The sequence below is a fragment of the Lycium ferocissimum genome, chromosome 12 (genome assembly GCF_029784015.1).
Source record: "Lycium ferocissimum isolate CSIRO_LF1 chromosome 12, AGI_CSIRO_Lferr_CH_V1, whole genome shotgun sequence".
NCBI lineage: Eukaryota > Viridiplantae > Streptophyta > Magnoliopsida > Solanales > Solanaceae > Lycium > Lycium ferocissimum.
In genome coordinates this window covers 19,262,110-19,334,198 of record NC_081353.1, presented here as the reverse complement: position 1 = coordinate 19,334,198, position 72,089 = coordinate 19,262,110, and the positions used below count along the sequence as shown (strand labels likewise).

At 35.5% G+C, this 72,089-nt stretch overlaps 2 protein-coding genes and 2 long non-coding RNA genes across 6 annotated transcripts; 1 reads left to right on the top strand and 3 right to left on the bottom strand.

The window, feature by feature from the left end:
• The first annotated feature begins 16,228 nt into the window (after window positions 1-16,228).
• LOC132040348 (phospholipase A2-alpha) lies at window positions 16,229-20,759 on the top strand. Its single transcript, XM_059430981.1, has 4 exons — window positions 16,229-16,581; window positions 17,249-17,291; window positions 17,410-17,535; window positions 20,432-20,759. The coding sequence occupies exons 1-4, from the start codon at window positions 16,444-16,446 to the stop codon at window positions 20,605-20,607; spliced, it is 483 nt and encodes a 160-aa protein (XP_059286964.1). The 5' UTR covers window positions 16,229-16,443; the 3' UTR covers window positions 20,608-20,759.
• A 57-nt stretch (window positions 20,760-20,816) lies between these two features.
• On the bottom strand, window positions 20,817-22,437 carry LOC132040349 (uncharacterized). The gene is made up of 2 exons (XR_009410677.1): window positions 22,056-22,437; window positions 20,817-21,218 (listed from the first exon to the last, which is right to left on the bottom strand). It is a non-coding gene; the product is annotated as an uncharacterized LOC132040349 (long non-coding RNA).
• A 4,426-nt stretch (window positions 22,438-26,863) lies between these two features.
• LOC132038960 (probable sodium/metabolite cotransporter BASS4, chloroplastic) lies at window positions 26,864-40,244 on the bottom strand. 3 transcript variants are annotated; one of them, XR_009410326.1, is made up of 14 exons: window positions 39,922-40,244; window positions 37,843-37,942; window positions 35,089-35,196; window positions 34,954-35,021; window positions 33,892-33,970; window positions 33,331-33,389; window positions 33,160-33,228; window positions 31,982-32,095; window positions 30,623-30,644; window positions 29,423-29,490; window positions 28,105-28,190; window positions 27,472-27,601; window positions 27,220-27,350; window positions 26,864-27,147 (listed from the first exon to the last, which is right to left on the bottom strand). XR_009410326.1 is itself a non-coding variant. In XM_059429467.1 (14 exons), the coding sequence occupies exons 1-14, from the start codon at window positions 40,102-40,104 to the stop codon at window positions 27,082-27,084; spliced, it is 1,254 nt and encodes a 417-aa protein (XP_059285450.1). In that variant the 5' UTR covers window positions 40,105-40,240; the 3' UTR covers window positions 26,864-27,081. The 3 variants fall into 3 exon arrangements, 2 of the variants coding, with proteins under 2 accessions (XP_059285450.1, XP_059285451.1); XM_059429467.1 differs by having other exon boundaries at window positions 27,220-27,321; window positions 39,922-40,240; XM_059429468.1 differs by lacking the exons at window positions 29,423-29,490; window positions 30,623-30,644 and having other exon boundaries at window positions 27,220-27,321; window positions 39,922-40,242.
• Window positions 35,510-37,833, bottom strand: LOC132038961 (uncharacterized). Its single transcript, XR_009410327.1, has 2 exons — window positions 36,973-37,833; window positions 35,510-36,820 (listed from the first exon to the last, which is right to left on the bottom strand). It is a non-coding gene; the product is annotated as an uncharacterized LOC132038961 (long non-coding RNA).
• Window positions 40,245-72,089: the final 31,845 nt, after the last annotated feature.

The following is a 72,089-nucleotide window of genomic DNA, read 5'->3' as shown; positions in this document are numbered from 1 at the left end:
TATTTTCAGTTGAGTTAATTTGGGAGCTTCAGATATTCCATGATCCAAGTGACCTGGACTCACTATCTGTTAGTAGCTTCATCGACTTCGTATTTACGCTCGCAAATTTAATACTAACTTTTATTACTTATAGAATCTACATCATAAATGTTGTTGTTGTTGTTGTTTTTTTTTTTTTTTTTTTTTTTGGTGGCAAGTCGAAGTCAATATCTCTTATTCTAGAACGATTTTAAATTTTCATAAACTCCCAACCAAGCTTCATAATGTTCATGCAGGCAGCCTGTTGAAACTATGAAAAGCAAAAAAGTAGCAAAAAAAATAAATATACAAAAGACTTACTTAACTTGAAGAGAGTCTAACAAGAACCCTACCAACTAAAAATCCAGTGAAAAAGGTAAAAGAGTTACTGTACAGGATTAATAAAAAAAAAAGAGTTACTGTACAGGATATTTTCAATTTTACCTTACTCTACTTATATTATTACCAAACAATCATCCCTAATCAACATTTAGCTACCTTAACTTTACTGGACAATGACTCACCCTAGTCATGCACATGATATAATTAATATGTTCGCGAGGTATAAGAACCTACACGATCTTTATAAAGTGTTTAAGGATATGTCAATATGTTTATGCTATGAATTAGAAGAGGTTTGAATTGATGAAATGACCAAAAATTGCAACAAAATAAAAAGATAAATAATGTGGGCAAAGGACGAAAATAGACAAATGTGGGCCAATTTTAAATAGAATACTTTGGAATGTGTAATAGTTTTATATTAGGCTTAATACATGTCCAGCCCCTTAGACAATATTTTTCATTTAGACACTTAAACTTAATATTATTCTTATTAAACACTTGAACTCGAATTAATCTGTTTCTATAGACATGATATGCTGATGTGGTGGAGTGTGTACTTCCCACCCTTTCTACACGCGTGAAAACCTTGAAAAAAGCATTTGCATTCTTTATTCCTTTCCAATTTCTCCTTCTTCCCCACTCTCTCCTGCCACCACCTCCGCTACTTTCCGCCACCATCTGCCACCGTCCACTTCCTCCTCTCGCCAAAACCCTTTTTTCTTTGACAAACCAATCCTTCACCTTCAATTTCAAACACCATTGTTGCTGGTATAATAGTGTTGATAGAAAAAAACAGAAAAAAAAAAAACCAAATTTTGATTTCTGAATAATCCAACTCGAATCTGATTCCCGTTTTAAATCTATAAAACATTTTCTGTTTTAAAAGATAAAAAGCTTGGTTTAGGTCCAAGTTCGATTCTTGTCCAGAGAAGGTAAATGTTATGAAATTTAATGAATTTTGAGCCTTTTTCCTGGAATGTTGATTGCAGTTTATATGGCGGATTTGAGGAGCTGTGTCTAGTTCATGTCTAGAACACTTGCATTAGAGAGATAGCCACTTCTAAACATTCAGTGACAATATTAGTGTCAGAGACAAAAACTGAAGAAGAAGACTCCTTCAAAATCAGATTTGATTTGCCAGAAAAACTTATGATATCTCAACCAAATCCAACAGTGTTGATTCTTTCTTTTAACGTTTGTCAAGAAGGAGAAAGAAATTGTGAGAAGAGAAATAATCAGTGTCAAAGAAGAACAAAAAAGGTGGAAGAAGAAGAACGGAAAAACGTGTATTTGTGTTTTTTGGTCCGTCTTTTCCTATATTTTTATTGACACGTGTGTTTGCTGAACTCGTTTATTGCCACCTAGCTTGCGCGTATACTACGCGAATTTGAACTTTACTGAAGATTGAGTGATATGTGTCTAATTGACACAATTTATGCATAGATCAAGTGTTCAATAGGTCATAGCCTCAGTTGAGGGGTTTAAAAGAAAATTTTTGATAAGTTTGAGGGGCTGTACATGTATTAAGCCTTTATATTATAACCATATTAGAAGCATGAGTTTGAAGGTGGTATCGTGGTCCATCTAATGTTTACATAAAAACTTAAAATATATATATATATATATTAATTAATTTTTCATTTTTATTAAAAAATCAAAAGAGATTAACGTCGCAAATATTTAAATGGAGATCAAATAATAAATAATTAGTCAAATATTTAATTAAAAAAGTACAATAATGGTGGATTAATTCTTGTATGAGTATCAATGCATTAAAACATGTGGGAGCAAATGAAATCATTGTCCAAATCAAAATTTGATAAAAAAATAATAAGTATAACAACATATATTAGTTTTCTTACATTAAAATTCACGAGATCTAATCTCTCGAAAATATTTAAAAAAGCAAGCTTCTCTTTAAAAAAGTATTAATAAATTTTGTATTTGTTATTTCGCCATGTCATTTATTTTTTATGTTTACTAAAATAAATATACTTAAAATATTTATATCTTAAAATAAGATAGAATTTAATTAATTTTTCATTTTTATTCTTACTTTAATAAATGTGAAAAGAGATTAACGTCGCAAAAGAAAAAATAGTATTAAATGGAGATCAAATAATAAATAAGGTAAATTAGTCAAATTATAATTCTAATTGATATAGATTTAATTTAAAAAAAAGTACAAAAGACAACACGACAAGGAAAATGAGCTAAATCAAGAATATTCACCAAAAATAAAATAAAAAATAGTAGTTCTTCGTTTAAATAGAAAATCTAATTTCTACTTTGTTTCGTTTTAAACATGTAAAATTAATTTAATAATTTGAACTAATGTAAATTTGATTTAATTTTAGAATTATCCAAATCAAAATTTGATAAAAAAATAATAAGTATTGTTTAGGTCCAATCTACATATATTAACAATAGAATATTTTACACCTTTAAATAATCGAATTAAAATTCAACTTATCAACTGATGCTTAAATATTGTTATTGATTTGTCTCAAAGAGGGGAAAATAGTTTCATTTTAAACAAGTCTTCTCTTTAAAAAAGTATTAATAAATTTTTGCAAACTTTATATTCATAGCAAACATTAATATAATAAAATTTTGGATACGGAGCTTAAACTATAGTATTATATTAATCGTGTTTTGAACATACAACTTATTAGTAATATAAGTAAAATATTCAAGCAAAAAAAATATTCAAGCAAATTTTTATTTAAAAACCTGACAAAATAATTAATAAAATAATTTCAATTTGAGAAATTATATAACCAGTTAACATTAATAAGAACAAATTTTGAAATAAAAGAAAAATATATGGGTCAAAAAATTAATTTGATGTGTAACTATATAACATAAACTTTAGTAGAATTTAAATTAAATTTTAAAGAAAATACATTTATGATGTGAGACTATACGATAATATTTTCACTAAATTGATATAAATGATAAAAGTACTTATTAACAATATATCATTATAATTATGAAAGAAGAACAGAAGCAAATATTGTATCATGCTAACAACTTTTCTGCTATCTGTCGAGATAAATTACGCATTTGAATTATGCGCTGAACTTTCTAATTTTATTTGTGAATGGTAAATAAGAAATGATTGATCTTCAGGAGAATAATGTATAATGACTTACGGTTGTTTTATAAAATACAATTCAATCTAAGAAGCAAATATATATCTTTGCAAACCTAATAAATTTATAGCATTAAGTGATAGTAAAAAGCGGATAGAATGTTAGATTTTTAGTGCTTTACAACTTAAGAAATGAATGTTCTCATAATTAAAAAATAATAAGCTATGTTACTTTATTAAATTATACTACTAAAGTTTTGGTTAGGACCAGTAGAATGTAAAGATTTCAATGGAACAAAAACTTTGAGATGAAATGAAATCAAATAATTTTCTGTACGTACTTTTTCGAATGAAAATATTGTCATACTAATATTATATTTGTCGTTAGCTCATATTAGGCCTATTGGGTCCGTGCGAAGCACAGGTATCAACATCTAGTAAATATAGAAAAAACGGATTTAGTAATCATTCCACCTTGATAAATGTTCAAGCATAGTACAATAATTTGGAGAGTTTGCTTAATATGATTGTGTTACTTGATTTATAGATACTGATAAACGACAATCACAACTTCATCACTTATACGCAATTTATAAGTGACTAATCTTGCTATTTACACGTTATTTTTTCTCAATCAGCATTATCACAAGTTTATCACTTCTAACTATTATTACAGTAAAGAAAGGTATCATGTATATATCATGACTACAACCCTCCATCTTATAAAGTTGAATTATTATTTCAGTCCTTAATGAAGTTGAATATTGTTTATTAGTACAGTTTTTAAACCTCCACCCCCCCCCCCACCCCACCCCGCCAAACAATCGCTGTTCTAGCCCCTCTACGTAATCTCTAGAAGTTGCAATAATTTGAAAAAGAATTTCACCCTATCAAATCCCTTATTGATTTAATAAATTCGACTTGAAAAATGTACAATGTTATAATTTGTCTCTTTCTTCAATCGATGTTATCTTCAGAATCAGCGTAATAAATACTATTCGTAGCAGAAGAACATACATGTGCATATTTGAATGAGTCAATCCCACTTTACCCTCCTAACATTTAAGGGTTAGAAAACGATATTTCCTTCACATATTAAATGGGAACGATAACCTCCTTATGCAATATTTTCAGCTGAGATTTTTTTTTTTTTGAATAAAAATCTTTTTCTTTTACTTTTTAGAATTAAAATACAAAAATATATAACTCTTATCATTATTTAATTCACCTATTCCATTGAAAATAATGTACTTCTTTTTGGATATAATTTTATAACACAAAGAACAAACATAAATTAATTAATACTTTACATAACAACATTTCCTTCATCTTACTACCACTAAAAAAAAAAATTCCTTCATCTAAATATATTTCATAAGAGTTTTTTTTTTTAAATCACATAGAATGACTAATTTTGCATAGTTTCTTGAATTTTGTATATAATATTTTTTTCTCTTAATGATCTCAAAATAATTTTTAAAAAACTCTTAGATTTTTGCAGAAAGTAAGAAAGACAAAAGCAAAGTATTCTTTTGGATGAAATATTATACTTCCCCTTTTAATAAAATGCCTTATAAGTTCTAGAATTCTAAATTAAGGGGTTTCATATTTTTAAAGGAGTGAGCAGTAATTTTTTTTTTTTTTTGATAAATGGTTCATACAGGTAAATTAAACTATTGTTAATAATTAAAATATTAATATGTTTGATCAAAATTAATACAATGGTTGGTGGGATTATAAAATATTTTAATCATACATAGCACTGGCCACTGTGTTAATTTCGGTTTAACATAATTATTTTAATTTTTAACAATATTTTAATTTATCTTTATGAACCATTTGTCGCAAAAGTTTTATTGCTCACTCCTTTAAATATATCGAACCCCCTTATTTAAAATTCTAGATCCGTGACTATCTCTTATGTTCCTTGGACTTAACATAACATTTTATTAAAAGGAGAAGTATAATATTTTCATCCAAAAGAATACTTTGATTTCGTCTTTCTTACTTTCTACGAAAGTTTAAGAGTTTTTATTTTTATTTTGAGATCATTGCGAGAAAAAAAATATTATCTACAAAATTCAAGAAACTATGCAAATTTAGTCATTGTTATGTGAAATTTTTAAAAATTCTTACGAAATATATTTAGATGAAAGAATTTTTGTTTTTGGTAGTGAGATGAAGGAAATGTTGTTATGTATAATATTAATTTACTTATGTTTGTTCTTTGTGTTTTATAAAATTATATCCTAAATGAAGTACATTATTTTCAATGGAATAGGTGAATTGAATAATAATAAGAGTTATATATTTTTGTATTTTAATTCTAAAAAGTAAAGAAAAAAGATTTTTATTCAAAAAAAAAATCTCATCGGAAAATATTGTATAAGGGGATTGTTGTTCCCATTTAATATGTGGAAAGAGTATTATTTCCTAACCCTTAAATGTTAAGGGGTAAAGTAGGATTAGCTCTATTTGAATATTTGAATATTTGAACATTTGATTTCTGCCATAGTGGCACATGAATTCGTAGCAAAAACATTTAATTAGCGGCCATTTGGCATACGAATATCCGTCAAATTAGGGATAATGTCTCTGTCAATTTCTGTAAATAGCTGATTGTGTGGACTGTGGAGCATGAAGATCACTTCGAAGTTCTAGAAAAAGGACGGACTATTTAGCAGTTAAAAGTTCCTATATTTTAAAACGACTGTCTGTCCCAAGCATCAGTTGTTTTATCCAACTAAGTTAATTTGTTTCGAAATATTTGACACTTAAAACTAAAAAAACATTTATTACTCTTCCTTCTAAACTCACCCTTAAATCTTGAGTTAATGGTTAAAAAGCACACCTAAACTATCACTTTTTCGGGAGTTTTGTATTTTAACTATCCAATTATTAAACTTTACCTTTCTGTATTATTAAAAACTTTATATTAAAATACACCTCGATGCAAAGTTGGCCAACTATCCATTGTTTCTTTTACCTATCCAAACTAGCATCGAGGGTGTGTTTTAATACGAAAGGAGTGATAGCATAGATAGGTAAATAAAACAATGGATAATTAAGATATGGAACTCTCGAAAAAGTGATAATTTAGGTGTATTTTTAACCATTAACTCTTAAATCTTTGGTTAGTGCCAATTAAATGAAATCTTTACTCGCATGTTTAAGATTATTTAACCAAATGATAAGTCGAAGGCAATAAGCCGGTATGGTTGTCCAAATTATAACAGGATTAATAACTAACCCCCACCCCAAAGAAAATCCACTTATTTGGGAGCTTATTACAAGCAATATCATAATTGAATAGAAAAATCAAAGAATCTGAAATTTCTCGATTTCGGGATATATTTGTACTTCCCAAGTCACAGAATTAATGTGGTAATTTTTAAGCACATTGTTGAACATGATTTTGTAACCTTTTTGTAACATGATTTTGTAACCTTTTTGTAGGAAGGAAGGTTACGTTGTACTTAAAATGGGCCAACTTAATTTTAATAGCTTCAAAATTGAACATGAGCTAGATCAAAGGAGAAAGGGGACTCCACATATATGCTTCACAATGAAGAATGATCGATGTCGATGATCATATACTACCCCAACGGGCTGAAATTTATTTAGGACTCTCATATTCTTTAGAAAAAGAAGACACAATGTTTATAAAAGTAATAATTATGCATCCAAGCGTGGAATTTAGGTCAATGAAAAGAGTAAATATTAATATGAGAAATCAATATTAAATTCCAACAAATATAAAAAAAAATACGTAATTTCTAGTTATCTAAATAAACTATGGTGGAAACAGTACCTTATATATATGTGGGCTGTCATGCCCCCTAACTGGGGTGCGGCGTGATTCGCACTCAACATGTTCTACCCGTCGAGTGAACCCTTATTTAACTATGATGACCATTATATTCAACAATATATGCTATTCAAGTCTGCAATTAATATAGTTCGAGAAATTAAATTACGGACATAACGTAAAAATATCTGAAAGCTAACCCACTGACAATCACGAGCCTTCAATTGACGTCTGAGTACACAAATTTACGGGGTATTTCTCATAAACAAAAATACTATTTGAAGTTACAAAAAAAAAGTCTCCAAAAACTGCTACCATTAGGATGAAACTAACGGAACCTGCCACTGAATCCTAGAAATATCGGCCCCTAACCACGTGCTTCTTCACATGTAGACTCAATACTTTTCACCCAACGTGGCAGAGCCAGATGTGCTACGTATATATAAAGGATACCCAATAAGTCTCGTTGACACTCTAAGCGGAGAATAAGGCTAGTCTGGACTATATATAAATATAATGAATTGTGAGAAGTAAAGCAAACAATTCATACAAAAATTGAGTCTGAAACTAATAATTGAAGTTAAAAGTGGAAATTGAGATAAATAAAACTAAAATTGAGTTATTTTCTACAACTGATTTTATCTGATATTATCTGTTCTGTAAAGTTCAATAATAATGGACTTGAATACGAACAATTGGGGTCACATATACTGGGTGTCAACCCTTGTAAATGTAATCACATTATCTTAGTCTGAACTGAATTTGAACAATAAACACAATTGTACTCATAACAAGTTAAATCCCATCATAGAAGTTAGCCATTTTCTGTCTTTCTGAGTGATAAGCAAACATATGCACATAACTGAATCTTCTTATGTTATGCATTTTGACCTATAAGGCTAATGATGCAGGCTGTGCGTTCACCAAACACAGTATGGAGGGATCTGGTTGTGTACCAATTCCCTTATGCAGTGCAGTACGAGAATCAACACAAGATTTTTACGTGAAAAACTCCTTGCTCAAGGGATTAAAAATCACGACCTACCCCAGTAGGATTTCAACTCCACTAACCGAGCAAACTCAAGTTACAACTCTATTGCAAGCTAGAAGCTAACTCCCCCTCACACTTTCAATAATGCTTATGCAACCCTCACACTTGACTACCCCTAGCCAAGCACACAAATACGCCTGGACTAAATCTAGCCTAGTGTACCACTCAAAGGCACCCTTTGAGAATTCACCCTAGTGACTAACACTAGCCACCCATACACTAATACAACTAAGGTAACTCTAGCCTAGAGTACCACTCAAAGGCTTGAGGAAATACACTTCCGAAGAGCAACCTTTGAGACTTCAAAACATCTACAATCAACTTCCTTTTTATGGAAGGGTAGGTTTACAGTTTAAGCACAAAAGAACAAAGACTCAACAACCTAAAGACCTAAGGCATCTTCAGTTCTGGATCTGGTCCTTTGGGTTGCTGAGGCTCTGTTCTTGAGGAACACCTTGAAAGGTAGAGACTTGCACTTAGGATAGAGCAATTTTTGGATTGTGCAAGAATAAGTCTTCTCTTGGAAGATGATGTCTTTATATGTAGAGGGAGAGTGAAGATGACAGCCTATAAAGCAACTCGCGTCGTATTACTTCCGCTCTCTATACAATGTCGCCGAGCCCTTACAAGCAGCCGATTGACGTTCAATGCTCAGGGGACACGGTCCCTCATCCGTTCTTCGACGGCCGCAACAACTCGATGTTGTCTTCTTCTGTACACCTTGAATATCGTAGCTTTACTGCATTTATAGTTGACCAAGCAATAGCTGGGGACATGATCTCATCTGGTCCCTCTGAAGACGTATCTGATCCTTCATATATGAACATATCCTGTTGGGAACCTGATCTCATCTGGTCCCTTTGAAACATATCTGGTCCTTCATATATGAACATATCCTGCTAGGAACCTAATCTCGTCTGGTCCCTCTAAAAACATATCTGGTCCTTTATTTATGAACATATCCTGCAGCTTGTGTAGTGTGACTGATTGCATCTGATTCTTCCAAGAGCATTTTAACATAGCAGTATATGAGGTGTCAAGAGGTTAACCAAATTTAAAAAGTGAGCATGATCATATCTGGTTCCTTAAAGTTTGTCAAATCATCAAAACATAAAGTATCATAACTCATCAACCAACAATTTAAGCACAAAATCATATGTTGTCTAGAATGTTCCAACATATAGGCTTGGATTATACACTAATTAGGCATTATATCAAACACTTAATATGTGCATTCCGATCTAGCCCTTGCCTTAGGGAAGAAAGAAACCTCAATTTACCTCAATCCACTATATATGAAGAACTTCTATCAACCAACTCGTGCATTCAATCTCTTTGAAAATCTGTAATAAATAATTTAAAATGTTAACCCGAATACAATCTCAATCTATTTACCCAAATTTAAGTTTTACTTGGCCATAAATGATTTCACAACGTTTCTACTCATGAACTCCATAAATTAATGATCCAAATATCGTTATACACTTACAAAGATTATAAAAATACTAGAGAGCAAAAAAATTACCGTGAATGTTGTTCTGAAAAATCGTAGGTTTTGGGTCTCGAAGAACTCTGTTACGAGTAAAAATTAAGTAGCATGTGACTTGCACATGAGTAAGAGGCTACTTTGTAACTAGCTATATTCTTTGTATAAATAGGCGGAACTAGGGCTTTTAATTGACGAATTGTGAGTTGATATTGAAATTGATTCTTTCTCTCTCTCTGTTACGTTCTTGTTATTGACTCCGCTGACAACACCACCGACCAGTCCATCGGAGAATCTGTTGAGGGGCCAATCTTGCTCTTGGTTTCTTAGGATTTTTCTTTTCTTTTTTTTTTCGTTTGAGATGTAACAAACCCTTTCAATCCTTGATGAAAACCTAAGACTTTGGATTAGATAGGCCTTAAGTGATGTTACTTTAGCATTTTTAACTTGAATTCATGGTAGAAATCTTACCTTGGGTGGATTGGTGAAGCATTATATCACCCTTTTCTCTCAAACACTCTCTAAAATACTACAGAAACAAATGATTTTTCTCTCCCTGAATTGCCCTTTTATTTTAAGCGTTTCAGGGTCACACAAGACAAAACTTAGTCTACTACGTGCGTCACACAACGTCCTGTGACAAGAGGAATTATCCAAGACTTGAATTTTACGCATTTGTCCCAAGTTTAGCCTGTTGCAACGCGCCACAACGGGTACTTTTTTTTTAATCGGCGCCAGATTGGTGCTCTTCTACCATTCAGTGAAAAAATCATAATTTTTTTTGTAGGAATATCAGAATAACGAACAATTTGAAAAGAAAAAAAACGAACAATTTGAAGTGCTGGATCTTAAGCTCAATAAACTTTTATTTGACTTTTAGCTCCTAGCTCAATTTATTATAAGTTGGGAAATATGATCGTTTGAAGTTAGGATATGTGCGACTAAGGTCTTTTTCATCCCTTAAATAAATTTGAACTTTATTCCAAACTACTTCTCCCTTGTTGAAGAGTCTCACATCTAATGAAAAAGGGATGAGTGGTCTCTTTATATGGACTTCGGCAGTCCTCACCTCATGAGCTAGCTTTTGAGGTTGAATTAGGCCTAATATCCATTCTTTACGCCCCTCTACTAAATAGAGTCTGCAACTTAAATGATCCCAAAAGTGGGATCTAAGTCCAAAATAACCCACAAAAAAAAATTACAAAAGTGCCTTTTGCGCACAAGTTTTTTGTGCAATAGCAATTAGCGCTAACAGTCAACATTAAGTGCTATTGCGCACAAAATTTATGCGCAATAGGGGTTTAATAAAAAGGCTCACCGTCTTCCCCACCCGATCGGTCCCCTCCATTTTCGCTATTAACAATCATTTTTCGAGGTGCCACGTTCTAAAAGTGTCATTTTCGTGTTATTTTTTAACCCGAAAGTCAATATTCTCAGTATATTCAAGTCAAGGATCAAGTTTCGAAGTTTGAATTTCGGAATAGAACTCGATTTCAAAAACTCAAAAACAACCATTAATCTAGGTATTTTACTATGAATTTTGCAATTACATTGCTAAATATATTATTATCCTAAGCATGATTAATGTTTAATAGTCGCGGGTTTCGAAAAAAAAATTACGCACTATTTATGTGCGCGCAATAGGGCTGTCCAGCCCCTTTTTTGATTTTTTTTATTTGTTAATTATTTGATTATAGGACAATATACTAATCTCCTAATAATATCTTTATTTGTTAATTTATTTATTTGTAAAATTGTTTAATCCATGTTAATTATTATTGTGCTAATTAGTTATCTAATTATATGTGTTAATCTAATTTTATTTGCTAATTAGTTATCTAATTTTATTTGTTAATGTGCTTATTAATTAGAAATAGCTAATCCTTAGTTTAGGATGGAACATCCGTAGTTTAGGATTAAACATCATCAGTTTAGGATTAAAATATCATTAATATAATATTAGTTAGTTAATTGTAGTTAATATAATAATTAATTAATAATTATTAATTAGAAATAGTTAATCCTTAGTTTAGGATTGAAACTCCTTAGTTTAGGATTAAAAATATCATTAATATAATATTAATTAGTTAATTATAGTTAGTATAATAATTAATTAACAATTATTAATTAGAAATAGTTAATCCTTAGCTTAGGATTGAACATCCTTGGTTTAGGATTAAAAATATCATTAATATAATATTAGTTAGTTAATTGTAGTTAGTATAATAATTAATTAACAATTATTAATTCGCAAATTTAGATAGTTAATATAATTTCCCGTTAAAGGATTAGTTAGTTAGTATATTTTTTTAATAAAGGATTACATAATTAATGTTACATGTTAATGATTAATTAAAAATTATTAATACAGATACAACATCTCCATGGATCCCAACCTTGATCTGGGGCCCTTCGACCCATCAGTACTTTATCTGCAAGCTACTCATAGGTCCCAGCTATTATGAGATGAGTTGATAGATTCTAGTACGTTGTTCCGTCCCCGTAGGGTGGAACATGCGTGGGATCTTTTAGGGGGCTCGGCCCCACATCCTCGTGTCTTAGATATACTTTATCGGGGCGGTATCTACCATTGGGTCGCCGTTGGTCGGGTACAGAATGATAGGGCTCTTGTGACGGCCATGGTTGAGCGATGGCGACCGAAGACCCACACATTTCATCTCCGCACTGGTGAGGCCACTATCACTCTTCAGGATGTGGAGGTCATTTATGGACTATAAGTAGATGGATGCCCATTATACATTGAGGAGCCTCAGTCGCTGCTGTCGTATCGGTAGGAGCTGGCTTGGCTCACTGATTAAGTGCCTGGGGAGGGTGAGATGTGGGGACAGACTCAGATGTCGATGGTTGCCCTTTGTACTCACTTGCACCTCTTAGACATCGAGCATCCTATTATAGATGGCACACCTCAGGTGGATGTCGATTGTCGTGCCCGTCTGTACTTACTCATCATATTCGGGGCCATCCTATTCCCGAACATATCATGTTCTCATGTGAGTTTAAGGTATTTGCTATTTCTGGATGATCTGGGTCAGTTGCGATGTTATAGCTGGGGCGCTGCTGTTCTAACTTACCTGTATCGAGCATTATGTCGAGCGTCTATAGGCGACCATAGGGATGTCTCTAGATTTCACGCACTCCTCCAGATAATATATTTAAGTGTGTGTAATTTTATTCTAAATATAGTTTTTTTTTTTTTAAAAACGACTAATAAAATATTTTTTTAATGACCCTTTCAGATATGGGTGTGGTCTAGGATGAGCCCGTAGCTGCGCAGCCTCAACCTAACTTCATTACTGAGGGCATGCCCTACGCGCTGAGATGGACAGAAGGCATAATCCGAGATGTGGATACGCACCACCGACTTCTTCCGTTCAGAGATCAACTAGATCGTATGACGACGGACATGGTATTTTTATTTTTATTTTACATTGTTATCTTATTTTTTTTTTTTTTACTATTAATTGTATTCTATTGTTTACTAATTCATTTTTTTTTATTTTAAAGTTTTTAATATGGAGCTCCATCGACTTCAGAGCTCCCGTAGACTTCAGAGCGCCCGTCGACTTCTTGCCGACCATCGTCACCTCTATATACGCTGGCTGAGCTATATTCATATCACATAGACTGGAGATCAGTAGAGGCATCAATATCTGCCCAGCCGCCAGTTCGTTATCCACAGGGTGAGCGGCCGCCCGTGATCTGCTGTGGTGGCAAGGAGTCATAGTACACATCACATCCACGGACTTCGACATGTTTGAAAGCCAAGATGTAAGTGTTTAAAATAATTATTTTAACAAATTAAATAACGGGAAAAGGGTCAAAAATACCCCTCTACTTTGGAAAAAGGGCTAAAAATATCCTCCGAACTTATTTTGGGTCAAAAATACCCCTCCCATCCTTAAAGTTTTCAAATATACCCCTGTCTTGATGGAAATTATCCCCCCAAAATAACTTGAAATCATTTTCTAAATCCGCTCCATCATTTAAACCAGACCTAAACTAAATAATAACCTATAAGATCCCCTTATTCCCCCATATGTAGGTGTGAAGTTTGAGGGAATTGGGGGAATAAGGGATCTTATGGGTTATTATTTAGTTAGGTCGGGTTTAAAATGATGGAGCGGGTTTAAAAAATGATTTCGGTTATTTTTGGGGATAATTTCCGTCAAGATGTGGGTATATTTGAAAACTTTAAGGATGGGAGGGGTATTTTTGACCCAAAATGAGTTCGGAGGATATTTTTAGCCTTTTTTCCAAAGTAGAGGGGTATTTTTGACCCTTTTCCCTTAAATAACTTATACTAAATATTATATAATTTTCCATTTTTTAGGATCCAGCTCCAGCTCCAGCTTCGGCACCATCTACAACTCCGGCTCCGAGGCCGGCTCAAGAGCCGCTTGGGAGACCGCTGAGGAGCCAGCTCAGGAGCTCGCTTGGGAGACCGCTAAGGAGCCAGCTCAGGAGCCCACTCAGGAGCCCGTCGACACACATGTTTGATTTTTTACCAAAAGATAATGTATTAATTAAATCTAAATTAAAATTAATACTAATTGTTTTTATGTTATTTCAGGTTCATCCTTCTGTGCTTGTGGACCCGTCTCCTGATGCTGATGAGATTCTGACCGTACATAGTGCACGTAGACCCCAGAAGAAGCATATTATGGTCAAGGGCGCAAGGAAGGGAAGGAAGGATGATCATGACATAGAGCATTTTATTATTAAAGGAAGAAGGGGGATGGAGATGATGGTGAGGGTGGTGGGGATCGCCTTAGACCTAGGGTTAGTCTAAAGGCTCCCATATGTGGAATCTAAGGTTACTCTAAAGACTTCCACATGTGCGACCCATTAGATATTGTGTATATGTAAATAAATTGTACATTTTATCTTAATATTTGTTTGGTATTATTTTCTTAATGATAATTAGTTATCTTAGTCTTTATTATCGTTTATTAATAACTCGTGCGACGTCCTAAATTAATTATGAAAAAAATCTCGACATATTCGAAATAAAGTAATGCCTTGACTAAATAATAAAACGCTTAAATCAAAACCTTATAAAATAAAACACTTAAACCTAACGATAACAAGTTTCCAAACAAAACTTACTTCAAGGCACTTTACAACCCCTAAAACGACGATCCAAACGTTTAGGTATACCTGATGTATTGAGCCTACATTTTTGTTCGCAGAAAAAGATATCAGGTTCTATTAAAATATTGATATTCCGTAGTTTTGAGACATGACTAGTCTTTGGTCAAAGTATGGAAAAAACATGAATTTCAAAACGTTGAAATTATACAACATGTGGGGAAAATAAAACTAAACACTATTGCGCACAAAATTAATGCGCAATAGGACCTAGCTATAGCTGTCACAGTTAACTGCTATTGCGCACTAATTTTGTGCGCAAAAGACACTTTTATAACTTTTTTTTTGGTGGGTTATTTTGAACTCAAATCCCACTTTTTGGGTCATTTAAGTTGCGGACTCCTACTAAACATCCCTACGACCTAGTTAGGTACCGCACACCTTAACTACTTTTCGAATTAGCTATAAACACTACGGGCCTTATTCCAGCGGACTAATACATATTCCATCAAATAATTGAGATCCACAGTCTAGGGGTGGGCATGGTATGGTATATACCGATTACCATACCGAAATCGAAATTTTTGATACTGCGGTTTCGGTATTATGGTATTTGGTACGGTATTTGGTAGGCATTTTTGAAAAGTTTGGTATTTGGTACGGTATTCGGTATTGATAAAGAAAATACCGAAATACCGAATACCATACCAAAGTATTCCATATAGTTACATATACAATTCATATATATATAATACTAACAAATATATAATTAGTATTAGTACAAACTAATTGTTTAGACGTTGGAATTGCTTGTAGTTTCTTTTAAATATTTTCACATGTGTAAGATGTTAGTATGATATAATTGGTTGAAATGCCCTTTTTGTGTAATTGATTAATGAAGGGCATTGCTTGTACTTTCTTTTGAATATTTTTACACGTGTAAGGTGTTAGTATAATACAATTGAAACGTTTCTTGAATAGCCGAAGTCTTAATTCTTTATTATATGTATATATGTAAGTCGTAGTTGAACAAACTATGGTTACCGAATTATCATACCGCAAAATATCGAAACCGAACTTAAAAATACCGAACCATACCGAATTAATTTGGTATGGTAATGGTATAGTATTTTTAAATACCGAAAATTGAAATTACCGAACTGAAATTTCAAATACCGTAGCATGCTCATCCTTACCAGAGTCTGCTTATTGTTAAAAAAAAGTTCATGTATAGTATTTAAAGCATGTCCAAATAGAGATAAAGACTTGTTGGTGACAGAGTGAGAACACCACCAAAAACATATCACGAGATGTTACACGACAAATTCCACCCCCTACCCCCTTTCGTCCATTTGATCTATGAACACCACCTCATCTCTTCTTACCCCAGAAAGGCTTCAGTTTCGATACACATAGTATATATTTTAGTTTATCACCAACCATTTCTCTCTATAAATCAGAGCCTTTTAAGTAAAAACAATAGCTTTTCTCATAATTCAGTGCTTTCTTTCGTTCTCTTTCTTCTTAATTCAATGGCTTCTTCTCTGCAGTCATTGAAGTTCTCTCTAAAGTTTCTTGCATTTTGCATCATAGCCTTCAGCAGTGTTATTTCTCCAATTTCAATTCACGCCCTTAACATTGGCATTCAAACTAATGCTGGCATCTCCTTGGTAAATCCTTCTTAATTTCTATCTCCCTCATCAATATTTTTTGTAATCATGTGGTAATTGGTATATTCAGAATTTAGCGACTCAACTAATTCAGATTCGCAACACATAAATTCAGTACCCGTAGAGCCAGAGATTCATTAAGGGGATTCAATTTTTATAAAAATAGACTATATCAACCTTATGTCTCATGTCAAGGAGATTCAACCCTTGTTTTTATCATGCATTTTATTATTTTTGGCTTGTAATATTACATATATAATAAGTAAATTTTTTGCGCAAGGGGTATTATATGATTGAACCTTCTTGTTTCAATGTGGCTTTGTCTTGGGTGGAGCTAGAGCTTCATCTATTTGGCTCAAACCATGTATATTTGTGTTTAAAAAGTTACTTAATATATATGTATAAATAATTTATGAAAAAAGAAATAAGTTGTATTTTCTAGAATTCAGAACTCATAACTTCAAAATTTTAGCTTCGCATCTGCATACAGTTCATTAGAGTGGCGTGCTTTATATATATTTTTCCAGTTTGAACTCAAGAATTCTAATTGATGGCTGGGAAGGAATGTCATCGATTATCCCACTACCCATTTCATGTTAATTATTCACAAACCTTTACCTAACTTTCTTTATTTTTTTTTCTTTTTCTTTTTAACTCAATTTTTTAGGAAAAAGAATGCAGTAGAACATGTGAATCAAAGTTCTGTGCAGGTACATTCATTTCCATATTTAAAACTTCTACTTTTGGCCATAAATTAATTGTATAAATTCTATATTTTTAAGACCAAAAAAAAAATTGAATTTCTTGAGATTCTTTGAATAATGGCAGTTCCTCCATTCTTAAGATATGGGAAATACTGTGGAATTCTGTACAGTGGATGCCCAGGGGAACAACCATGTGATGGACTTGATGCTTGCTGTATGAAGCATGATCATTGTATACAACGTAAAAACAGTAAGTTTACTTTAAATTGTCCACATTCACAAGAGTGTAAATCCTTTTTACCCTATTAGTTTAGTTTAATTATGAGATAGTAAGCTCTTACACCATTTTTAGGTTACTAATTAATTAATGCTATCATAAAACTAAAACTTATAATTACCTTGATACTCTCTATGTCCCAATTTAGGAGTCACGTTTTTTGCTTTTCGAGAGTCAAACAAGAAAATATTTGTCAACAATTTATTTGTATGCTCTTTAAATCTTTTAAATCTGTTAATTATTGCGACTTATAGTATTTTTCTATTTAGTTTCTAAATATGTAAACTTTTCAAAAAAAAAAAAAAAAAACTTAAAGAATGTATGTTCGAATTCACGGTGGGCCTAACTCACACACCAAAAGCTAGCTCAAAGGGAGGAAGATTGCCCAAGCTTTATAAGGACCAATGTAGTACATTTCTCTTCACCCCCTCTCACGCCCAGATCCGAACATTCTTTTTATCCGGAGTCTTCTGTCCGCTGTGGAGCATGCACATTTATGGACAGGAGCCATTTTCAGCTCCCCATCAGTCCGGGATCGGTCAATTGATCCGGGGGCATTTTGACCCCCTTTTTTTCGGGGGCCCACATTGGATCGGGCCTGGACCTGGCTCTGATCCCATGTCAAATTGGGCATTGGGCCTAACTCACACTCCAAAAGCTAGCTCAAAGGGAGGAAGATTGCCCAAGCCTTATAAAGAGGCCAGAAATCTCATCCCTCACCAATGTGGTACATTTCTCTTCGCAAAGGAATCTGCACAAGCATGTTCACGTTTTCCTTAACATGGAGTTCGATTTTAAATCCAGGAGGATGTAGGTCCCATATGGATAAGACAATATGGGATTAAAGGTTAATATAGTCTCTAATTCACGCCGTTTCAAGTGTAACCCTCTAATAATTTTAAGTTGGATATAATGATTATAAAGATTTTTATATATTATTAATTCGTTTCGACTTGTTATAGCAGGTTATTTATCTTTTCAGGTTACTAATTAATAAGATACTTTATTAGATAAAGTTACATGCAATTGTTTTTGAAGTGACTTGGGGATATAAATAAATATTTTCTTGCATCCGTCAATATATAGAAGTTAAATTCTACTCTATTTTTTAGGTCCAGATGTATTCCACTTCACTAATTGTCCAATTCGTAAAAAGGAACAAACTAAATGAGTCACGAGTTCACAAGTCAGAATTAGTAACAAGGAAGTTTTAATGAGGAAATTGCTTGCAAAGACACCTAGCTAGAGAAAATAAGATATAATTGAATTATGGGAGGTGGTTGCAGTCTATAATGTGTGACACATCAAAGTAGGTGAGCTTGAATTATCAGACAGAAATTATAGAGAAGCTCTGATTGGTCAAAATGCACTGAAATTATTTCGATGCTACATTACTTCAATTATTAAAACTTGTTTGATTTCCACAAAAAGTGTTTAAAAATAATTTTCAGTGATGGTTGGTTGGCAGAAGCTATTCTACTTGAATTACTCTTGGGTCAAATTATTTCTATTTTCCTACCTAAAACTATCACTATTTATGTATTAAAGCACACCTAGTTGATCGTTCAGGTAGAAAAATGGAACAACTGATAGTTGGTCTAATCAGCTTAGAGGTGTGTTTTTAATACATAGATAGTGATATAGGTAGAAAAAAAGAATAACTGATAGTTGAGGTGTGAAACTCTCAAAAACATTATAGTTCAGGTGCTTTTTTGGCCAGTAACTCTATACCAAAAAGGGCTTTTTCACTTTGGCCCGTTGGCCGAAATTAATACACAAAATATATACAGTTGCAGTTATTATTTTTTAGAACGGCACGAAAAGGTAATTATCGCAAAAATACTATACATACATAAAATAAGATAAGGGAAAACTACGTATATATACATGTTAAAGAGAAATATTTACGAAACGTAACGATAGTTTTCCTTATTTACAAAACATAACGATATATTACAAAACATGACGGATTTTCATATATTTTTCGTTTTTTTATTTTTTTTCCAGAAAATATATATATTTTTTATAAAAAAAATATTTTTTTTTTAAAAAAAAATTTATTTTTAAAAAAAATAATTTTTATATATATTTTTTTAAATATTAATTTTTTTTTTTTTTGCTCAATGGCTTAAAAAATTACCTCATATTTCTGTGTATGAAAGTTGTATGAAATGTGTATGTGTGAGCAAAATTTTTAATATAATTTTCATATACAAAATTTTGAGCGAAAAAACTTTAAGCCTTGAATATTGTATGAAAATTGTTACAATGTTGTTGTAGTTGTATTAATTTTACGTAAATCTAACATGAACTTTATACATGAAAATGTGAGCGAAATTTTAAGACATGAGCAAGATACAAATTTCATATTGTTTTCATACACACAATTTTGAGCGGATTTTTTAAGCCTTGGGCGAAATATACACATTTCATACATTTTTCATACACTAAATTTTGAGCAAACTTTTTAAGTCTTGAGCGAGATATACACATTTCATACAACTTTCATACATAAGTTTTTGAGCAAAAAAAAAATATTAATTTTTAAAAAAAATAAAAATAAATTAAAAAAAAATATTTTTTTTAAAAATGATTTTTAAAAAATAAAAAATAATTTAAAAATAATTTTTTTTTTTAAATATAAAGCATGTTTTGTATAGGATTTGTAATGTTATGTTTTGTAAATATAAAACTATCGTCACGTTTCGTAAATATTTCTCCTTAAGATGTATATATATGTCAAAGACCCATAAGATAATACGTATTCATTATGAACTCACTGATTCTAAATCCCGAACTCATTCTTCTTAGCTGCTTTTGATCTTTTTGATTATTTTCCCCTTATATTTTGTTAATTTTGATGTGACAGATAATTATCTAAATCTAGAATGCAACGAGAACTTCCTGGACTGTGTGGCAAAGTTCACAAAATCAGGAGCTCCATCATTCAAAGGGAATACATGTTCAGTTAATGCTGTTGTTAGGGTTATCACTGATGTTATTGATGCTGCTGTTGCCGCTGGAAAATTTTTCAAGAAACCCTAGCTAGTATTTTTAAAAGCATTTTTCCTATATATTCGTAAGAAAAATGGGAAAAAGAGAGAAACAAAAAAGAAAAGTTAGTAATATCTTGTTTGTTCTTTTCTGAGTCATTTTGGTTTGTTATTAATTTATTTGTTTTCACATTTTGAAGAAAACTGTTCTTACCACTGTCTTTTTTTTTTTTTTTTTTTTTTTAAACTAACAACACAATACAATATAATAGGTAACAACCTTCCAAACAAGCAGTTAAACATTGTGAACAGAATAACATGAAAAAAAAGGTCTTTGCCAACTACCAAGCAGAACAGAAAAAACAATTCTATGTCTGCACTGAACACTAAATCATAGGCCTAAAGTATCCTGAATTAAATAAAAACGGACAACAGAAAGACACCACTAAGAACGATCAACAAATCTAATCCAGATGACTAAGACGCAGTCCTGAGATCAAAAGGGAGATGTTGGCCACCAGTTTTGGGTAATTTGTAATACTTGTAACGCACTACAGCTTGGTGCTAGTACTTCTGGCGAACCGGAGGGCTTGAATATGCTAGGGCGGATACAGCTTTCGACTTTATCTGTTCGTAAATTGTACACGACAACACGACACGCACCTGCACGACAACATATAAGATCCTCATTGTTTGGGTGGAAAGCTAGTACATAAAAAACATTTGTGTCATCAGAACGTTGTGGTAGTGTGAACGTAGGGATTCTCTGGTGCACCAATGCCCATTTCTCCATAGTGTAATCCTCCTCAAGCTCCCATACACGTATACAACGGGATGAACTTGGTAGCAGAGTTACTTGAGCAAAGCGTAGATGACCTCGACACACTCCCAATTTACAAGACAGCTGAAAATGATATGGAGGAATATCACGAGCCACAAGTGGTAATTCAATAATGTGTAGAATTTGGTCATCATTTGTGGTGAATGGATCAAATGCCAGAACAAAGTCATCAGCTGGAGGGCTACTATATAACATCCGTCCACAAGCAATTAGTGAATTCTTGGTATCATCTCTAAAGTCCTCCAAAGTGCGGGGAGGTGTAACAACAAATTGGGTCTTCCGTTCTCGGACGAAAAAATCTCGCCTTTAATCTTCCTACCGTTACAAGGAAAATATCGTAACACCCGATACTCGTATCGATCATTAATCACCAAACCGATACATCCACCGGTATACAGGGAAGGGGGAAGAATAAAGGATTGCCTAGCAAGAGAATTACAGAAGCTGTAATTATTTCTTCTTCCAGCAGAAGAGCATAAAATTAAGTCACCATAGGATGCTTCTAAGCATAATAATTTATCTTTGAGGAGAAAACCCAAATCCACGTGGCTGCTTGATATACCAAGCTTCGGTTTAGGACACTCAACATAATCTACACTTATATAATTATTTTTCCGACCAAGTAATAACACAAGAGTAAAGGGGAGAATAGTTTTAACCTCCTTATCTCGATGGTAAAAGGTGGAGGTGGTAACGAAGTAATCCGAGGAGATTAGAGAGAACCAACGTTTGCAAACCAATTTGCATCGAATTGCTTCTTTGCTATTTGGTAGTCTTATGAGTATTTCAGTAAGGAGTGCATCCGTCAGATTGTTGAAAATCGATAGGTATCCCTTCACCAATTTTCTCCTCTTTGGATCTGGCATTGAATTGGGATGACACTCCCTGCCCACCGGCGTTCTTACCATTGTCAATCTGGCTGACCTTGTAATTTCTCTGGGGACCAAATGTTTAGTTGTATCGTATATATGAAGGCGAGTTACACATTTAGCCGGTCGGTAAAAAATAATTATATTTATTAGTCAAATATATGAAAAAAAACATGCATTGTTATTCATAAGATATGTATATTTTATGTATACTAGTTTAGCGTACGCGCTTTGCGCGTGATCAAAGAGTGTACCTTATTTGACAACCAACACTACAGAAAAAAATTAGATTTAGCTATGAACTTCATCGCTAATAAAAAGATATATTATTGCAATTACAACTTCTTGTTGTACAAATTCAACATAGACTGAATTGAATTACCAGGCATCGTTTAGATTTTCTGAGACGTGAGCTTTCAGTGATGACCTCTTCTTCCTTGAGTTGCAGCCAACAAAATATAATAAAGCATTAATATCACCTAAATACTAAATCAAAAAAAAAAAAAAACTGTCATCGTATTAGTGTTAGAGTTGGACTCCATGACTATACCAAACCTAAACGACTAATATAACAATACACAAAATATACGGACCAGCCCTATTTAAAAAAAATTGATTTATTAATAACTAAAAGTTTATTAATTCAAAAGTTCAACAGGTTATAGTTTTATGGCAGTTTTTCTTTTGACAAATAAGGCAGGGCTTTTGTTATTAAGGTATTTTTTCTTTTGCTAAAAATAAGGCAGGTTTGTATTAGGAACTAATGGTAAAAGAGAAATGTTACAGACATGGTTGAACTAAAAAAATAATTTATATAAGGTAAGATCTCAATTGATTTGAATAACCAAAATTTAATCGATTTCAAAGTTCTAAATATTATAGAAATAATGAAATAACTATTTTGTCTAGTGCAAAATTAATTTATTAAATAGTAAATAAGATATTTGTATACACCTTAAAAATACATGAGAACAACGTCCTTTGCCACCTCGAGTTGATGGTTAATGCTGATCGGCATAACTCTTTTTCCTAAGATCGGGTAACCAACATATCATCTTTAATATTCATGATAATCTAACTTATTTTGACCATAAGCGGTCAATCAAATTTCAAGCATATATATATATATATATATATATATCAATGATTGACTCGGGAAGAAAAAATACAGAATAATAAAAAAAATTGCTAATCAAATACATCGTGAGTCAAAACAACAACTTGCTAAGGAATTTTGTACTTTGATATCTAATAATACAAAACTAAAAACAGTTATACTGACAAGAAAAACACAGGTAGTTAGTTTATGTTCTTAGTTCGTCATATTCAGTTCGTCATATTCAGAGTTAAACACAATATAGAAAGTAGTTATTAGTTTATTAAATAGTAAATTTGGTTAATCACAGTATTATTGTAGTTTCGAATGATGCATGACTTATAAGGGCAGAGTAAACTACTTCGAGAAAGGAAGAAAAAAGTTCAACTCATTACCACGATCTGTGTAGATCAAACCAAAAGCCTTTTAGTAGACAATTTCGCAATATATAGAAGTGCTGTATTTTATGATGTGTCTTGATTTCTCGAACTTTGGCATCTAAAACATTCTCATCAAATTTATGAGATAGATTTGCTATCCTGCGTAAGAAAGATAAGATGAAAAGTAAGTGAATTGAGAATTAAGTTTCCCAAGCATAGTCATGAATTATATAAAAAGCAGTAACATCAAGAAAATCATAGAGGAAGCCAATTAATTCCAGCAATTGAAATTAAATATATAAAATTCAAATAATATAAATTGTAAATCGGGTAAGGTATTTTTATAAAGAAAAGTAGAGGCATTTAATATGAATTGACTCTTTAGACGACACAACGTTTGCGTGATAAAATTACTCGACTGCTATGTCACCCAATATATTCACCATAAGAGTAGTCTTTGAGTAGAAGTCTTAACCTATTCAATTTGAATAGGAATGAATTTTGTCTCTCGGTTATTTACCATAATTTGGTACAATTTTAGTAGAAATCAAAGGTCAAATAAAGAAAAAATATAATAATTATTTTTTTGTTGATTTTCCAGTACATTTAATGTATGAATCGTGTCTTTGAGCAGAAGTCGTCCTAAAAAGAAAGCCAAAAAATTAGGCACAAAATTTTTAGGTTGCAGTGAAATTTTCTTAAAAAAAAAAAAAAGAGAACACGGACTCTTAAAAGGAAAAAAAGAACGATTCCTATAAGGTTTGTACTTGCAAATGACTTTGATTTAATAACCAAAATTTGGTTGGTTTTGAAGTCCTAAGACTTGGGGGAATAATTAAATTTTTATTTACAAATAAATATTAACAAAATAGTAAATGACAATTTTATCTATTACGGAGTCTTTTAATGAAGGGCAAAAAGTTCAATCAACATTTCTAAGGCCCTTCGTGCTTTTAATATGGTATAGATTACACATTAATATCAAAAAAATTATCAGCGAGTATTTTAATGGGCGGATACACAACGTAAAAATCCCTAATAATAATGCTTCATCTGCCGTAGAAACATGGTCTCCCTAATTAGGATCTCTTTCTGTTTTTATTTTTATTTTTTCAAATAAACCAAAAAGGCTGATTTTTGTAAGAGTATTAGAAACAAATGGTGAAACAGGGCAAGAAACCTAGACTTAACTGAGTTTTTTTAGATAGAGAAAACAATCATTCGCTTAACACCATAGTTCAAAATATCTAAAACCTATATAAACCGACAAACCCCACCAAACCGAATCAAACCGAGAAAAAAAATGCGACTAGTGGTTTGATTTAACTTGGTTTGGTGTTAAAAAAAAAAAAAAAAAAAAAAAAAAAAAAAAAAAAAAAAACGACCATAATTGGCTTGGTTTGATTTTCGCTGAAAAAAGTCAAACCGAATCAAACCAACCCGACATTACATGTATTCAATTTTTAAAATATTTTATACATAAAAATATTTATTTGTAATGTAGTTTATAAATATTTCTTTAATTTTTTCGTAGTTTTTTTTATCTATTATCATATTATTTAAGGTTGAACTTAGAATTTTGAATGTCAATAAGTTTTATATCCTATGAATGTTAGTAACTAATATAAAGTCCAAACCAAAACCAACTCAACACGGGCAATTCACAGAATTGCCCTTCTTTTGGGGTGGTCTTTAAATTTTGCCCCTCATATTTGTAATCTTTAAATTTTGCCCTTCGGTTAAAACTCATGGGTTCCAGGTTCGAACTCCCACTCAGTCAAAAATTTCAAAAAAATTTGCAAGGTAGAATTTGAATTTCGCTATGCCCCCACCGGCAGAATTTTAGTTATGTTTAACCAAAAGTCTGCAGATGGGAGCAGACTTTGCCTTGAGACATTTTTTTTTTTTTTTTTTTTTTACTTTTCAAGGTAAACTTTTAGTTATGCCTTAACTAAAAGTGTGTCTCATAAGACATAACTAAAAATATGCCCCATAAGGCGGCACTTTTCCGTAAGGAATAACTAAAGTTATGCCGGACCCAGCATAACTATAAGTTCCGCCTTACAAGGCAAAGTTTATGCGTTAAGGAAAAGTTCCGCCTTAGGGGCATACTTTTATTTATGTCTTAACTAAAAGTCTGCCCCATAAGGCATAACTAAAAATATGCCCCATAAAGCAAAACTTTTCCTTAAGGCATAACTAAAAATTTGCCTTATAAGACAAAATCTATGTCTTAAAGAAAAGATATGTCTTATGAAGCATGCTTTTAATTATGTCTTAACTAAAAATCTGTCCCATAAGGCATAACTAGAAAAAGACTTTTAATTAAGGCTTAACTAAAAGTCTGCCCATAAGAATGTCGGACCCAGCATACACTTGTTAAGGAATAACGAAAGTTATGCCGACCCGCACACTTACGCCAAGTACGCATTTAAAGGCATGAGTATGCGGTCCGGCATAACTTTGGTTATTCCTTAACAAGTGTATGCCGAATCTGGCATACACGCAACCCAAACATTGCCTTACAATATTTTTTTTTTAATTTATGCTTGAGCAGGTGTTCGAACCCAGAACCTCATGATTTCTGCGCGAAGCTCACGATTGCAATGCAAAGGGCAAAAATTAAAGACCAACAATATGGGGGGCAAAATTTAAAGACCACAAATATGAGGGGCAAAATTTAAAGACCACCCCAAAATAAGGGCAATCCGCGCAAAAAAATGACTCAATACTAATACTAACAAAAGAAATTCAACTTACCACTAGAAATGACAATAATGTTGAATGTCTATTATTTAATTATGCATAATTGGTTTAGAGAGTGAAAATACATAACTTAAGTTTTTTCTTGTCATGCAATTAATACTTATTAGCCGTAATTATTTTAGCATGACTTAGTATTTTTAGATTATGGTCATTTTCTTTATGACTTATTAATTAGCAATATTTATTTTAACCGATTTTATTGTCTTTTGTTGAATATTTTAATACAATCACTCTTCTCACATTTTGTGTTAATATAGTTGCATCTTACTACGACTAAAGAAATATTTAAAGTAAAAGTTATATGTTTTGTATCAAGACTAATCCCAAAAAAAACCCGGAAAACCAGGTTTGGTGTATAAATTTAAAAATCCAATGCAATTGATTTAGTTTGGTGTTTAAAATTTCCGAACCAACCCGATCCATGTACACCCCTACTGTTCGCTAATGTGGTGAAAAAAGAAAAACTTTACTTTCAGCTTGAATAATCATCGACTGACAATGTGAACTATTCCTTCCTGAAAGCAGCAAAATATTTCAATGTGCAGCACAAACCATCTAGGAACTCCAGATGATTTTAAGCAGTCTTCAAATCATGCTTTTTTTGAAACCAAACGCTCACCAAAAAAGAGTCCAATATAATCTGAAGCAAACGATACTTTGTGTCAGCAAACTGGAGCTTCAAACTCAAAAAGCTGAAGAAATCAAGAATAACCTGGTTCAAATGTGCCGCTATGCATGGAAGAACCAGTAAACCAGATTCACCAAGAGCACCACCAAGCTGTTCCACTACTGCTACCATTACAGGCAGAGTTTTCTTGTAACAAAATGAAGGAAATTAGGGCGCTTCGATTAATGGAAAAAAAAAAAAGAACATGGAATCAGGTTTCTCATTCTGCATCAACATTTCTAGACTCATGCACTTTGAAATAGCACTAGATGAGCAGAAAGATAAGATTTAGTTTACCTGGCTCGCAACAAGTAAAAGAGCACTAGTATTTTGCTTCTTTGAAAAAGATGATTCACTACCCCCTGAAATAGCGGAGAGTAATGGTATTGCCAGAGCATTAAAAGCCAAGAGGATGAGATGCAGAAGCCTGCAACAAAATCTTATCAGTCAGTGATTAGGCAAAGTTAGGTTACAAAAATGACATGTTATTCCATCAATTTATGTTGACTAAGGTAATTAGGCAAAGTTAGCATATGAAAATGACACCAATTATCGTGACAGTTGGAGGTGAAAGAATAAAAACAGACAGATTACTTAAATTAGACTAGTATTTCCGCATTAACTAATTGTATTAGCACACATGCTAACAAAGCTCTAGAAAGATCACTGCCAAAGATGTAAAAGAATCTCCGTGGTTCTTCAAAAGGTGCTACATGAATAAATGCAACTAAAGATACTTGAGCAAAGAAAACAATCCCAGATATTAAAAGTCATGTTACGGTGCAACTTGTTACATAAAAAGTTAACCTAACATATACCTTGTACGCCAGAATTCACTGTGCATTGATAACATCAATCCACAATGCCACAAAAATGAATCAAATTAAACACCATTAATGAAGACAGGAGAAGGGAGAGGTGGAAGCATACACTCCTAACACAACAGCCAGAAGAAATACTGCTGGCTTAACCAATAAAAGCAGCGACCTCGATCTGCTCACTTGTATAAAAGGGGCCTGAATACAAAAAAAACTAGACATCAGGCGATGCTTTCATATTTTTTTAACAAAACGAAACAAAAACTGAAGGCGAAGTATGATGGCAATACAAAATTTTGTCCAGATAAACATTCTGGCATTCAGTTTAAAGAAATACTTCCTGGACTTCAGCAGCTAACGTGAATTAAGTGCGTGAGGGGTACATTAACAGCTCATACCATGAAATCAAACACAAACCTGTTTTCATATTTCATAACCAAAAATAATGGAGCTAAAACAACAAAGGTATGAGAACCACGGTGGTCATTTCAGAAAAAAATCTGAATACTAAAGCTGCTTAATGGCAAAGAATGGAAAAAGATCTCGAGACTTGTATCATGCAAGCATATGGGATAGGGATCATGGTATAAAGTGTACTCCCTCCTTTACCTAATCCACTTTCCTTTTAGAGCAGTGTATGTACTCATTTTCCCGTAACTGGAAACTTCTCAGCTCCATAAAATTAGATTATCAAAAATAACTCCTACATATTACTTTTGGCTTGATCTTACTTTTGTCAGCTTTAATTCTCACCAGTACTTTCCAAATGAAAGATTGATAACCTTGAACATTTCTTGCAACTACATGACCTCTTTGGCAGTATTTTGCCATCATGAACTGAGACCATACGTTATTTTCCACTTGATCTTACTTATTAGTTGAAAAAATACTCAGTTTAACACACTTCCTATCTCTAGTATAATAAACGTTTAACTGTTTTTACCTAATCTCCATGTTCATATAGTTCACATGATTGGTAGAGAGAGTATGCATTTATAGATGGTAGCTCTCTGATGCTCCTAAAATGAGATAGGATCAGTAATTAGGATTTAAACATCACCGCGGAAAAATTCTCAAACGTAGCAAAGCTCTGTGATAACAACCTTTGACTGGAACACTTAATTGTATTATGGGATTCACAAACATGTTATTCAATAAAGATGCACAAAGTTTTTGTTTATCTAGTCTAATGAGAGTCAACAATCAAAAAAGCCTTGCACTTATAATACCAACAAATCAAGAGACATGTGATGCAAGTTTATTACTGGATGCAATATATTTGCTGTTTGTTATTAGAGCATATTAGCCTTCAGGTCTCCCTTTCTTTGTGCATCTTATGGTCCTTGTTGGGATGGGAGAGGGATGGACAGTGAGGCAGTTGTTGTTTCAATATTAGATTACAATATAGTAAATTGGAATCCGGATCTTACTAAACTTAGGAGGAGAGCACTCATCATTGATAAAAGCTTACGATTTCCATCAGAAAACTCAGCCACGCCTGCAATAGAAATTATTAGAAGAGTAGTACTATATTTTTTTTTTTTGGGAATGAAATTAGTAATTATTAGTTATATATTAGGCATTTTGATGTAAGAAACGACCCCTTGTATTGCGTATTTGTGTTCAAGAATATGTTTTGAGCAAACTGTTATTCTAATTATGACTTGTTTGGATGGTTTAGGATGAGACTTGAGGGATTTAGACAAATTTCAACAACAAGAACATACCCAGTATAATCCCACCAGGTGGGGGCTGGGGACGGTAGAGTGTACGCAGACCTTATCCCTACCTTGTGAAGGTACGGAGGCTGTTTCAGATAGACCCTCAGTTCAGACAAATTTAAAACTTAGAACAGGTGTAGGATTGTTTCTGATGTATCTGGTGCAATACTGCAATCGCTGGAGAGAATCCGACGTTGAGAAAGAAGGTTGACCCGGCAGGCATGTTGACCTGGGGGTCACGATCGAGGAGTTTGGGCGCGATAACAACATACCTGCCTCATGTTAAATTTCATGATTGCGGTGGGAGTTCCGCAATCACTGAAATCCCTGGGTATTTAAAGGGCAGAGACGAACTTCAGAATCAATTTTGATACTTTTGAGAGGTCTATTTCACGAGATTTAAGGGGTTTTCAGCTAAGAGCCAGGGTTCTAAGCTAGTAATTGAGCTTTCTTCATGATTATATACTAGTTTGTTTATCCAAATTATGAGATTTGAAGTGGAAATTCACGGAATTGACCCCTACCCCCCGTTCCAAATTAGAAAACTAAAAAATTAATGTTTTTTTGGGACTTTTGATTGGAAAACTAATCACATATTTGGATTCACTAGATTAGGGGTAATCTGAGAACATAGGGTCCGCAGATTTGACCTCGTTGACCAATGGTTGACTTATAGGGTTGACTTGACTTTACCAAGGTTTATTTTCAAGAAATGAGTCAATGGGATTCTCTAACCCCATTTAAACAATTGTATAGATCAGAATCGTCTGGAGGAGATTGGATGGGGTAAAACAGTTTCGGAGCACTTAGCTTATCTCGAGGTAAGTACAGATTTTGACCTCTAAGAGTTTTCATGCTATTAGCTTGATGTACACATTACGTATGTGTATATGAGTGCAGATCACTTACCCTTGAAACATTCTCGTAAAACCTGTAAAGCAAGGGGAAAAAAGGAGAAGAAAAGGCATTAACCAGTCGTTAGGAACTTCAAAGGTACAAGAAGAAAAAGAAACATCCTGATGTTATCTATTAAAGGAAGACCGTCCACATGAAATGTTTTAGGCTAGATACTCCAGATATATCTTGGTGTAAAATAGTTTCAACAAAATGTTTAACTCAAAAAGAAAAACATTCGATAGAATGAATGAGATAGAACCTTTTTAATTATCTCTGCCCTTTCACGATTTTGTTTAGATTTGAGAACTGAATTACACCAAATATGAAGGATGGCTTCAATTCAAGCAAGTTATATGCATTTTTCAAGACCAATTAATAGTTTTAGGACCATGAATAGAAGCTTGAAGAGAACCAGACGACTGTTAGCAATCCTTATGAATCTTCTGCTTTACAAAAGAAAGATGCCATGAAGAAAATCAAATATCACAATCTAAGAGGTAAGCATATGCCAGTCCCCTTGATCTCCCTTTTAACTAGCACGAAACACCAAACCAAGGAAAAGATATTACTCTATCTTTCTTCCTTCTTAGAGAGAACTACATTCTCTCCAGAATAAGAAATTGTTTGGCGAAACTGCTAATAGGAAGTTGAAAACGATTGGAATTGGTCCGTTTGTCACCTACACATTGGATTACTGCAGCAGGTCTCCAGTATTTGGAGATAAACTGCATAAATATTTGGAGAACTGTTAAGTAATCTTAAAAATATTTCTCATCTTTCTAAAGCTTAATTAGATATAGTATCTCCCTAAACTTCTCGAACAAACCACCTTGATTAACCAGACGTCTATCATCTCGTCATATTGGATTGTCCATAGGTAAATGTAGAAGTGAAGAAAACATTCAAACAATGAATATGAGATTATCTAGAAAAGATTTTAAAGTAGCCGAATGATTAAAAATAAAAAAGGAAACCCAGGGAACACGGGGCAACTCCAAAGGTAAGCAATAGTCTAGAACTTGTCCAACAAGATACAAACTGAATTATAAGTAAACTAAGATATGACCCCTCCCCCCGTCCCTCAACCACCACCCATATAATGATCATACATGCTCAGAGCATGATGACTATTGAGTATCGTTCATGCCAACTGAAAATCAATTATAATAGAAATTCCTAAGGCAATAAAATCAATGTGACACTGACGAGAGTAAAGAAACTACAAAATCATAGCGGCTATACCAGACAGTGTATTGCTTAACCTTTAAAGATGATGGTTGCAGTACAGATTGTCTATTAAGAACTTGTGGAATCAAAAAACGAACTTCAAATTTTTCAACAGGGTATGAATGGTGTGATTTCAGTAAATACCTTCCCTATGATAAGAGGAACTAGAAGTGTGAGAACAAGGCTTCTGAACAACTGCTCAGCTGGGACAGACACACCAACCCCGGCAGCTATGAGCTTGGAGATCGTAAAAGGTACCTAGAACAACATTGGGTATTAAAAGAATAGTTCAAAGTACTGAAAGTAGTGAGACAAAAATTGTCCAAGCATAAATATGGAATGAAGTGGAATTCATCTTATGCCTAACAAATGGCAGGTGGGTATATCAATCTTTGTGTTTCAACAGTCACCATCAATTGCTACTGTAAATAAAAATAAATAAGCAAATACCAAATCTTGATTGCCATGTTGGTTTCAAATCAGCTGCTTTAATTCAAAAGGTAAAGGATGTTTCAATATGGTATTAACACAACAAATTATTTGCCTTGCACAAGAAGGTGTACATCGACTACTTTCAAGAAACAGATATAACAAGACAGATTTTATGAAAAGGGAAGAATACCTAATACCAACTGACATCTGAATGTTCCCGAATATACTTATAATACCTAATACCAACTGACATCTGAATGTTCCCGAATATACTTATTCCAATTTTGTGATTCTGGGAAAAACTGGAAGAAATAAGATCTCTTGCCCTCTTACAATTTGAATAGAAGAAAATGGCCTTTTCAGATCTCTTATGTGTTTTTTCCAGATCTCTTATGTGTAAAAAATGAAAATCTCTTGTAAAAGGGTCATAAAACTAAAAAGGTTTGTAAAGGACCAAAAAACCATTTCTCCCGAAAAACAGTTCAATGAGTGATAACAAACAAGAAGATAACTGGATCAACGATTAGAATGCACCCAAATACTACAGATTTCCTTACAAAAGAATCTCTAATTTTAAAATGGAAAAGAAGACATGAACTAGTAGGAACTCTGCATTAGCTTAAGTAACTCAGCATATATACCACGAAAGATGAAGTCTTGAAGCTTTAACAAAGATCATATTCCTTGATATAAATACAACTATTCAAACATTTCATGGAAAAATAGTCAAAAACTTCCATCATAGTTACATGAATAAGAATTGGACAGAAAAAACATGCTATAACATAAGACAACCGACTTTATGTACAGATAAAAAGTGAAGAAGATAATAATAATTGACATGAAACTTAATAGCCTGGAAGAGATTTGCAGTAGCTCAGGAAACTTACAATCACAATTCCTAGAAGGTTTGATATTAAAGTCGTCGCCAGAGCAAGAGCAGAGTTTCCTCCAGCTAACTGTGTTTAAGTGAAACCTGCAGTCAAACTCAACGACCAACTATTTTCCTGGTTTGGTTCTGCATAGGCAATAGCATGCATAATATAGGACATTCAACTTACCCGAGTTAGTGCCACTGCACTAGATAGTGTTGTGGGCATACAGCTAAATATGGCCAACCCTGAGGAACCAGAAATTATAATCATAATCAACAGATTCCTAGTGACTACTGAACTTTTGTAATAAGCACATAAAAGAACTAAGTTTCGAGAACATCATCTCCCTCCTACCATGCTGACGAACATTAGCCCCTCTCTCACTCTCACTCTCTCCCCCACACAACCCCCCACCCCACCCCACCCCACCCCCCACCCCCAAAAAAAAAACCCCCAAACCCTCCCGCTCCCCCTGTCTACGTGTGTGTGCGATGGCTTGCAAAACCACTCATTCCATGCCAGAATGCCAATATACACAGACACTTTAAAGTGAACAATGAAGTCACTACAGCAACTAAACCTTGTTGTAGTTTAATGACAATCATCTTGGTTATCACAGTGAAGGAGCATCAATGAATAATAATCACTTATCATAATCGTCTTCCTTATTTCATCCCAGCTTCCGCATGTTCAGAATGTTATGCCATGCCTACAACACGGATAGGTTGACTGTCTTTAGCTTCTAACCTGTCACAAATTCTTGAGGTTGAAGCTTTAGCAGCAAAATAATCTTGGAAAAAAGAGGAGTGAAGAACAAAATAGAAACCTGCATCAATAAGAATAAGCTAGAAATAGTTAAATATGAAAGTGTCAACAGAAAATGATCCAGAAACAAAATTAAGATAAAGTATCCCTGAGTATAATACCAAAAGAGCAAAAGCAAATTGGTATAGATCCATCCAGATGATGGTCATTCACTGAAAATGTAAAGGCCCTTAAATTTCTAATATTAATTTGGATAAATTACGTGCCTAATGACGAGATTAAATCATTTAAAAAATGTGTATGGACATACATGAGGGTAGTGAAGCCATTGGGATATGATAACATAAGTATGGTATGAATTGAAAGTGGTTTAAAGTTCCACCAAGGTAACCAAAAAGTTGTCAGATACAGTATTCCATACAAGTTATTCTCTTAACTTTTGTTCCAACAACTATGGATGGTTATCTACTCACTGGGTCAGTAGACTCACCCACCCACCTTATGTTTGTTTTGGCTAATTCGATGTTAGTTCTCCAGATGAGTTAGTAGCTGCCCTTGTGTTTCCGGATTTTGGTGAGCCCCACTTATCCATTGGCTAGAGTCTACTATTTTCGGTTATCCAGACTTTTTCAATGTTATCAGTTATTAGAGATCTGGAATCATGCTCCATCAACTCGGTACTGGGTGCATTTCAAATTTGAATTAGATTTAGTTGTAAATTTTGATTTTATGATAAAGAATTTTTTGGTCACTTACTAGTACTTGTTATATTCAAGGTAATGATGATAGCTGTTTAAGATATAGAGTTTGCCTAGTGGAATATCCTTCTAGGTGTCAATGTGACCCCTTCAGATTTGTGTCTTGACAGTTTCAATTTGGCATAGTGAAGAATTTTGAAGTACAAACCAATATCCAAAACAGTTGTGAAAGCAGTTCAAGTTCCATTATCATTATGTTCGGCCATAAAAGCACAAAAACAAGACACAAAGATGAAGAGGAGAACCTACAAAAATTATAATGGCAGAGAAGAGTTGGAATTCATACAAGACCAAAAAGCCCAACAGGCCAAGCTTCAGCAGCAGCACCTACTTCATCACTACGCAATGTGAGCCCTGTATCATAAGAAGGTATATAACCACTGGGCACCAAAATTGACAAAGAGAAAAGCCAGAAATCTACCTGAGACTATAAATATGCCAAAGGTACTAATTTTGGACAGGTAATATCTATCAGCAAGACAACCAAGTGCAGGATTAGCAAACCCTAATGCTACTCCACCAATTAAAGCTGCAACAATGATTGAGAAAGCATGAGTCTTGGTATCAGTAAGCATAAAATAATTCAAAAGTTTAGAGGATATAATGTAATAACATCCACATCCGAAATAACGTTCTGTAATATTTCAAGAAGACCTTCATGTCAACACACTTTAGTGTAATCAGGTATCACTCGTGGTAATCAACAACCCTGGTGCCCATATACTCTAAGGGGTCGTTTGGTGTGAAGGATAAGCAAAAATAGTCCCGGGATAAAATTTTAGTGCCTCCTTATCCCATGTTTGGTTGGAATAAAAATCCGGGATAACTAATCCCAGGATTAGTTATCCCGGGATTGTAGCCTTATTTTATCCCACCTTGAGGGTGGAATAACTAATCCCGGGATAAGTTGTTTCCCAACCAAACGAGCACTAAGATTGTCCACACTTAAGGATCCATGGTCATTTTGGCTGGCATAAATCGATGCCTTTGACAGCCATTTCAAGTTTCATTCTTTTTCAAAATGGAAAAAACTTTTGAGAGCTATGTAGACATTGTCACCAAAATGATAACACCATTAGTGGAGTTAAGAACTACAAGAACATTAAATCCCTATTGTACATATACTGTTCCAATGTCACATAAAGTCCAACATAATCTGTGCACGAACACTTTCTACATCACCTCATTGGGCATATGCCTTCAATAGAGACAAATGAGTTATGTTCAATCTCTTTGAAAAGATAGATGAGCCAAATAGAGATGGACAAAGCAACAAAACAGACATTTAAATTCTTATCACAATCAGAAAGTTTTGTGCTGTTGATCTGGAGCTGCACAAGCTGTTTATGGATGCAGAGTATTCTGTTTCATCTTGATGCCTCAAGATACCCATAGGAAATGTTAGATGAGAGATTCTGCTTCATCTAATCCGCTGTATACAGGTTAGAAGCATCCTATTTTTTTTAATATTTTTTTTTTGGTATTTGCTCTATTATAGTATATTAGCTACAGCGCAAACTTTCATCCATTGAGAATTTGAGTTCAATTTTACCTTGATTGAAGCATAACGTACTTCATTCCTGTAGAAACAAAAATTAAAGGGAACAAAAAAAAGAGCAAAGAAAGAAGAAAAAACAGATTCTTCTTTCTATTCCAAATACCCAATACCCATTCAGTTAGTCTTACTTCTGTTAAGCATAGCTATTAAGCGGTGCAAATCTAGGTTACTTGTGAAAACCAACAGCTATTATATCCAAAATCTATATCACATGGCTTCATTTGTTTTGATGTGCACTTGTCCAAAGAGTGTGACATGGTTATGGATACTTTGTTCACGTTCTTCTGAATACACCAATAATCACTCCCCAAAAAACAAAAAAGAAGAACGCTCAGCATTTATTCATACTGAATACTCATACAAATTCGTGTAGGATATGTACCTATAAACAAGTCTATGTTCCTGTTCACATATGCACTACACTATTACTAACCTCCTTCGGCATTTTATTTGATTACTAATCTGACTTGCAACTTCCTCTATGTGAGCTTTGCCAAGCATAGCCGGTCCCGAACCCAAACAAAAGGATGATTGTGTTAGGTGGACGGCAAAGATAGTCAAACTATTGCCAATCCTTTTGAATATAGTGATGGACCTGAATAGAGTGAATTAAATAAAAGATTTATACGGTCGATCCTAACTAAATTGGGATTGAAGAATAGTTGACTGGAAGATATTAATCTGTCTTCCATAGACAAACTACAATCAAGCAAACTTGATGACAGAGGTTTCCTTCTGTTTCTTTACCTTTTCTCTTTTTGACAAACCAAGAAAAACGTGTTATAATCAGGCAAAACTTGCGGAATCTCTGATAGTGCTGAAAATATAGAGAAAACTGATAGAAGACACCAGGAAACTAAGGCACATCATGCACGGAGACTGCACGCTGAAGTCTAGTGGATCTCCTGATAAAACCTCCTCCTCAGTTAGAACGTAGCATATTGGGAAAGCTTGTGAGCCATTGAATTGCAAAAGGTCAAACTTCTTCATACTTACGAGATATTATCCCTAACCTAAGACTAGGCACTTGTCAAGTTGACAAAAATATAAACATTTCAAAAAGAAGATTTCCAGACTGAAAGATAAATACAAATGAAAAATCCTTTGATACATCATCCAACTTAATTGTCGGTCTACAGAGAAGAACCAAATCATAAAAATGTACCTCATTCTCATAAATGTATCGTCTTAAGCACAACCTTGAATCGTTATCACAGAAGGAAAAAAAAAAAAAAACACAACCCTATGATTCCCTAACTGGACAATAAGCTTGAAATATTTTCCGTTCACAGATCTGGGTTAAGAAATTGCCAGAAATTATTCAAAAAGTACATAATGTTCCAATGCATGTTCATCTAAGTTCATGTAAGAAACTGAAGGAAAACAAAAAAAAATTAGCAAAATTAGTGCACTTAAGCGACCATCACAATATGTTCTTTATTGCAGGCCAAAATTTACAAAATCTACTGCCAAAACTAAGCAATTTAGGTAGATAATGTTCCAAAAGTTCCCATTCAATCCAAGCCACACATAATCTTCTAGCTTGAAAAACAATATATCAATCTGCAATCCAGTCCACAATATCTAAATTCTCTGAAGGAAGGTTGGATAACTGACCTAAAGGCAGAAAATTGTTGGATACAAAACTCGAAATTGGTTTTACCCAATTAGAGGTCTTTGCAGTAGCCCGTGGAAGATGGTCTCCACTACCATTTCCCTGAAAAATACCATAAATCTTATCAGCAAACAGCCAAAAAAAAACTTCAAATACTCCCTCCATTCAAAATTAACCGTCTAAAGTTGATTTCTGCAGTTTTGACCGTCAAATTAATTTTTAAATATACACATTTAAAAATTGGGGTCAACTGTATGAATTTTTACTGACCGTGTTACTACATTTAAACTCATCTCATGTCAATATTATAGAAATACAAATAAAAAATAATAGAAGTTCTCTATATTTTCTAAACTATAAATCTCTGAAAGGCTCAAACACTCGTAAAAAGCATAGGAGTTGCGGTGAAACAGTAACAAGTCTAAAATATATTTTCAACTAATAGGTATCAACTATAGAAATCTTTTTCATTCATTGTGTCCTATCTTTCGCTAAATTTGCATGGATCCCCAAAGATTGTAGGTACTTCAAAGATACAACTAACACCTTTACTCACCATGGTTTTACACCTATGAACCGGTGCATCTGGAGGTCGACACAAGACATGACCAAACCATCTCTCTCATTTTATCCTCAACGTGTGCTACTTAGACCTTCTCGCAAATGTAATCATTTTTAATTTTTATCTAATCTTGTATGGGCGCACATTCATTTTAGCATCCGCATATCTGCAACACTAATCTTGTGAATATGTTGAACTTTGGCAGCCCAACAATCACTCCCACATAGCATAATTAGATGACAATACTTTTATCCCAATTTGATTGGTGCCATTATCATTTTCTCAAGTTTGAGAATCTAGGCCAAATATTACTTGTAAAATAGGTAAATCAAACAACTAAAAGTTGACTACTAAAATCAAAACTAAAGCACGTAAACAAGTATAGTTAGGAAAGCTGAATAACCCACATTGAAGGAGAAAACATATGCTCACTCCGTTTCAATTTGTTTGTCTGGCTTTGACTTGGCACCGAGTTTAAGATGTTGGGTGTGCGAACAAAGTACCACATTGGTAGCTGGAAAGAAAAAGAAGTTACTTATAAGGAGTTGGATACTCTTAATGATGTGAGGCCTTTTCGGAAAAACCGTGCGGGCTTGGCCCCAAGCGGACAATATCACATCATGTTAAGTATCTTTGGACCGTTTAGCTCAACAAGCGGTATCGAGCCCAATGGTTTGCGGGACGAGTATGAAGATGGTGGAGTGTGGCGTGGGGCTGGCTCGATGCCTTTGCCCGTCTACGGGCCGGTTTACGACCTTTGCCGTAGCTTTGAAGACGCGCGGCCTTTGGGCTTCGGTGGCCAGTAAATACTTTGACGATGTTGGTGGCGCGGTTGAACATGTTGAATCTACGATCCATGGAATGATAATGAGCCGTATGGAACTTAGTTCGAGGGGAAATTGTTGGGTGTGCGAACAAAGTACCACGTTAGTGTTGGAAAGAAAAGAAGCTACTTATAAGGAGTTTGATACTCTTAATGATGTGAGGCCTTTTGGGGAAAACCGTGCGGGCTTGGCCCAAAATGGACAATATCACATCATGTTAAGAGTATCTTTGGACCGTTTTAGCTCAACATAAGAAAGTAAAAGTAAAGATAAGTAGAATGTACCAAAATGTCGTTTAATCTTATAGTCTTATAAGCGCCACGTGAAAAGTTGAAATTAAAGAATTGTTAAAAAATGAAAAGAGATATTATTTTAAACGAATTAAAAAGACAAACAAATTGAAGAGTACAAACTACTCTCTCGGTTCTAATTTACTAGCACCTTTCGGATTTCGAGATTTAAACAAGCTTTTCTTTCACCTTTTTCATATGTCTTTTTAAATATTTTGAATTTTCAATTATTATGACTTTATAATACTTTTATGTTGTTTCTAACTAAGTAAAACTTATTTTTAAAAACTAAAGGTTCCATATTCAAATTCATAGTAAAAATAAAACAGTTTGACTCTCGAAATTCTGAACTGTCTCACATAAATTGTGACAGAGGTAGTAATAATTAAGGAAAGCAAAATAGACCTTGTTAGAATGTTGTTGTGAAGTGGCTCTAACAGATAAACTGAGTTTCGAAACAAGACGCCACCTGTTGCTAATTTTCGAAGAGCAAAATGGGAAGTGGTTCGTACGCCCGCAGCGGGACAGTGAATTTGCGTTGGTTGGAGGGTTGAGGAATAGAATTTGGAGTGTCCCAATCCCCGCCATTTTGCTGTGAGTCAACTCAAACGCTACACTCAACTGATGATTGGGAGTATGGTCAGGTCAAATGGTTACCGATGGTGTTTGGCTAAATTGTTCACTCTTAACTGCCTTATACTCCTCCGTCCCAATTTGTTTGAAATTTTGGTATTCAAACTAACTCGGAAGAATTAACTGAAGGTGTCGTTTAAGTTTGGAAATTACTAGAGGTGACTTGTAGGGTCCACATTAAGTCAAAACCCAATTAAATTTGGGATTAAGAAAATTGGGGTTGAAAATATATTTTGCCAAACTTGTTAATCTTTTATAAAATACAAAGACCCCAAACCATTTAATCTAACCCCCATTTATTTCAAACTCAACATCGGTCCGTATCAAACCACCTAACTTCATTCAAAACACGCGATCATCTGTTCGCTCCTTCAAACTTTCAAGTTCAAACCCACGAACGATCTCAACCGCTAAATGTGCTTCTTCAAACCGTCATCAACCTCTTCAAAGCCGACTCAACAACGAACTGCTGCTCTCCATTTCTCTCAGGTAAAATCGCTCAATATTTTCTTCTTTTAAAGTTAGGGTTTTGAAATCAAAATGAGAAAATGATGATTTTGGTCAGAGAAGAAGAAGAATAACATGGGTTTGTCTGCAATGTTATTTATTTTGTTGTTCAGTCCTTGAGAAACCCTTATGTGCTGTATTTGTTCGAGTTGTTGGGGTTTGTGTGTTTGTAAATAGTGTATGTGGTTGTGAAATTCTGGTTTTTGGTGTTGTTGTGTGTTCTTTCTCCTTAGGAGTTCGAAAAAGGGCTTGTTGGGCTTATAAAACCCGTATTTGTTCCACTTGTTGGTGTTTCTGTGTTGTTAAATAGTGTATGTGGTTGTGAAATTATGGTTTTTGGTACTGTTTGTGTTCTTGTTCTCCTTGGGGTTTTGAAAAAAGGGGTTGAATTTTTTTTGGATTTTGTCCAACAGCTGAGTAAGTTGTTGCAGCAACTGCAGCACTTGTTTGACAGTTGAGGTTGGTTTATTTTGTTTAACTTGTGATGGTTGTGTGTTTGTATTGAAACAAATGTTTTTTCTGGTTCAAAAGTTAGGGTTTTGAAATAAAAGTACGAAAATGATTAATTTTGGTTAAAGAAGAAGAGGAAGAACATGGGCAGGGTGTGTCTATGCACTGCTGTGTATTTTGTTCAATTTTTTACTGTTGTGTGTTTGTAATGCACTGAGATTGCACCCTGACAGTGAAATAGATGTTGTTGTCTTGTTGTTGTCCTTGTAAGGCTTAGGAAAAAGGGCCTTGCCCTTTTTTTTTTTTTTTTTTTTTTTTTTACCCAACAGCTGAGTAATCTGTTGCAACAGATTTCTAATCTATTGGTAAAAACCCAAACAGTTGCTGAGGTTGTTGCAGCAAGTGAATATGTTATTGCAACAGATTTAAAATCTGTTGAAAATTGTTAAAACAGTTGCTTGTTAAAGAATCGTTCGATGGTTTCCAACGTTGAGGAACAACCAATCATATGTTCAGCAACTTTTGCCGGTTGTTGATGGTATCCGTCCAAATAATCAATATAATCTTTGGAACAACAAGGCTGTCATATTTTCCAACGGATGTTAATCCAACAACTTATTAAGTTTTTGAACGTATGATGGAGTTGTTCCAATATATTACACAATTTGTTGCAACATATGCTTCACCAAGAGTTATAAAAATTCATTATTTGTTTACTTTAAATGGTGCACAAATCAATTGAAAGTGTTTTTGCTTATATCCCGTGTGCGGATAAAATGTCTTCACGAAAAAGAAAGGGAGAAATCATCTACGATTAGTAAAAGATATAAGGGGCATCATTAGATGATCTTGCCGAACAGCAAATATTCTTTACCAACAAACCGCCGAAACGAGAAACCTCTCAGAGGGAGTTTCGGCCAAGAAAGTAAAGAAGAAGAAGAAGAAGAAGAAGAAGAAGAAGAAGAAGAAGAAGGAAATAAAGAAGAAGAAGAAGAAGAAGAAGAAGAAAAGAAGAAGAAGCCGAAGAAAAAGAAGAAGATAAGAAGAAGAAGAAGAGAAGAAGAAAGAAGAAGAAGAAGAAGAAGAAGAAGAAGATGATGATGATGTAAATAATGATGACAATGAAGAGGATAAAACTGCATCTTTTGAAAGGTCGGCGATCGGGGCTGTTGATTCTTCTATTGGGACTGATATTGACAGACCTTCCACTGATGAAGTTGTCAAAACTTTCAGTATTGAGAAGTTAAGTGTGCGGATACAATGGATAAACTAGGTGATTTGAATGGTGATCTTGTTGTAAAATCGATCATGGGCAAGCCCTTTGATTACTTTAGGAAGATACTTCGAGGAGGACTTGGAGGATTTCTTCGGGGCACATGTTTTGGCATGTATCTAGATTTGTCTGAGGACAACAATGCAAGGTTTCAAATGACCATCGTGTATGGTCTTCTCAAACGAAGAATTATTTGCGCAAAGAAACGACGAGATATGGATAAACTATCGCGGCATGCCGGAGTTGTTTTGGCATCAAGGAGTTTGCCATAATCACCGGATCGAGGTGTCATGCTCCTTCTCGGCCCTGCTTCCTACAGTTACATTAAAGAAGGGGAGCCAAGACACCCAAGTCATCCAAGGGAGCCAAGACACCCAAGTCATCCAAGCGGCCCAAGAAAGGCAAAGAAAGGCAAAGCCAAGGTTGATGATGATTTGGATTTAGTGGAAGTTTGTGGAAAGAGCTACAAAGCAGCGGATTTGCTAGCAGACTTGAAGTCAGAAACTATCTCAAGAAAGCACAAGGAGTCATTGTGCTTAGTTTGGTTTGTGAATTCTATTCTTTGGGCAAGGGATGTAAAGAATAATATAGAACTTGGTTTGATTAAACTCTCGGAGGATCATGAGGCATTCAATAACTATCCATGGGGTCATAAAAGTTTTAAGTTGATCTGTTGAATATTTGTGCAAAGCTTTGAACCCTAATGTGAAGACTTCCAACATCTATGGCTTCCCTTGGGCCTTCATGGTAAACTTTCTTTCTTCAATGTTTTATCTTTTTAATTATTTTCCTTCATTGATTATTCTGATTTTTGGTGGCATAATTTTTTCTAGGCTTGGGCATTTGAAGCCATTCCTCACCTACGAAGTCAAGTCAGGGACTATTCGGAAGAAGTTTGTTTTCCAAGGATCCTCAGATGGTTGACTACCAAAAACAGCAACAAAAAAATGAATCTTGATCCTTTTAACCCCCCCAAGGAAGCAAAGAAGTCGGAATCGGAAAATATCCCTGAATAGTTTTATAACAAGTAACTACTTGTTGCAATGTATACATTTATCTGTACGAACAACCTTAAAATATGTTGGAAAAATCAAAACAAACGGTTGAGGAAGTTGCGGAAGACGTTGCGATATTTTCCAACGGATAGTGAATATGTTGCAACAACTCCTAAGATGTTGGAACAACTTACTCGATTGTTGCAACAGTTCACATACTGATTGGAAAATATCACAATAGTTGCAGAGGAAGAGCTGAGCTGTTTTAGTTTTTCAATGACTAAAGAATATCTTTTGACAACCTAGGAGGTTGTTGAAACATATGTTGGGGTTGTTCAACAGATTACACACTTATTGGTTGAATATATACTGTTTGTTTGTTGTAGGTTGTGCACCCAAGGCTTATCCCGACAAAACGAGAGGTGCGGATGCCATGTCTTGTTAGTTTAGGGCATAGGGAATACTATGATGAATTGATTGATCAGATAAAAGAAGAATTGGCTGGAGCCACAACCATCATAAGGGCTGGTGTTGTTGATGGTGGTGGTGGTGGTGATGGTGATGGTGATGGTGATGTTAATGCTGTTGGTGATGGTGCTGGTGCTGGTGATGCTGTTGATATGAATATTGTTGTCGATGTTGCAAGACAAGCAGTGGAAGGTCTTGCTGATAAAAGAAGAGATGATGATGGTGGTGGTGATGGAGTTGGTGGTGAAGTTGGTGGATATACTCCCCCAAGCGGTGGTGGTGGGCGGACCACGGATATCCCTTATAGGTTGGGTAGATATTCTTCGGTTGGTGCCGGTTCCTCCAAGGTGTATTCTTGTGCTTGTGAATGCGTACTTGCGAGTCGAAAATGGAAGGTTTGATAAATAAAGTTGAAGAGTTACTTCGAGTGCACAAAAAGAAACGAATTCGGCTATAAAGAGTTTGATGTCCAAGAGGGGTGTCCGGCCATCCAAAAAGCTAAGCTCACCCTACACTCCTATTGGGATTCGCAAGAGGGCAAAAACAATTTCCAAGGCAACAGATTGTAGAGCAAGGGAAAACAAAGTACTCGCAGAAGTCTATTGCTACTCCTCCCGCCGAAGTTGTGCCACACAAGTGCTGAAAAAAGTTGATATTTTCAAGCGTGTAAAACCCCAAAAAGAAAAGAAGGTTGAAACCTTGATCAAATCCAAAAGGGTGGGAGAGCACTATACTCGAATGCATGAATTTGGGGCGTAAGACTTCAAGGTTATGACAAACATGCACGAATGGTGGGAGGATTGGGTAAGTTTCAACACTTATATATATATGTATATGATTCGGATATCTTTTGTTTGAACAAGTCATGTAATTCGATGAACTTGTTGCAACAAGTTAACTAGTTGTTACAACAAGATACTAACTTGTTGCAACTTGTTAAGTAGTTGTTCCAACAAGTGAATAACACAGTATGAATAAGCTCACTAGTTGTTCCAGCAACTTCTAACTACCCTGTTACAAAGACAATTGTCGATTGTTTTGATATTTTTACCTTGCGGTATGTAGATGAAATCTTATTGCTGATGCGTGGCAGGCGACTTAATTTCCACGAGCACTATGATTCCTCGATAGAATCATGGACCTCAACTTCTACCATCAACATCAAATGCGCTTAGGGTTGTCCAATGAGTCTACAAATGTGGGTGCCATGCCCTATGATCAAAGACTTGCTCTCTTTAGGTGGGACGATGATGGTCTCGCTTTTCCCAAAGGTGTTGTGCCCTACCCAGGTGGCTGTGAGTGGATTGGTGCCAAAAGGATCATAGCTGTCATGAATATTAATGACAACCATTTTGTCACTATTGAGATTATCATTGAGGAGGGTATCATAAATGTTTATGATTGCAACATCCCATGTAATGCAGACGATGATTTCTTCTGCTACATGCAGCCGTTATTGGATCTTTTCCCCAAGTTGCTAAAGCAGAGTGGCATGTTCTCACACTTCTACCTGAAAAGTTCTTTGAATGAACCGTGGAAGTATGATCGGAAGAAGGATATCCCCCGAAATGAGACCAATAAGGCATGTGCTTCACGGTCACTTGCTTTTGTTGAAGCTTTGCTTACCCTTGCACGAATATGACCAAGCCCGATACCTTATTGAGTGACAATACCGTGGAGAGGATGCAATGGAGGTGGGCTTGTGGAATTATTGATAAGGTGTTGGAGCCACTAATGTGGGGACAAACAATTTCTCTTAAACTATGTTTGCATTAAACAATTTCTCTCATATTTTGATTGCATTTGAATTATGGTGGATGAACACATTATGTAAATTTGTTAATATATATTCTATGCTCGAGTACTTTATATTGTTTAAGTTGTTTCGGTAGTTTTACGCAAGTGATGATATGTTGGAACAAATACCTAAATTGTTGGTAAAAATAAAACAACTAGTGCAAATATTGCAACGGATGTGAAGATTTTGCAACAAGTAAGAATCGGTTGGAGCATATGGATCTTGTTGCAACAACTTACGTACGTTTCAACAATTAAGGAATCTCGTTGGAATATATGGATCTTCTGTTGCAACAATTTACTTAGTTGTTACCTTAGTAAAGAATCATTGGGGCATATGGATCTTCCGTTGCAACAACTTACTTTGTTGTTTACGCAACAATTAAGGAATCTGTTGGAACATATGGATCTTCTGTTGCAAATAATCCAGCAACTGCTGAAGATGTTGCAACAAGTAAGGAATCTGTTGGAACATATGGATCTTCTGTTGCAACAACTTACTTTGTTGCTGCAACAATTAAGGAATCTGTTGGAACATATGGATCTTCTGTTGCAAATAATCCAGCAGCTGCTGAAGATGTTGCAACAAGTAAGGAATCTGTTGGAACATATGGATCTTCTGTTGCAACAATTTACTTAGTTGTTGCAACAATGTACTTGCATTGTGAATCGAGTAGTTGACATCAATTCACTCTAATGATCACTCGATTTAGTTCATACTGACTTAGGAGATCCTCTTTCTTGACCGACTCAAAACACATCAAATTGATTAAGTATTCCATTGTTTATCACTAAATATGGTTGATTTCCATTGTTTATCACTAAATTTGGGTGAATCGAGTAGTTGACATCAATTCACTCTAATGATCACTCGATTTAGTTCATACTGACTTACGAGATCCTCTTTCACTCAAAACACATCAAATTGATTAAGTATTCCATTGTTTATCACTAAATATGGTTGATTTCCTTTGTTTATCACTAAATATGGGTGAATCGAGTAGTTGACATCAATTCACTCTAATGATCACTCGATTTAGTTCATACTGACTTACGAGATCCTCTTTGCTGACTCAAAACACATCAAATTGATTAAGTATTCCATTGTTTATCACTAAATATGGTTGATTTCCATTGTTTATCACTAAATATGGGTGAATCGAGTAGTTGACATCAATTCACTCTAATGATCACTCGATTTAGTTCATACTGACTTAGGAGATCCTCTTTGCTGACTCAAAATACATCAAATTGATTAAGTATTCCATTGTTTATCACTAAATATGGGTGAATCGAGTAGTTGATCATTAAATATGGATGAACCAAGTAGTATCTGTTGCAACAACTGTAGTATCTGTTGCAGCGGCTATAGTATCTCTGTTACGTTAGTGTAGTATCTAGCTGCCGGCAAAGACATGAAGAATTCAAGGTAACAACCGTAGTATCTCGTTGCGGCGGCACATCGTATCCGTTGCGGCAAGTACGATTCCATTGCGGACATGTAGAATCTCGTTGCAACAATTGTAGTATCATGCAGGCAAGTGATTAAGTTGTTGAACAAATCCTTACTCTTGTTGGATAAAACACAAGTTGTAACACATAACTTAGTTGAAAAACCCGAACATGTAACTTAGTTGTTGCAACAAAGTTTATTACTTGCCGGAAACTATTCAATAATTTATTAACAAATACACACATTTGTGATTTGAACAAGTTAAACATAAATTACCATGCTAAGAAACAATAACATTAAAATGTCATAAAGTTCCGACAGATAACTATTATTAAAGCATAATGCTATTTACAACTATGGAGCATTTAGGCTTGGACATGTTGTTTTTTTGTGGCCGGCTATTTTGCATAAGAGCATTTGTTTTTCCTCGTTGGAAATGATTCCCCGATTCCACGCCTCCTCTTTGTCCGCCTTCTTCCGGTTTGCTTGGATCAACATATGGAGGAGGTATTTCTCTCTAAAATCTCCAAAGGAACTTCCCAAGATTCTTCGTAAGGCACAGTGCAAATTTCCTCACAATATGCAATTATGTAATTCTCCACCTTATAATATGGAGATGAGTAGTCATAAATTCGCCTTCCAAAGTCGTCACCATATTGGACACGAAAGCGTTTGCCATTGCATGTGGACAAGGTATTTTGTCAGGGTCAAAAACTCTACAAGTACAAGATCTACTTTGCAGATCGATTGTCGCAATCGCACCGTGACCGATGACGCCGAACTTGTAGTTGGCAATTTGATGGGCTAATAACTTGTTCCCCAAGTTGACAAATTTTGAAATTTTTTTTTTCAACCAAGGAACAAAGATGTTTGGTGAGTCGATGAACTCCATACGCCTCTCATGAATTTTTTTTGCAAATCTCCTGTTTATGGTATCAAATAAAGCAGTAATGGGAAATTCTCTTTCAACATTGAACATTGAGTTCACCGACTCAGCAATGTTTGACGTCATAAGATTATACCTGTGAAAATAAACAATAACGTAATCCTTAAGGTACAAACGATTATAGCTGTTGGAAAATATCAAAAAGCTGCTTATATATCAAACAGATGTGTTACTTGTTGGAGAGAGCTTCAGTTATTGTCTCTGTGTCACACCAAAATGCAACAACTAAGTGAGTTGTTGGAACAACTAACTTACCTGTTGCAACAAGTGAGTTAGTTGTTCCAACATATGTGTTACTTGGGTCGGGAGAGAGCTTCGCTATTGTCTCGTGTCACACCAAAATGCAACAACTAAGTGAGTTGTTGGAACAACTAAATTACCCGTTGCAACAAGTGCGTTAGTTGTTCCAACGGATGTGTTACTTGCCGAGAGAGCTTCGAGTTATTGTCTCGGTGTCACACCAAAATGCAACGACTAAGTGAGTTGTTGGAACAACTAACTTACTCGTTGCAACAAGTGAGTTAGTTGTTCTAACGAGATGTGTTACTTGTTGAGAGAGCTTCAAATATTGTCTCGTGTCACACCAAAATGCAACAACTAAGTGAGTTGTTGGAACAACTAACTTACCTGTTGCAACAAGTGCGTTAGTTGTTCCAACGTATGTGTTACTTCCGGAGAGAGCTTGCTTATTGTCTCTGTCACACCAAAATGCAACAACTAGTGAGTTGTTGGAACAACTAACTTACCCGTTGCAACAAGTGAGGTAGTTGTTCCAACATATGTGTTACTTGTTGGAAAAAGTAATGTATGAATACCTATTTCCGGGAAAAATACCCCGCTCCATCCGTGGAATCCAACACGTTCAAGATGTTCGGCGGCCCAGCACGGTATCTCTTATTTGATTGAAATGGTCATTGAACTCATCTATATTGTACGATTTTGTCGCTTTATAAAGGCGAGATACGACCTTCGTATTGTGAAAGGTGGTTCGGAGATTTTCCCCAAGGTGCTTCATGCAACAACCATAATGAGATAAAGGAAGACAATTGAAACCGCCTTTGATACTTGGATGCCTATCGAAATTATGCACAACTCTTTGGTATCATCTACAAAGCTTCTCATTTGTTCAAAAAAATATTTGTACGAGGCATCACACTCCTTGTCCACTACACAAAATGCCACAGAAAAACATGATTCTCCGCATCTTGCGCCACGACGAGACAACAACACTCCTTCGTACTTGCTCTTCAAGAATGTCCCATCGACGCTATGACTTTTCTCATTTGCGCAAAACCAAGCATCCAAGCCTTGTAGGCTACAAAAAGTACTTGAACTTCCCATTAGCATCAACCTTCAATGCCGTCTTACTTCGGATTTGCGGAACGAAGCATATAACAGATGCGCATCAACGCATACCCGTGCTCATGTGTCCCCCTTGTCAAAGATTTTGGAATCTCCATGCCCTTCCGTACCTTCCAATAACTTACCTTACAACCCAATTAAACGTGCGTAATGATTGGCTCATATCTTTTGTAGATGGGCCTTTACCATCGGGAAACCTATCTTTGAAGTATTCACCAATGACTTTCGCTGTGGCGTGTGGATTGTGGCTAGTAATATGCTCAGAACCACATGTGTGATACTTTACGTAGGTTGTAATACAAAATCTGCGAACTTAAAAGCTTCATAGCCCTCGCCACCACTTGCACTCCGATGTACACATCTAAAGCAATACACACAAAGCGAATTAATCACCTTCGAGTGTGAAATCTTTCTTCACGCAAGCAAGTTTCAACATAGTTGCTAGTTGTTCCTTGTTCTTGAATGACATTCCTTTATAAAAGCCTCGTTTCATCATCTTGAACATGGCCGCACCGTGAAGATTGTGTAGAACACGGTGTATTGCTCGCAACTTCGGGTGTAGGAATCCCGGCACCCCCACTTCCATTATCCGGAATATCCATATCCATATCCATATCCGTATCCACCCCATCCAATTTATTATTTAACACATCTTGTTGGTCTTGACCTAAATTATGGTTCTCTACCGGCTTCCAACCACGTATACCCTTAAAATGGGCCTAGCTACATCATTCAAATAAGTACGCAAACGATCCCGATCGGTTATCTTAAAAGGCAAGACCCTCTCGGTTTTCAAAAGAGCTATGCATGTAAGTGATGGCAAGATCTTTCGGTTCACAAGTTAATTCACAATAGGTGATGATTAAGTTCACAAAATCATCAAACACAACATCTCTTTGGACACTCATCGCTATCGTCTCTAATACGTGACTACTACTTCCATCGCCAAATATATCGATTGTTCTTCTCGATCCATTCACCATGACAATCAACACCTATTGTTATTGAGTCCCCCATTAATGCTACCTCGAATATATTTTGTTTTTTTAAAAAAGGTCATGACAAAGATAGTAACAAAATACAATAACGTAATGACTTGTTGGAACGGATGAATCGAGGTGTTGCAAAAGTGGATTACTGTTGCAACAAGTACTATCCTTGTTGCACCGCCTAACTAATCCATCATTGGAGTCGGCTTGATTTTTTGAGTTCGTTTAATCCAAAGACGATTGAAGATGTCCAAAGATTAGCGAGTTGTCGCAACAATTATATTACTTGTTGCAACAAAAATACACACTTGTTCCGAAGAACTACATAATACGTTGGAGTCACCCTGCGCTTTTTGGGTCCAGCTTTGGTTCAAAGTTGATCGAAGTGAATCCAACGGATCGATGAGTTGTTGCAACAAGTAAGATACTTGTTGCAACAGTAGTACACTACTTGCAACAACTCACAAATCTGTTGCAACTTATTCATACTACGTATTTAACAACAATTAGTCTAGAAGTTGCAATAACTACTTAATCCGTTGTAATTGTGGCGAAGAACTACAATAGTTGCATAAACTACACGACAGCCTTCGCATAAAACTACAACGAGCTTGTTGGAAAAATTTAGAGTTCTTATACGGCGCTTTAGCACTTGTTGCAACAAGTACAATTGCTATCGTAAATTGTTGGAAAATCAGAAGAAAAACCCGTATAAATAATTGAAACAAAACAACAATATTTTACTTACCAAATGAGCGAAAATTACCTCAAGTAATGCCCGGCCCAAAAAATTGCAAAAATCTGGTTTCGTTTTTTTCTTTGTTGACAAATTCTTCAAAATGCCGCACCAATGGAAGAAGAAGAAGCGAGGGAAGCAAAGAAATACTTATGAAGTAATGCCCATGTAGACACTAACGAAATCCGGCCAAAAAAATTGCAAATCCGGTGATTTAGTTTTTCTTTTGTTGAGCAAATTCTTCAAAATGGCACAAGCAATGGATGAAGAAGAAGCAGGGAAGCGAGAATGGAAGATGAGGAAGAAGAATGGAGAGAGAAAAGAATGAGAACAAAGGATTGAAAAGAAGAAGAAGAAGAAGGAGGAAGAACGAACCGAGGAAGAAGAAGAACATCGAGGGAAAAGAGTAAAAAACAAAAAAGGCTATTGGCGCCTTTTTTTTTTTTTTTGGACCCATTTTGGTATTTTAGGGCTTATATTATTCGGGTCAAAGTGTTAAAAAATAAAACTTGAGGGTAAAGTATTAAAAATAAAGTTGAGGGTCAAAGTATCAAAATAAAAACTTTTGGGCAAGGTCAAAACCTCTTAATCACTAATCAAAAACATCACCTCCACTCAATAATTAAAACTTGAGTTACCTCCACTCAATAAAAAGACTTAAGGGTCACCTATAGTTAAATGCCCCAACTAACTCTTTCTTTCGTTACCATTTTTTTCAATTATTTTTATATATTGTGAATTATTAATTATAATTTTTTTATATAATTTTTAAATATATAAATTTTATTATAAAATACTCAAATAATCTATATTTAAAATTAAATCAAAGGAAACATTATTTGACTTTCAAACTGATCAATTTTTAAACAAATTGGGACGCAGGGAGTAACTATTTGGCTAAATACATAAGTGTCAGCCTAAGTAGGGTTTGGACATGCGATTTCATGAAATCAGCATTTGGACATGCGATTTCATCTCTGATTTCATCTCATGAGATGAAATCTCAAATCATCCAAAAAGGCATGATTTGGGATTTAAAATCATGATTTCAAAAAATATAAATATAAAATTTGACCCGTATATTTATATTTTGTAAAAAAGGACTCCTAAGTTGGTAGATATATTTACCAATCATGTTTACCAACCATTTGTATTAAATACTAATCTGCAACTTGGTAAAATATATTTACCAATCATGTTTACCATGTGGGAGGATTATATTAAAAAGTAGTTACATTACTATTCATCTTAAATTTTCCTTTTTATTGAACTAAAGTTTGATCAATTGATGTTGTATTTTTTAGAAAGGCCTTCTAGTAGCGTATTAATTTTATTATGAACTATGATTTACTCATTTGGTAAGATTGTATAAGAATTGGGAAATTTTTGATGATTTTCACAACTTGTGGGGTTTTATGTTTATAAAAAAAACTATAACTTAAGAAATCCAAATTGCAATTCCAAACATGATTTCATCTCATGAGATGAAATCATGTCCAAACGGCTCCTAAATTTGGCTAAAACTTCTTCGCTTAAGTTGACTTGTAGCGGCCTATTTAACTCGAGCTTCATTGGCATTTGGCCAGATTCCCAAATGAATATTGAAAAATCTTATCTCTGTGAAGTTTTTCAAATTTTGAAAATGTGTTTTATCATCATTGTTCAAAACATGTTTTTCTTTTTTCTTTTTTTTTCCAAAAAAGTATGAAACATGCCTCATATCCATAGACTCCAAATCTATCAAGAACATCTGTATCAAATAAATATACTTGTTAATATCAAATTATGCAACACCTTTTGTTGACGACATTCATTATCATTATCACAAACCGTAATCCTATATACAAATAAGTTTGGCACAAAATTAAAATTTTTATAATGAACAAGATAATACATTATCCTAAATCACAACACGATATTTTAATAACAACTGCTAATAACATAATTACTATTTACTTCAATTCACCAAATTACAATTCTTTACAAAGATTCATCAGCACAAAGAAAAAAATAATAGTAGTACCTAGCTATATTTTAATATAATCTTCCCACGCTGTTGTAGTACTAAAGGAGTTAAGATGTTACATATGCTAAACTTGGATAAAGCATCTTCTATCCCTACAAATGCATTTTATTCCTCATATACTTCAAATTTCATCTCAATGCAATCCTAAAGAGTCTTCGTTAAGGAACAACTGAATCCTTATAAACAAAGGCGAATCTAGGATTTCATGAGAATGGGTTCACCATTGCTTTAAGATAAGATATACAATTTTATCGTGACATCGATTTCTCGTTGTAGATTATCCCATGAAGTTTTTTTTTGCTTTTTGGGACTTGGTATAATTAGAAATAAATGAAAGAAAAGTCATCTGATGCAATATAAAATAAAAACACGTTTTTTACTTGGTTAATAATATAAAAGGAAGGTCAAAAGGCGCCTTTAGAAAATAATAGCAAAAACGTGCGGGGAGAGTTCCTGGGATTGAACTCGTGACCTCGAGGATGTAAACATAGCCTCTGCCCGCGCTCCACTCAACCCTATTTTGACCACGCGTTGGCTTTAGTTAATATTAGATATATATTTCTGAATTATACACATAATATATCGAGTTTAGTCAAGTGACCATGTGTTCACGTGATCCAAATTTTTTGCAAGAATTTGACACTAGTATGGATACCATTTTCCAGTATAGAATAGCTTATAGCAGTGTTGGACCGTTTGCATAGTAAAATTGGATGTACAACTCCTAACTAAAAGAAAGGGAAAATACACAAATAACCCCCAACGTATACTCGGATTAATTATGACGCACCCAACCTTTGCAGGCGACCTATTACCCCCCGGCCTTATTTTTTTTTTTTTTTTGTATTTTTGTACCATTTTTTAACGTACGTGGCATAATAAAAATTTGATGCCCAGTTGCACAGTGGAGAGTGTTGCACACTCTCCACCACATTGACGCCACGTCACTGCCATGTCGTCATCGTCGTCGTCTTCTTCAAGAAATCAATCAACCCATTTTCCTCCATTAACACACACATATTCAATTTCATCATCAATCATAAAAAGCTTATTTTCAAGAAATCAACCAACCCATATTCTTCCTCCATTAACACACAAACATTCAACTCATTTTCTTCCTCCATTAACACACATACATTCAACTCATTTTCTTCCTCCATTAACACACACACATTCAATTTCATCATCAATCAGACATATCTTCAAAGAATCACCAACTCATTTTTCTCCATTAATACACACACATCAAGTAAGTAAAACTCACCATTTTGAAGGGCAGTTCGTGGCATTTCTTCATTGTTTATTTTCTGAAGAAATAAACAATATAAACAATGAAGTATGGGGCCGCGTTAACAAATATTTTTGTTAACCAAATTACTTGAAGTAGTAGTTCGAGCAATTTCTTCATTGTTTAAGCCATAAGAAATGGATCGTAACGTTGTTAAATTTATAATAAATGCATTAACGTACGTAATAAACGGAGAAAGAATACGGGTCGAATACTTTCGAAAAGATATTTACGATTGATGAAAGAATTGGACGTGGTGTTAACGCGAGGAAGAAAATGGTCGAATGTGTTGTTAACGGAGGAAGAAAACGGGTTTAACGCGTTGGTGGTGTTAACGGAGAAAGAAAATGGGTTGATGGCTTTCTTGAAATGAAGAAGAAGGGTTTAGTAATGAAGAAGACAAAACTAATGGAGTGTTTAATGGTTAATTAGAGGTTAATTAGTGTAAATATAATTAATAAAAGAAAAATTAAATGAAAAAAAGAAAGGAAAAGTGGCAGCGACGTGGCGCCAATGTAGAGAGCGAGACAGTGTCTGTGAATCGTAAGATCAATTTTTTTTTTGTGCCGCGTCGTAGAAAAATGGTACAAAAAAATACGGAAAAAATAAGGCCAGGGGGTAATAGATCGGCCGCAAAGGTTGGATGCGTCATAATTAATCCGATTATACGTTGTGAGGGGAGGGGGGGGGGGGAGGGGTGGGGTTTGTGTATTTTCCCCTAAAAGAAAGTTAGCTGAGGGTAAGTTTTTTTTTAGAAAATTTAGTTGGGGTCATAATAGATGGGGGATTTTTTTATAAAATACAAAACTTTGAGGTAAATTTTAAAAATTAAGGAAAAAGCTAATGGATATCTTAGGTCAAAAACAGGTCTGGAGGAGATTTTGAGATTTGGTTTTCAAAATCATCCAAATTCTATGACCAAACAAGTATAATGTCGTTCCACCTAAATTACGGAGTAGGTAAACTCTTTACCCACTCCCTTTTTACCGTAATTCGAACCAATAATGTCCATTTTCTTTTTCCCTCGTCTTGAACTCCACCAAATACATAGCTTCCCCTAAGTAGAATCCATTAATTGTAAGTTGATTTTAGGGGTGCTCAGATTGAAGAATTGTCAATTTAAGTGGTTAATCAAATAGTTCAAGCTCTGATAAGCATCTATAATCCCACTGTTTACTGAAATTGTAGTTGTAACGGTCATTTTGAAATTTTCTCTAAGGAGTGAAGGCTTTTTCTTATTCCGGAAGAGAATCTTCTCAACTTTACCTTGGCGTTTTTTTGCTTTCTCGTTTGCAGTGTAAAATCTTAGTAAGCGTTTGTACATGCGGTTTGAAATCATGTTTTGAAACCATAAGATGAAATCAGCGTGGGTTTCATTTCATGGTTTCAAACCATGATTCGAAATCATCCAAAAAGACATGATTTGGGATTTCAATCCATGGTTTAAAAAATTTAAATATAAAACTTGACTCATAAGTTTATATTTTATAAAAAGACCCATAAGTTGGTAGATATTTTTAACAATTACTTCCACCAACCATTTACCAACCTCATTAATTATCACCAACTTTTATTTATGTCTATCATGTGGGAGGATTATATTAAAGAGTAGTTACATTACTATTCATGTTAAATTTTCATTTTTATTGAATTAAAGTTCAATCAATTGATGTTGTATTTTTTAGAAAGGCTTTTAGTAGCGTATTAATTTTGTTATGAACTATGACTTGCTCATTTGGTAAGATTGTATAAGAATTGGGAATGTTTTGATAGTTTTCAATACTTGTGGGGTTTTTATGTCTATAAGAGAAAATATAACTTAAGATATCCAAATTACATGTCCAAACCGTGGTTTCAAATCATGAAAACCGTGGTTTCAAACCGTGTCCAAATGGCTCCTTCATGTAATGTGATCATGTTTGTGCTAGATTTCACCGTGGTGAGACTTTTAGCAATGACCCCGAACAAAATACACAGGGAAGAGAGATTGGAATTTTCAACCAAAAACTATTTTTCCTTAGTCGAAATGCTTTTTCATATACTGAAGAACTTGGGTATGCTAATGTTGTTGGTTTCTATTTATTTATTTTTTATTTTTCTAAAACCGAAGTCTTTTTTTATGAAAAATTGTAACGATCCGTCAAGTCATTTTGTTGTTTGACTATTTACCCCTATTGACCCTTCCCTTAACTTCTTTATGGTATATTTGATTAGTGGGGATGGGTGACGCGATTCCCGAGGCACTCAGAGGTGATTTGGGTAAGAAAATGGGATTTTCAAAAAGTTCATTAGCGTTTGGTTGACCAAAGTCAACATCGGGGGTAACTGAGTCTTTTTGAAAGTTTCGTCAATTCCATTATGTCCGGAATGTCGATTATGACTTAGTTGGGTAGTTGGTTCGGTTACGGAGGGACTCAAGGTATTTTGGACTTTTGGTTGGAAATCTAAATTTTTATGAGAATTGGAGTTGACCTCAGTCAAAACGGAGTCAAAATGACCTCTTTTGGAAAATTCGAGTGCGCGAGTGAGTTCATAGCGCGTTTTAGAACTGGTTTGCATATTTGGTTTGTGTCCAGGAGGTTCCGGATGAGTTTCGGGTGTTGGATTAAATTTAGAAAGTTGGAGGATTTTATGGTTTTTGGTGTCTCGCTTCTGCGAGATTTGGATCGCACCTGCGTGAGGTTGGCAGCAAGTGTGAGAATTGGTGCGGGCTGAACCCGCTTTTGGGTGAATTGGTCGCAAAAGCGAGACCACCCCTACATAAAGAGGTCCGCACCTGGGGACCTCACACCTTTGAGGTACGGGACGCAAAAGCGGGCCCGCTAGTGCGAGGAAAAGGCTGCCTCTGTGGAAATCACTGGGCAGATTGGATATTTAATTCCCCATTTCGATATTAGACATTTCATTCTCATATTTGGAGCTTTTGGTCTCGGTTTAAGGTGATTTTGGAGAGGTTTTGCAAGATTCATCAATTTGGTAAGTTATTAACCTTCCTTTTACGATTATATCATTGATTATTAAGGATTTTCATGCTAGAAATCATGATTTAGGAAGAGGATTTGGGGGTTTTTGAACCCTTAGTTGGAATTTGGGAATTCTTAAATTGATCATCGATGTGATATTGGATTGTGTTGATTTTTGAGATCTAGACTCCATAAATCATGGATAATCTATTGGAGGGTCAAATTTTCGGGTTTACCCTTCGGGGCTCAGAATCTCATTTTGGGTATATTTTTTGAACTCGGATACATTTTATACCAATATGGTATCGTTGGGTTCGTATAAATTCATAGAGTAATAATTTGACCTTGTTGGACCTGATTTTCCTATAACATTATGGTTTTGACCTTCGGGGTTTTGGGTTGACTTTATAAGCCTGAATCATTTATATGGCAATATGGGTACCGATAGACTCGTATTCTTACGTATAATCCGTGTTTGAACAGATTAGGATCGTTCGGAGATTTTGTGGAAGGGCAAGGCTTTATTATGATCCACGTTCGGTCATGTTGAGACTTTTTGACCTTAATAAAAGCATCGTGGCTGATTTAAATTGGATTAATAAGAGTGGACAATGGGGTAACTAAAGGGGGTCCCGATACTTGTGAGGTGATGGACACTTGTATCGGGTACCGCTACCATGACATAGGTATTTGTGTAATTTCCATTGTATAATCCAATCTTAAACCCATGTTGTGAGCATTAGCTGATAGTATAGATTGATTTGTGTATGTGATTAGGATATGAGGTCCCTTATTTATTGCTTCTATGCTATTACCTGTCTTATATGGGATTGTATGTTCTCATTACTCCTAAATACCCGTTTAAAAGAGGAAAAGAGCTAATGATTGAGTTTTTATTACTTAGCTTGGTTTCTTATGTTGTGCATGTCATATTCATGCTTTATATAGTTGTTACACCTCGCCCTCCCAGGAGCTAAGGACGTTCCGTACTTATGGCTTATTTTCGGAGAAGGAGCTTATGGAAGGTTAACGTCGTGAGCATACGCGGGATATAAGTCATGACAAACGGGTGTTACACCTTGGAAGAATTTCATATCGTTAGTACCGTTACTAAACGAACGTGAGCCCGAAGAGGCCATGGAACTCTTATAAGGCTAAAAAAGACTTCTAACAAGTAATAAGAGAATAGCTAAAGGTTCTGGGGTCAAGCAAGTTTGAGAAGTAAGTTGTAAAAGCTTTGGGAAAAACTGGGCAAATTTCGGACAAGATTTTTGGTCCAACTTGAGGGAGTTAGATCTCCTAGCATGTGAGGATTTATGGAGTGGATAAACTATCCAAATTGAATTTCGTCGAGTCTAGTTTCCAACGCAACGTTTGTCGATACGACATCGGAGTAGGGAGTTATGGACATTTTTAAAATGGACTGCCAGAGGCCTGTGAACGTACGCGAAAATTATAAGAACTCACTTAAAGGTCCAAAAGGGCCCAACCCGAATTGGGGCCTATAAATACCCCTCCACTCACTTCATTTCACATCTTCTCACCACATTTCAACTTGGGAAAATTCTAGAAAACTCTACAAACCTCCCACCACATTCATCCAAAGTTCTTATACCAAACTTAGCAAATTTAGTAGTTCTAACATCAAATTTGGCCTGGGAAAGGATAGGTGGCCTAGTAATTCTCGATCTCCGTGGTCGTATCATCGTAGAGAGGGGCAGCGACACTAACCCGAGTGCCATATCATGCATGCAACCCATTTTAAGGTAAAATTCGTACTCTGTTAGAATAAATTTGTAATAGTATCGCTAGAATTAGCTCGTAATAGTTCGAATTGGTGGAAATGTGAAGTACATCTATGGAAATTGTTGTTGATGGATTTTAATAGTGATTTTGACAAGTCGGTATGGAAATTGAATTGAGAATTGGATTGTTGGGTTAATAATTGGTATTGTTGTATTGTTGTTGTTGGTACTATTGTCGACACTTGGGATGTTACAAAAATAGGGAAAATGCTGCCCGAATTTTCGTAACTTTGGATAATTGGGCAAATTAGCACCAAAATATTTGCATGCAAGTCGAAGAGGACTAACCCAGGATTTGCATGTCCTCGTATAGGTACGAAGGAAAGGACAAGCTCGGGATAGGAAATCCCTTCAGGCAACAAGTTACAGAATAAGGTATGTAACGTTTTCGCTATCGTTTTCCTTGGCACAAATCAATAGAACCCCTAGTGTGCATTATCAATCCATTCGAGTCTATTCCGGATTTCCTACATTTTACGAAATATATATTACGAAAAATATGTATTTTATGAGAAGTACATATATTTTATGAAAGATGCATATTTTTCCTAAAATTTCTATTTTTACGGAATTTTCAATATTTTACGAAATTAAGTAAACGTCCCGCCTAAGTCGTTCATTGACTCCTACTAAACCGTCCGTATACTTTATGAAAGACCCTTATGATATTAATGTGAGTATTATCGTTTGAGTCATTCCTTGTCCTCGATATTTGTCCCATAATATATTCGGAGGTATAACGACCTTACGTCACTCCGAAAGGCCCAATGTCACTTCTTTGACCCCTCATGCACTTATATATATATATATATATATATATATATATATATATATATATATATATTACTTTACTCCCGAGCGCTATAGTCGGCCGGGTACGACACGTGGATGTGTAACCACTGATCAGTTAGGTATTCACACCGAGTCCTATTAGGGCCGGGTATGTTATGATATAATGATGCTTTCCCGGATGCGGGAAACCCCAGACGCGGGGAGGATGATGATGATATACACACCGAGTCCTGAAAAGGCCGGATACGTTTCACACCAAGTCTCGAAAGGGCCGGGTACGCTTCACACCGAGTCTCACTAGGGCCGGGTATGTTATTTATATTATATTATATATATATATGTATATGTTGCATATGAAAATTTATTTTCTCATGCATGGCATACTGTATGGTTTCAGATGTCACCGGTTACCAGTTATTACTAATCTCTCATGTTTACATTTATATTTTACTGATGTCATTACTTTCCTGCCTTACATACTCAGTACTTTTATCCGTATGCGACCGTCCCACTTCTGGCGGCGCCATTTTCGTGTTTGCCCAGTCCCGACGAGCTGTAATTAGAAGAGCCTCTCATTAGGATCGCAATTCAGTAATGGACGTCAATCGAGTACCATTGTACCGGGCTCGCTAGTTGGGTATTTATTGAGTATGCAGGTTATGTAAATGACAGATGTACGTACTCCTAGAGGCTCATAGATAGTGTAGTGGGTGTCGGAGTCATGCATGATTTCATTATACTTATGATACATAGGTTATAGCCTGGGCGGCTATATGATATTTAATGATGTTCATGTTGCGGCCTTGTCGGCTAGCTTATGTATACAGTCGTGCACAAAGAGGTTATGTTATCCTTGTGTCGGGCCTTCCTGTGTACCAGTGCTCTTATATGTACATGCTAATGATTACAATAAGGATTGTGTATTAAGGTTATATTATGTCATGTCAGGTGGTACTCGGCTGTTAGGGTCGGGTGCCCGTCATGCCCCTTGTCGGGGTGTGACAAAGTGGTATCAGAGCGGGTCAGTCCTAGGGATGTCTATGAGCCGTGTCTAGTAGAGTCTTGTTTAGGGGTATGAAGCGCGCCATACTTCTAAACAGGAGGCTACAGGGCATTTGAAATACTCTTTTCTTAAACGATCTAGATCATGCGATAGAACCAACAACGTAGGAAAGTTCGTTCCCGATTCTATCTTCTCGTTAGAAATTGCGGTTTCGCCAACAAAAAAAAAGGGTCTCAGCTAAATAGGAACATGAAGTCAGCTTTGAGAGTGCATGTTACGCTAACGTCAACCGTCAATACATGTCAGAAAGTAACAGAAGGGATAAGGAGGAATATAAGTATACGACTACGTCAAACCCTCTCGAAATTATGACCTCTATGGTGAAGAATCCGTCTAAAGGACCCGATGAGACAACCGTTAGGGAAGCTGCGAGTGTGACCTCACCACAGACTCTAGCCCTAGAACTAGGGGTGATGAGAAGGATATGAGAATAGCATTAAAGGAGTGGGCACATCCGATTTTCCATCTAAGTCCAGCATTATGATGGGACCGCTATGGACATTAGTATTATAAAATATCGGATGATTTTCTGTTTCAAAAATTTGTTAATCAAGGATCGCTAGTTCCACTTCGAGCATGCATCTGGTTAAGTTTCGCAGAAACTGGACCAATGTAGGATGATCACGAGTCTAATGACCCCTCTATTGAAACTGCAGGCACACGTTTTGGGAACTAGAATGCCATTTGCTATGCAACAGAAGGAGATTATAGGGATTCAAAAAGGAGTAAAGGTTAAAAATAAAAGCAATGGAACCGTTGCGCTATGCAGCGAGTGGATAATATGCAAGGTGTCACTAGCCAGGGCAGTATAACACCCTACCACTACACCCTCTCCCATCAGGGATATGGAATTAAGGGGCTCAAACTTACATTGTACTAAATGCCTAAATGAAAGAAAGTCAGAAGTAGGGCTTAGTTACTTATGGGAGATATATGGTACATGTATGTGTATAAAGTCTTATCGAGTGAGAAACTTGACGATGGATGAGCACGAAGTTCGAAGCACCTTAGAAGATTTGGTTGAACTAACTATAAGTCAGGTAGAGAAGTCAGGATGGATTGGGACAAGAGGAGTCAGGAGCATTAGGAATACCTTAAGCTAGTCCCATAAATAATTATGAGAAAGAATGCTAACGGACGAGTCTAGTTGCAATCAAATCAAATAAGTCTTGAGGAATAAGAGGACTTGGAGAAAAGAAAAGTTAAAAGAGACAATGATGAAGAATCATAACGGAAGTAAACAAAAGTTATCAAGAAAGACTTCAAGAATACCGCAGTCCTACTTGCCTTAGGAGAGAACGGCAATGTAAGCAGGCTGTGGCTTAGAACTAGCTTATGATGGATAATGAAGCGATTCGTTAAGTGTGATAAACATTACAAGGAAATATTTGTCCACAAAAGAAAGGAGAAGGACACTAGTTTTGAAGGATGAGTTGAGTTAAAATTCACACCAGAATGCGGACGTAAAGGAATCCCTCTAAGAAAAAGAGATAGATGATTAGGCACAAGAGAGATCGTGACAAATGGTAAGAAGAAGACCTTCGCGAAGCATTCACAACAGATAATGTTATGAGTATGTATTATAGTACGAGTGATATCAAGCAGGGTTAAGTACCACGAGAAGACAGTAATATACCTCATGAAGTACCGGAAGGAATGACGGAACCCCATAATAGGAAGAATAGTTCTAACGAACAATGAAGAGTTTAACGAACCGACTCTCACCCCATGACTTCAAGTATGTTAGGACATTTGGAAAAGGGTAAGGAGGAGTACATCAAAGAAAAAGGAGGATTCATGGCCATGCATAACAGTATCGCCATAAACGGAAGATGGCGGAGAAACAAAAGTTAGGCAATGAGGCACTCAAAGAGCAGAGGTCGTGAAGGTACGGACAATGGGAAAGAGATGACTTAAGAAGTTTAGCACTAGAAAGCATGGTAAAGGAACCGCAAAGCCACTGATATGTTAAGGAATGCTTAGTATGAGCAGGGAATCATACAAAGGATATCGTGAAAGAAAGAAGTACACACCAACGCATGGCATCGTTGCATTCTCGAGGGAGGAGCCTAACCCCTCGTTGGCGCGAAGAGACCACCAAGGGGAAGGATGACCACATTAATAGGAAGAAGGGAGTTCTCGAGAGCTTCAGATAGCTACATCCCTATAAGGGGGGGGGGGGAGGGAAGCTATGAGGTGGCAAGAGGAGGAAATTAAGAACCCGAATAAAGATAATAAGCAGGTGTCGAAAGGAGCTAATGTAGAACGAACTTAATAAAGTAAACAAAGGGAGGTATTCGTCTGAGGGATTGAAGGAAGCACGCTAGCTAAACACCCAAATGAATGAAGCTGGAGAGGTACCTAAGACATAACAACATGACGATGCGATGAAGTCATCGAAAGGACTGAGACTGCAATCCCAGTACACCCTAATGAGGGTATTGTGCAAGGTCAGAAGCAAGGAAATTTTTAAAGATAAGGCATGAAGGAGTACAACTCTAAGATAAGCGAGGTATCAGGGGTAGATACGAGAAGCGAATGAAAGTACTAGGAAAATTTATAATGGTGCAAGAGGACTTGGAGTTAAGAGAAGGAGCAAGGCAAGAAGAGACTAAAAAAAATTTATTATAAGTCAAGAAGTACGAGAAGTCACAAGATCATATCCTCATTAGAGAAAGTGACTAACCATTGTCAAAAGGAGATTGTCGGTAGAACGATTTAGCATTCCAGTGTCACGACCCAACCGGAGGGCCATGACGGGCACCCGGACACTGGGCACCTCTCATCGTACATTCACATTCGTATCTAGGTGAGCCACATGGCTTATCAACAAACTCTATGCCTCAATAATACCATTTCCAATGGCTAAAACACTTTTATATCAACACCAACAACTATGCCCATATACATATACACAAGCCGACGAGGCTTAACAAAATAATATACCAAAAGTATGAGCCGACAAGGCAAAAGACATCTACTATACATGACTGTCTAAGAGCCTCTAAGAAGAGTATGAAACATCATCATGAGGGCGGGACAGGGCCCCGCCATGCCCATATATACACAAAAGAATAGTACCCACAGCTGCAGCTCCGGATCAAATGGAGCTCCTCTAAGCAATCTCTGGGATCAAATGGATACTCCTCTAAGCTCCATTACCCTCTTTCTAATGGGAACCTTCCATTTCATACATTTATACATATAGTAGTATCATACCTAACCATAGAAGTTCAGTGTCTTATGTACTTGACCATAACAAAGTTCGGTGTTATACGTACCTGGCCCCACCAAGACTCAGTGTTATCCGTACCCACTGTAGTGGGTGCGCGCGATGGATATCATACCCGACCATATAAGCTCGGTGTTCTTAATAGTCATACTTTGATATATACATCTCTCTCTCTCTCTCTCTCTCTATATATATATATATATATATATATATATATATATACACACATATGTATCCTCAACATCATCATTACTTCATTATATCCTTCCTTAGATGATTAACTATTATAGGATGAGACCAATGGTATCATGAGATTATCAAGAATCATGAACCTTAGTGATTCTAAGAATGAAGTCATCTTGGAAGACATTATGGAATTCACACGAAGGTACACAATGATGGGATCATGCCTTAAGAAAGAAGGGTTAGCCTTACATACCTCTTTGTCTTCCTAGATATCTAACGTTCACCGCTAAGGCTTGAGAAATCTACATTTAAAAGGATTCATACCATGGTTAAGTCTTAAAGACACTATTGAATTCAAACTAGAACAACTCATGAACTAACAAAAATTGGGCAGCATTTCCCCTATTTCATCGACTTCCACCATATCGCAAAACAACTCCCAAATAACCATAATAACATCCACAACATCATACTCAAGTAATCATATTCAATTAAGTCTCCAAGATTCATTCTCATATTCAACTTACATCAACAACTTCACATCTACCCTTTGCACAATTTTATACAATACTTCCTTGTCATCATTAATACCCTTCATAGCAAGATTATATCCATAACATACTAAGAATCATGACTCAAGTTGGTTTACTACTCAAAAGTATCATGAAAACTACATTTCTCATCTTCTACTTTCTCCTTCTACCCAAGTTATTCAATAACTAAGCATCCTTGATAACATGAAATAAGCATGAAAACTAACCTTTTATCTCATAAGAATGAGCTTTAGAGCAAGCTATCAATTTATATGGAAACCCTAGCTTCAATACCCAAGTTATTCTTGAAGTCTACTAACCCTAGTAAGCCTTCCAACATATAAATACCTTGATTCTTGCTATTTGATCTTTGTTTTCTCTTGAGTTTGAGTGGAATATGCTTGGAGAAGGGTTTTGGAGCTCTCAAGACTTGGGGAAAATGTAGGAAAATGAAATAATGAACAAGAGTGGCCATATATAACAAAAATGAATTCTGGCCCGACCCGGATATACGGCCAATTATACGGGCCGTATAATTGGACCGTATAATCTCACCAGGGAGTCACCCTTCTCTGAAAGAATTCTACGGACCATTATACGAGCCGTATAATTTATACAGTCCGTTCAAATGGCCGTACAAACTGGAAATTCTCCAATTTCATTCTCGTCGACTCGTTTGACTTCCAATCCTTGTGGAACCTTCTTGGAACTTATATAACTCTTCATTAACCATATAATAGGCCCTATAGTAGCCCTGAAGACATTTCTAAATATGCATCGAATCAACTATTGCGAAAACCTTTCCAAACACGTCTTGCACCTCACTTCCTTTGACGAAATTAGCTTCACATATTCATACGACTCCAAAATCTTATGGTATGCTCTTAAAACTATTAGATGCTCTCCTTAATCTCATAAGAACTTCGTGTTCATCTTAACCTCGCCTTAGTCTACTCATAAGACAATAATCCGAAAATCTCCGAGATGTAACATCCAGCTTGGGAGGTGTCACAAGATAACTAAATTAAGGGTGCGGAGGACACACCAGTACATGTTACATGGAAAGTTCCAACTTCAACCCGAACAAAAATAGATTATGATGGTTTGACCAAGGTCGAATAGCTAAGTAAGAGGACAGAGACAAAGGAAAAACAGAAAGGACCAGCGTCGGCAAGCAACAATACACCAAGCTTAAAAGAAAATGTGATGATGGTTAGTATCTAGGGTCTTGTGTCCAAGGAAAGGTATCACGCGAATAGCACAGGGCATTTGGAGCACAAAATAAGGATGTACGATAACGGCGACACCTTTAGAAATCCAGTAATGAGAGAAAGTGCTAAGACTGCTATAACATGGTTAAGAAATGCAGTAATAGGAGACCATAGATCTAGGTTCAAAGGGCGAACCGGAAGGTTGATGTAAAGGGCAAACATTTGAAGGAAACCCACCCCATAGAATTTAAGTCACTACCAGCATACTGTGACTAGGACCGACATACAGGGAAAGAGGACGAAAGAAAGAATACAATAAGGATCTTACCCAAAGATCAAGTATTGCCCATAGAAAGCGCAAGGAATGGTAACTTTATAAGAGTAAGGGGGGGAAAGTAGTCACCCCTAAAAGCTTACAACAGATTATAGCCATAGTAACTAAGAACTAAGGAGGATGCAAACAACTGATGACATGTTCCGACCTCTCATACTAAGAATGCAACAAGGAGAAAATAAGGTACCTGGAACTTTTCGGCATTTAAGGAGAAGAATCATTTGTGACCATAGGCACAACTAAGGATAAACGTAGCGTTTGGATACTAGTTCAGTGATGGGAAGCAAGAGCTGAGCTATAAGCAAAATGAGTATAAACCTTAAGGATAAGACAGGGTAACCATAAATACGGAAGCAGGTTCCACGGATAGCCGTATATGAATAAGTCATGTGCAGATAAAGCTATGCCTTGGTATCTATTAATGAAACCCCCCTACATTCAAGGACGAATGCTTCTATAGGGGGGAAGGAATGTAATACCTTGCACTGACCATTTCAACTTTTGGTACACTTCACCCGAATAACCCATTTCGAGCTTGCTGAAATAAGTTTGGGAAGAATATCTTTCTTCGAAGTTATAATTCATAAGTAACGGTGAGCCGACATCGATCAAGGATAGTTTAAAATCATTAGGAATCCTATTCAGATGGGCGATGTGGTGAAATCCAAAATTTCGTGCCAAGAGTAAAGTACCCCTGGAAGGGTTGTATAAGAGAAATAATTTGGGGTTCAGTGAAAAAAAAATCAGTCTGGGATCCATCAGAAAAAACCCTAAACCCCAAAAACCCACAGCTACCTTGAGAGCTTCTCTCTCCAGGCGAATATGCGACCTAGTGAGAGAGAGCAATTTTTAGGCCATTAATGGCCTTTCAGGCCACCATGCAACCTCCTCATGAGGCTGCACCACCCATACAACTAATAGCTATAACCACTCAAGCCCTAGACTACTCCAAGTTACTTAAACCTAAAACTTTGAATGCATGTGACCCTCAACAGTCGACTATCACGACTGTTTTACCTATTCCAATGAAGCCCATCGTGTACCATCATGGTGAACTAACAACACAATATAGCATGGAGGAGATAGAAAGAATGATAGTTCAAGAGAACCTACGATACGTAGTTGTTGGTAAGTTTAGTTACAGACTACTAGATTTGCTTGCACTATGTACTTTGATCCCTAAACAATGTGAATTAAAGAGCACTGCTACCATTGGATTACTATGTAACAAGCATGTCTTGATAAGATGCAACGTGTTTGAAGATTATGTAACTCTCTTATCAAACCTGCATTTTGGATTAAGGAGAGTGGTTGGTATTATCCTGTGAGGACACTTAAGTAGGATCCTTGGTTTAATCCTGAGGAAGAAACATCATCCATTGCTATTGCTTGGATTTCTTTTCCTACCCTAGCACCAAATTACTTTGGTCAGTCGCAGTTGTTTTCCATGGCCTCAGCAGTTGGAAAACCCTTGACTTTGGATGTGGCAATCATAAATAAAACAAGGGAACATCGTGCACGTGTAAAAGTTGAAGTGGATTTATTGGCTGAGCATTCTAAAAGGGTTCAAATTGAACCCGTGGACAATAAAACTGGTGATATCAAGACAAGGTGGGTGAAGATACACTATGATTTCATGCCAAAATATTGTAAGGAATGTTGTTTGCAAGTACATAATGAAGAAATGTGTTGGAAACTTCATCCTGATTTGTTGCCAGACAAGAGAATGAGGAAGAGGTTGGTAGTGAAAAGGGAGAGAAAGGGAAGCATAATGAAGTCCCTAACAATGAGAAGGATGAAGACAAAGTAAAAAACAAGGCTAAACAGGCTAACAATAAGCATATAAATCATGCAAGGAATAGGAATCCTAGGCAGGTGATCAAGGTGTTAAAGAGTGGTAAGGTAGTTGGTGATGTGCAAGATTTGTATAAGTAGAAGAATCAAAAAGGAAAGAAGCAGGTGGAGGTTGAAAACAATACTCAAAAGCAAGTTTCTTTGCCAATAGAAAAGGAGAATGGTGCTACAAGTAAACAAGGTGATTCGGTGCAATATGGTGCTGTTCAAATAATTAATAAGTTTGCAGCATTAGAAAATTATGATGGTGTGCAAGAAGGTGTGTTGATGGTCTTGGATGAACAGGTTCAAGCACAACTAGTTAATGTAGAAGTGGGGAATGCAGTTCACAATTCTCAGAAGCAGTCGGTAGTGGCACCTGGTGTTCAAGAGGGTGCAAAAGATGTTCATGGTGTTGAGAAAGCTTTGAATGTCGATGCAACTGTGTTTACTCCTAGAAAGAAGAAATCTCACCTACTAAGACTAAGGAGAGGGTTCCAGTAACTTTTAAGCCAGTGGTGGACATAGTTACCGCTAATCAAGCTTGTCATGATGTTCCTGCAACTATATTTGCTGATGAAAAAGGTACTAGTAATGACAGGAAATTGTGGAGTGAACAAGTTGAGAAAGATGGGGAAGAGGGTGAAATTGTAAGAGGCAAAAATGCTGCTAGTAGGCAGTCTATTGACTCTATTTCGTCTTCACAAGAAGTCAATAACATGTTTGAAAGAGCTACTGATGATATGGAGGTAGATGATGACCTTCAAAAGCAGCAGGATTAATCCAGGAATGAGAATAATGGGAAACAACATGTTCAGTATTCAGCAAAAAAGACTCAGATTCAGGCTGATGTCAGAGTCCGTGATCAGATGAAAGATGGTGCTAAGGTATAGGAATGTGCTAAAGCATAATTCATAGATAGTATGCAAGAGTATAGCCATAAGGAAGATGAATCTCAAAGTGTAGCAGCTGATCAGGTGAATCAGGCTAATAAAACTCCAAAAGTACTTCAAAACAAGCAACAACATTCTCAGAGTACAGATGTAGTGCGTGAAGCTAGGAGTAGTACAAAGAGGCATGCAAGTGCTTCTAATCAGGGTAAACAAGGAGGAAAAGAGAATGTTGAGGTTCATAGTTCACAACGACAAAAAAGCAAGGGTAATACAGGTGGTAAACAGTAGAACCAAGTCATTCAGGCTAATTCGGCCAATGTACCATCATTAGGTGGTGCTCTTAAGGTTCATGTGCAACAAGAATCAACTTCCAAGGCTAAGAAGCAGAATCAAATTTCTAGAGTAGATAAAGGAAACTTGCCAGTAGCAGTAATTGGAGGGGAGGAGCCAAGAATAGAGATGGATGAGTAATCAACTGCTCAGAATTTCATGAATACTACAAAGGAAGGAGATTTGTCTCCTAAGAAGGTAGAAAAAGCTATTGGGAAAGGAAGGAGGAAAACAACCAAGGATAACCATGCATCTCAAACCACTGGGGTGCACACAAGAAGAACTACATCTAAATCCCAACTTTAGTGATGAATGTACTAATTTGGAATATAAGATCAGTTAACACTAAAAAAGCTTTTAAAAGGCTTTTAACAATGCATATAAAGTATAAGTTCTTTCTTATAGGCTTGATGGATCCATTTCAACAGGCTTACAAGTTAGAATCTTATATGAGGAGGCTTGGACTTGAGACTGCTTTGTGTAATGTATCAGGAAAAATATGGGCTTTTATTGATGAAAAATATGAATTAACAATGTTAATGGACACTGATCAATACCTTACCTTGAATTTATTCAATTGGGATATTGATCTGGATATGATAGTCACTTTGATGTATGCTAAGTGTGACAGAATTGAATTGTGGGATTCTATGTATAATCTTGCATCACACATGTATGTTCCTTGGCTTGTTAGGGGAGACTTAATGTGATCACTGATGAACATGAGAAGTATGGTGGTCAACCTGTATCCTTGAATGAAGTAGAGGACTTTAGGCACTACATCAATACTTGTAATCTCTTTGATTTGGGGTATAAAGAAAGTGTATTTACATGGTGGAATGGAAGAGGGGCTGAAGACTGCATATTCAAGAGATTGGATAGGTGCCTCGTCAATTTTGAATTCCAACAGTTGTTCCCAGGATTGGAGATTACTCATTTGATTAAATTAGGCTCAGATCATTCTCATTTACTATTAGAATGCAAAAAAGAGGCTGTACAAGTTAAGAAATCTTTCAGGTTTCTTAACGTACGGTGAAGCATGAATCTTTCGTGGGTAAGAGCAAATTGGGAGACAGATGTGGTAGCAAATTCTTTTATGTCCTTTAATGTGAAGTTAAAAAAGAGGAAGAAAGTGTTGTCACAATGGAGCAAAGCAACATATGGTGATATTTTCCAGCAAATCACTAATCTTGAAGTGGTTATGAAAGCACGTGAAGCTTAGTTTGAAGCAAATCCTTCCTTGATAAATACAGAAAAATTACAGAATGTGCAAGCTGAGTTGACTAGAATATATGCATTGGAGGAGGATTTTTGGAAACAAAAGGTTGGTATGACATTGTTTCAGGAAGGAGACAAGAATTTCAAGTTCTTTCATACACATGTAAATGGAAGAAGGAAAGTACTGCTGCTCAGGAGAATTTAAAACTCTTAGGGTCAATGGCTTGAAACTGAGGAGGAGATTGCTGAGGAGGCTGTTAGATTCTACCAAAGCACAATTTTATGAAACTAATGTTGCTACTCAGTTTGACATATTGCAGCATGTTCCTAGACTGATCACAAGAGAGCAAAATGATGATTTGACTGCTGATCCTACCAAAGAAGAAGTCAAGCATGCAGTATTTGGATTGAATAATGCAAGGGCTGGTGGACCTGATGGTTTCACTGGTATGTTTTTCGAATCCCGTTGGGACATAATTGGTAATGATATTTTCAAAATGGTGTGGGACTTTTTCAGAGGTCAAGAGCTTCCAAGGTATATAACTCATACTAATCTTGTGTTATTGCCTAAGAAGTAGGATTTTTAGACCTTTAGTGACATGAGACCAGTAAGTTTGAATAACTTTGTCAATAAGATATTCTTTAGAGTTATTCATAAGAGGATGGTTCACTTGTTGCCTGACTTGATTTCACAGAATCAAGCAGGTTTTGTGAGGGGCAGAAGTATAGTGGAGAATATATTATTGACTGAAGAGATAATTACTGATATTAGGCTCAGAACTAATAAGGGTAAAAAGAATTCCTATGCTGTTGTTCCTAATGTTGTGATGAAGTTGGACATGACAAAAGCTTATGATAGGCTGTTATGGACATTTCTCACAAATGTGATGAGGAAAATGGGATTTTGTGAGATGTTCATTAGTTTTATTTATGAATTGGTTGGGAATAACTGGTATTCAGTTCTTATTAATAGTCAACCCCATGGTTTCTTTCATTCAACTAGAGGTGTAATGCAAGATGATCCTTTGTCACCTACTTTATTCATTCTAGCAGCTGAAGTGTTGTCAAGGGCCTTGAATTCATTGCATGATAACTTGTGGTTCACACGATTTGGATTGGCTAAATGGAGTCCAAAAATCAGTCATCTTGCTAATACAGATGATACCATCATCTTTTCATCATCTTGTGAAATATCCTTGGGGTTGATCATGAAGGTGTTGTCTGAATATGAAGTAGCCTCAGGGCAGTTGATTAATA

Excerpts from the sequence above, each read along its gene's own strand:
- LOC132038960 (XM_059429467.1), bottom strand. The coding sequence starts at position 40,104 with ATGGCGGGGATTGGGACACTCCAAATTCTATTCCTCAACCCTCCAACC. Across the intron at positions 35,022-35,088 it reads TGGCATATTTATAGTCTCAG|GGCTCACATTGCGTAGTGAT; the intron begins GTAGATTTCTGG and ends CTTATGATACAG. Across the intron at positions 33,971-34,953 it reads CTGTTGGGCTTTTTGGTCTT|GTTTCTATTTTGTTCTTCAC; the intron begins GTATGAATTCCA and ends TTATTGATGCAG.
- LOC132040348 (XM_059430981.1), top strand. The coding sequence starts at position 16,444 with ATGGCTTCTTCTCTGCAGTCATTGAAGTTCTCTCTAAAGTTTCTTGCA. Across the intron at positions 16,582-17,248 it reads CTAATGCTGGCATCTCCTTG|GAAAAAGAATGCAGTAGAAC; the intron begins GTAAATCCTTCT and ends TCAATTTTTTAG. Across the intron at positions 17,536-20,431 it reads TTGTATACAACGTAAAAACA|ATAATTATCTAAATCTAGAA; the intron begins GTAAGTTTACTT and ends TTGATGTGACAG.